This window comes from Solanum dulcamara, chromosome 2 (genome assembly GCF_947179165.1).
Source record: "Solanum dulcamara chromosome 2, daSolDulc1.2, whole genome shotgun sequence".
NCBI classification, from domain to species: domain Eukaryota; kingdom Viridiplantae; phylum Streptophyta; class Magnoliopsida; order Solanales; family Solanaceae; genus Solanum; species Solanum dulcamara.
Genome location: NC_077238.1, coordinates 64,811,335 through 64,883,423, shown reverse-complemented (window position 1 = coordinate 64,883,423; position 72,089 = coordinate 64,811,335). Strand labels below are relative to the sequence as shown.

The following is a 72,089-nucleotide window of genomic DNA, read 5'->3' as shown; positions in this document are numbered from 1 at the left end:
TATATGTACATGTATCAGTTGATGAATATACAATTGAGATTTTTTTGTCTCTCTCTTTCTCTCTAAACTCAGAAGTCTCCCCTCACTCTCTCTCTCTAGCCTCATCTCTTCTCTTCTATTTTCCTCCATTAATGGAGCACTGAGAACCTCTATTAATGAAGTTTTAGCAGATTCAAAAAACAATGATCTATTTCTGCCACCAGTTAACGTGGTAACAACTTGATATGCCATTATACTACACATAGGTTGATACCACCAGGCAATCCAATTATCATTCAAGTATAGCCCACAATTAATATTTTCCTTTGCTTAACCAATCAGTAAATAAAACTGAAAGGCAATAACATGAGATTCTTATGATCACATCTTTACTTTTAAATTACAATTCCGTAAAATCGTGGTGTCGGATACCATTACTCAGCCAATGTTGATTTCAGTGAGGGCCTCGAGAAGTTAGATCGGCAATAAGAGCAATGAAAATTTCAATTAATAATTTGAAATCATAATCAGTTTCCGCACAACCACACAGAATATCGGACAAGCTTTACATATGATTTTAAACAAAGACTTAGATCGTGAAAAATATATGCAATCGGACATACATATATCATCTAGGTTATTTATTTAGATACAAGCGTGACTCTTGATGCCAATTGTTGGAAAACTATATGCACAACGGAAGTATATCAGAATTATACTGCTTACATGAATAATAGATAACACATATGCTTATGCTGGGACACATACAAACATGGTAGAACACATAAACTTTCTGAAATTTAATTCGATAAATATCTCTTGAAGCGTGAACATATACCTTCAACCAAGTTCCTAAGTTAAACTGCAATTCTGTGATCTTCTACAATGATCCCAAGTTCACAGCCGAACTCTCTCATACTTGGGTGGACAAGTATTGCATAGAAACCCTACATCTCATCTTTTTTAGGTTAGGAGAACCCCTATTTATAGATAACTTTTCCCAGTCCAAAAAGAAGAAAAAATTAGGATTCTGAGTTCTAGTTAAATATGAGCACTGTAGAAACCACAACATTAATTACTGAGGTTCCTTATTATAGAAATAATTCAAAATAATTCAAAATAATTAATTTGAATTATTCTTACCATAATAAATTAAAAATCATTCCACTAGAAATTCGTAATTGTACTCCTCCATTTATATTTCGAAATTTCTCATTAAACACTTATGTAATTCCCCATGTTAAGATTACAGATACTAATCAATAAATTAAATTACTGAAAAATTTAACTTAAAGATTATTTTTTTAGAGCACTGCTTAACTTATTTCATGTGTCGGATTCGTAAATTCACTTGCAAGGTTTGACACGATAAAAACTTATAAGCTTCTCAAAAAGGCATATCATGAATCTCTATATCAAGACATGGATTTCATCAACTAACTTAATATTTCACCAATATATATTACTATCATCCAATCTACTAGGTAGGCATATTACCCATCATAGAATCTCACCTTTTTATAAATCAAAACGATAATTAATATATATAGATCATAATAATTATATCAATATTAAGAATATAAGTACATTTAATAGTTTAGAAAATATATTTTTGTCAGTCAGTCTAAAATGACTATCTCTATTCGGTCCCTTTCAATACAGACAAAATACACTAGCACAACAAGTTGGAAATACACCTCTCCCATAATCTAGATAAATTATAAATAATCTTGTGCTACAATCATATCGATGATTTGTTCAATTTCCATCTTAGATTGTGAACAAAAATATTTTATACTTATAAAAAATGATGATTTAATCCTCTGTGTATAAGCTAAAAACTCTATACACTAAATCATCTATTATATAAGTAAATGGACACATAAACGAATATATGATCTATTAAAACTTTTATTAAAATTGAATAAACTATTATTCTATAATAAAATACTATATCCAAACTCATGGTTAATAGTATATATCCCAACAACATATTGTCAACAGTGGCGGACCCAGCATATGTCTAAGGAGTTCATCCAAACCTCCTTCGCCGAAAAATTATACTATATACATGGTTAAAATATATTTTTTATGTATAAATAGTAGATGTCGAACCCCTTTCGGCTAGTTCGTGTGTCTACTTTTTTAGATTTTGATCCCCCTTATTAAAAATCCTAGTTCCGCCACTGATTGGCAGTATATATAAGATAAACTATTTTAATTACGTACGATTTCATTTCGCTGAGTACGGCGATGGTAGCACGTCTTCTTATTTGGATGCTGATTCGAATTTACTTGATCATCACCAGAATTAGGGGCTTCCATGATATCAGTACCAGATTTGCTATTGAATTCTTCACCTCAAATAAAATCTATCTCATTTTCGGGTGTTCTACGGGCTGAGGACGACATTGTGGAGCCCCGCCTTCTGTTTGATTGATAGGCTTTAAAATCAATTGAATGATAGGCTCGATTAATCTCCTTTTTAAGCCTAATATATAATCACGATATTAAAAAATGTATAGGAAGACATTTCAAATTAATAAATATACCCATGGAAGAATGAGACAATGCGTTAAAACAAGTTAATGAGATAAGCAAACTTATTTATTTCCTTAATTTTAATTTTAGTAGAGTTTCAATGAAAAATGGAAAACTACTTGATTGAAAATGTAACACCCCCCAAATTTTTTTCATAAGATTCGGACCCTTCTTGTATTCGGGTAGGGTCGAACTCAAGTATTGTGGAGCATTTGCATGAGTTAAGATGAGTCTTTGAGAAATTGAGCAGCGTTAGAGGTGATGTGGGGTCATGAAGAACCCCTTAGACCAAATCAAATCCAAAAGATTTGTCGTGGCTAAGTTTGAGGAGGAGTTCACATAAGGGGTTGACTTCTAACGACCCTATCTTTTGAAGGATGACAATCTAGGTAGCCCACGACCTATTAAATTAAATGTCATCGAGTCTTCTTTCCAACTCCACCAAGAAAGTAATTTTTGGAGTTCGGAGTCAAAAGATATGACGATCCTAAGGTGAACTAGCACGACAGGAATTCTAGGCCTAGGGTGCAACTGCTAGGAATCTGGGCTTGGCGCCATAGTGGCATGACGCGCCACTATTGCGCCAGGAACAAGCTTTAGTAGTTTTTCCCCTGGCGCGGTGCACCACTACGAGGTGTGCAAGGTTTTTCAAGCCAATTTCCAAAACCCAGAAAATATGGCCTTGGCGCTGTAAGGGCGCGATGCGCCACTATCGTGCCAAGAATGTGCCTCAGTAGTTTGGTCTTTGGCGCGATGCTCCACTAACAGATGTGCAAGTTTTAGGCGTAATCGACCTGACGCTGCAATGGTGCGACGCGCCACTATCGTGCCAGAAGCGTTTTAGCCTATTTTTCAGAACTTTTGAGAAGGGGCAATTTGGGAATTGTCCCAAATTATATATGTATCATCCTTGACCAATTTGGGAATATATTTTCAGCCCCTCCTCTCTCTCTAAAAGCCCTAGGAGTCTCTCTCTCTCTCTTTTCTTCTTCTTTTCCATTTCTAACAAGGAATTACCTCCAAGAGCTCCAAGATTCGAGTTCTCCATTGAAGACCCGACATCAAGGTTTTCTCCAAGTCTTCACTAAGGTATGTAAGGCTATCTAAAACATGGGTTGAGTTCACCCATGTGCCCTACTCTTGCTTTGAGGTTAGAGGTCCATGAGAATGGAGTTTCTTGGTATGCTTTATGTTTGAATGAGTTTTGTCTCCTATTAATTTGACTTTATTGGTGTTGATCTTGTTGAGCTAAGAAGTTTCTAAAACCTTCATGTTAGTATGAGTTGATGGAGATGACTTGTTATTATGTTTTGTTGATTTCTTTAACCATGTGATTATGTTGCATAAGTCAATTTTCTTGAATGTGCTATTCTACTTGAATTGTTGGGTTAAAGCCTTAGAGTTGTGATGAGTCCTAAGGAGAGGTTATAAATGCTTATCTAAATGAGGCTTGATTGAGTTGATTAGAGGATAGAATTTACGAGTGGACGAGGTCCTAAATGGGACTTGCCATTATGACTTAATTGAGTTGAAATGAGAATATAGTTGATGAGTTGGCAATGTCCCACATGAAACTAGCCGTGAGGGCTTGTTTGAGATGATTGGAGGGAGTCTTATGAGCATAGAGTCATGGGAGGAGTATCGAGCACTGAAGCAGGTAAGAGTATAGTCCATACTCTAACCCCAGAAATTACGCCGCCAATGTAGATAGGGATGGAACCGTTAAAGTCGGATGCTTCCTGTGGGATCAAACCGTTAAAGTCGGATGTTTCCCATTTTATTGTCCTGAAATGATAGGACTTGACTAATCGATGGTATCCATGATTAGGGAGGCGTTCATTCCCTGGCAAGGTATGGACGGACGTGGCAAAAATGTCTGATTGTTGTACTATCACTGGCTCATAGGTGATGGTTGTCGGATAAGAGAAACTCCTATTTAGGTCTTGATAGTACTCCGAGTCAGTTGAGTTGAGTGGCTTGTGATTGGTCCCTTCTAAACCATTTCTTGTTAGACTTAGGACACTTGAGTGAGTTGTTATGTATATATATGAGTTGAGATCCTGAGTTGATATTAATGTTTTCTTGATGTATGTCTTATCCGACCATTTTACATACTCGTACATTCCACGTACTGATGCCATTTGGCCTGCATCATTTCATGATGCAGAGACAGATACCAGAGATCATCAACCGGCGCACCGTTGATTTTCCACACACTTCCAACTACTTGGTGAGTCCTCCTAGTTTCCGGAGGATCTTGAGCTCCCTGTATAGTTTCGTTGTCTCCTTATTTTGATTGTTGGTAGCCATGGGCTTGTCATTGGCACCTCATAGACTTTGATAGAGGCTTCATAGACTAGAGTGTGGGGAGGTTGGACTGTTACCTTGAGGAGTCCTATTATACTTGTTTTGTTGAGTTGATAATGTTTGGCCTTCGGCCCCCATATTGTGAATAGTATGTTATGATTGAACCCTCTCTTATGAGTGAATGTGATTGAATGATAGTGTGACTGAATCAGGTGATTCGCTTGAAGGTCAGGAATGGCTTTCGAGTGCCGGTCACATCTAGGGTACCCTCCCGGGGCGTGACAGAAAACTTTTATAGAAGAGTCTGGATCTAAAATCTATAATTAAGAATAAATAAATACTTGTTACTCGGGGAGAGTTGGTAAAATAGTCGCTCTCAAAACTTAATTAGACATTTACACTCAAGTCTTGAAAAATTTGCTCTATAGATGACATTATCCATTTGACTTTCAAAATATACAAGACCAACTTTCAAGTCTTTAATAATATATTTTTGGTCTCCCCTTCTCATCCAACAATTTTTTATTTTTTCCTCATTTATTTTTAGATTTATGAAATAACCAAAAAAAATATTTTTCTAAGAAGCCACCCCAAAAAATTCTCTTTTTCAGCCATTTTGTACCTATTTTTTTCGATTCCGGCGAAATCTTCCTCCTCACAACTAAAAATCTCCATTCTTGCTCATTGCTTCCATTGTTATTTCATTTTAATTGTTTTTTACAAAAAATATTTCCAATATTTTTACTAGCTTGAAAAACTTTCAAAATCCATTTAATACCTCATTAGTGGATAGATTTACGTAGTTTAAAAGCCCTACATATATATTTCTTCATTCCAGAGTTAGCAGAGCATCGATTATACCCGATTTTATTTATTGACATTTTTGTACGGAGATTAAAGTCATTGGCCAATTATAGATTGACACCATAATCTAGGATCGATCATTGTGGTCTATAATTGCAGTAGCTGAAGTAATTATTGTTGGTGGTGATTATATGGGTGTGTGGGAGGAGACTCCCAAATGTTGGAATTGGAAATCATCTAGTAAGGTGAGAATATCCATCTCGTTGGATCGCAATGGTTCATACGATGACATGGTTTGAAGTGTAATTGAGAGTGGAGAATTAGCTTATCAAGCGACGTTGTAATTATCTATTTAATGAATGAGGAAAAAATACATCTCACATTCATAAAGAATGACTGTTAGGTTTTGCTGTACATGTTGGATGTCGGTGCCGATAGCTCTAGGCCTATATTAAGGATAAATATCACCGAAGGGTCTCTGATACCCCCCCACCACACCCGACAATCGATAATGATGATTCAATTGAAGATGAAAGTTTGGGTTAATTTGAATGATCATACAATGGATGTGAAAGTTCATCAATGAAAGTGGAAGATCCTTAATTGTTTCAAGAAGAGCAACGTGTGTGTGGATCGGGATCACAACCCAACCACACTTTCTTAGATGTCGATATTATGTTAAATATGTAGTAATGAACAAATGAATAGAATCCATTTTAGTTTCCTACATATTGTTGCCATTTTATTTTTTTTGAATTTTGCAATTCTGTTGGCAGTTCATAAATTGTCACAGATAATGAATCTGGTCTAACATCGATTACATAAATTTATACTAAACAAATTAAACGGTTTATAAGGTCTAGGCTTGAGTGAGACCATTATCCATGCTAGATAGTCTATATAATCGATGAATTTTAGTGTATGGATTGGTGCAATGGTCAAAAGTTATTAGTATATAACAAAAATAGTAAATAACTAAATAAATTATATTACACTGAGGACAATCGATTGAGTCCACTGTAAATTTTAGACTACACACTTTATCAATAATATATCGTATGAGTTTGGAGCCCTTAGTAGCATATTGTCAAAAAAGGGAATACTTAATTAATAAAAAAATAAATTATTTAAATTTACACAACTAAATGAGCTTAAACAAGTCATGAGATCATATCAGAGTCAACGTACATTGGGGACGGCGATTAGAGATGTGTGAGAATGAGTAGTGGTTATACAATCAACATCCTCAAAGTAATGTTGACCAAAACACAAGTATGTTTTGAGCATTTCATTTGTTCAACCACAATTCAACCTCACACATCTTTGATTTCATTTGTTCAACCATAATTCATCCTCATACATCTTTGATCACTATTCTCAATTTACGTGGACTCTTATATGATCATATGACTTTTTAAAACTTATTTAATTAGATAAATTTCAATAATTTATTTTCTTATTAATTAACTATTCTCTTTATAAAATTCTACTAGTTATGGTCCATACATATATAATCTAATTTGGTAAGTTTATTATGGATGAAGATCTTAGCCTGGGCTAGACTATGCTTAGTTTGGTCCTCGACTTGTTATAGACTAGCCTATAGTAAGACCTTCATCCATAATAAACTTACTAGATTACTCAAGTAATTCACAGGGAATAATCAGCATAAACACACATAATTATTGTATAAGCCTATCCTTATATGCATCAATAGCCCAAATCTCCAAGTCTCAGGATTCCGTTATGAACCAGCTATTATCTATGCTTAATCTCATAAAAATCATTTGCCTTCTAATAGTTTCACCAAGATTAACATTCAAAGAATGGTCTTTTTCACTAATCACATATGAATCATGACCCACAACATATATTCCCACTCTAAACAACAATTCACAATCATTTAACCATTCAGACTCTGCGTCCGAAATCCTAGGCATGTACTATCCCGTCAATCTACATTATATTAAGTAATGAGAATGAATTTATAACTAATCAATTGAGAAAACCTAGCCTACCTAGATGCCAAGAAATTATAGAATGATTATAGCATGATCTTTGATTTTTAGAGGGAGAATATATGGAGGCAGGCCTAAAATTCATGGGTTGTAGTCTTTCTTACGCTAGGAATTTCTTCTTCCCTTCTCTCCAAGCCTAGAGAAGCTTCTTGGGGGTTTCTAGGGTAACCCTCATCTATTTTGTCACTTAGGAAAATAAAAAGATAATAAAAAGACGCCCATTTTAGCTTCTGGCCTGTTGGATCCCGCTCAGGCGGTCTAAATCCTGCTCTGGTGGGTCAGCATAGATAGTGCTCAGTAAAATGAACATAACCTTTTACTCTGAACTCTAAATAACGCAACCTTAGTGGCATTGAAAAGTTAGTCTTGAACTACTTTAATGAGATTAATAGGAATGATAATAGTTTGTGCATAAAGGTTTGACGAGTATATTTTCTTAAGAGCATGTATTCTTCTTGTTAATTTCTTTATATTATGAGGTGGGTATTGGGTTGAACGATTATGCTTACAAGTATGTGTTGTTTGTACTGATACTACTCTTGCTATGTCACTTGGCATAGTCTGGTTGTAGGTCAGTGATGTTTCTTAGGTGAAGACGAAGATGATTCTTCAACAGCTTCTACTCTTCCTTCCTTATGGTGGGAGCTGTGTCATTACCTTATTTATACTTTGCATCTTTAGAAACTCTTGTACTTATTTAGACCAGTATCCTTGGAAATGTTAGATTGTTCCTTGTAATAAACCATTAGAGTTTTAGATTGATATAAAGTGATTTCATAACTCTTTTGGCCTATTATTGGTAATTGTTAAACTGTCGTATGATATTTTATAAGGGTTCTCCTATCTAGGTGTTAGAGTAGGTGCCCACACGACCAGGTGGATTGGATCGTGACACTCTTATATGATCATATGACTTGTTTAAACTCATTTAATTGTGTAAATTTCAATAAATTATTCTTTTATTAATAATGTTTTTTTGACAATATGCTAGTAAGAGGTATAAACTCATACAATATATTCTTTTCAAAGCTTGTAGTCTAGGATTTATAGCAAATTCAATTAATGGTCCTCAATATAATATAATTTATCTAGTTTTTTTTTTGCTGTATACTAATTTTTTTGACCATTGCACTAATCCACCAATCTATATACAAATATTATAAGGTATATGAATGGGTCTAATGGTAAAAAAAATTATCACTAGTATATAACCAAAAAAAAAACTAAATAAATTATATTATATTGAGGATCATTGATTGAATTCTCCGTAAATTCTAGACTACACGCTTTGTCAATAATCTACCGTATGAATTTATAGCCCTTACTAGCATATTGTCAAATCAATAATAATAATAATAATAATAATAATAATAATAATAATAATAATAATAATAATAATAATAATAATACAATAATAATAATAATAATAATAATAGTTAACAAATAAATAAATTATTAAAATTTAAATAGAAAAAAGAGCTTAAACAAGTGATATGATATATAAGAGTCCCTGTAAATTAGGGACGGTGATTAGAGACAGTGAGGATGAGTAGTGGTTATACCATCAACATCTTTAGAGTAGTTTTTACCAAAACACAAGTATGTTTTGTAAGGACTTCATTTGTTCAACCACAATTCATCCTCATACAATGTTGATCACTATTTCAATTTACGTGGACTATTAAATGATCATATGACTTGTTTAATCTCATTTAGTTGTGTAAATTTTAATAATTATGGATAAAGGTCTTAGACTATTCTGAGTTTGGTCCTCGACTTGTTATAGTCTTGCCTATACTAAGATCTTTATCCATAATAAACTTACTAGATTAAGATACATATATATAGACCATAACTAGTAGAATTTAAAAAATAGAAAAATTAATTAATAAAAACATAAATTATTAAAATTTACACAATTAAATGAGTTTAAACAAGTCATATGATCATATCAGAGTGCACGTAAATTGAGAACAACGATCAAAGATTTATGAGGATAAGTTGTGGTTGAAGAAATGAAATTCTCACAAAACATACTTGTACTTCAGTGAATATTACTCTGAGGAAGTTGATTGTATAATCACTGTTCATCCTCACTCATATCTGATCGCCGTCCCCAATTTACGTGGAACTCTTATTAGATCATATGACTTTTTAAAGATCATTTAGTTGTGTAAATTTCAATAATTTATTCTTTTATTAATTAATTATTTTGTTTTCTAACAATATGCTAGTAAGGGCTATAAACTCATACGGTATATTGTTGACAAAATGTATAGTCTAGGATTTATAGTGGATTAAATCGTTCATCCTCAATATAATATTTATCTAAGCAAATTTAGCTATTTATTTATTTATTGGTCTAGAATAATGGCGGATGTTCTTTTTTTAAGTGGCTTGTAGATGATGAATCATCGACGAGCAGTCCATCGACAATAAATTTTTAAGGCGTTGCCAAATTTTAAATACTAAAAAAGTTTCAATTTTTTTTAAAAGGAATTTGCTCATGACATTGTTCAAAGAAGCCGAAGAGCTAAGAGGTCACTTGAAAATATTGATTAAAAAATTGAAATGGAGAAGGATAAACTAAAACAAAGGTTGATTTTGAAAAGGTGTAATAGGAATATAATGGGACTGAATAAATAGATGTATGTGGTGCAGTCGATAAATAATAGAGAATTACTTCTATAATATTTACCATCGATCACTATAAACTATGACAATAAATAAATTAGGAACACGATGCAACATATAATAGTAAACATCAACTTTAAGTTGATAGTCCGAATGATAACAGTCTATAAATAACTAAGAAGACCTTCTACAATAAAAGTCATCAACTATAAGACATTGCAGTAACACAACACAACTCCATCTATCCACTAAAATCGGCATGCACAAGCATGTGTTGGACTTTGCACATGATTGTGATCATCCAAATCTTCATCGTCCTCCACGACCTCTACTGATGAAGCAAGGACATTCACGCCTTTGAACTCCACCTTCAATGCAGTGATGAGCGTGTTCTTAACTTCGTTTGTGTATGAGTTAAATATTTTCATGTAGGTCTGCTTCATCTAACGAACAGTAGGGGTAAGATATGGATGCACAATGTAGTTTTAAAATATTATTATATAATAACATATAAGTTTTTACCATTGTATTGTTCCCTCTATACTTAAATGGGCTGCTTTTCGTTATGTTGTCGCTCTTCGACGTGTGCCATCTAAGAAAATGAGGAATGGGCAAAGTAGAATTCAGTGACTTTCCGACATACTTTCCAAGATAAGGAAAAGTCTCATATACCCAAACATGCAATCAATAGAAAAATAAATGAATTTATAGAGTTTATGTATTATTGCATAAATAGGTAAGAATCTATAATAAATCGATTAGATGGTAGATAATAAGTACCAAAAATTCCTAAAAAAAGTCGTATGATGCATTATTGTTCTAATTAAAAGATTTTTTTATTCTTGCTCAAATCAGTCTTCTTCTTCAAATATCTCAACGGTAGCCCAAATGATTATTTTCCCTATGGATAACTCTCGAATAAATCTAAATCAGCTGCCATCTTGATGTGGTTTGAATCCACCTTTTTTGATGAATCATTTGCCAGCAAAATCGAGTGCACGAACCAAACTAAAGCGCATTTCAACTTTTGTTCCTTTCTCAACTGATTACATTGATCAAGCTTATCAACCTTTCAGTAGTGATGTTTTTGTTCTTGGTCACCTTGAAATAAAAACTTTCACCATTTTGAAGGACTTTGCTCGTTTTTTATTCACTGGGATATGCTGAACAATTCAGCCTCGTAATCAAAGCAAATTCTTTTAAGTAGAAACATGATGACTTATCGTTCACACAAAACCAAATCTCGTGAAACTTTTTATTATTCTTGACACGTCGCAGCAACATATTTTAAACTACTTTAGCTTTACGTTTCTTACTGCTACAAGCAATAGAAGCAAATCCTTTAATGATTTTTCTATCTTTAGCCATACTTTACTATCTACAAGCAAAAATAAATTTATATTGGTTATTCTATCGACCACTGGTCTATTAATAGAAACAGAGAAGTGCTCTAATCAAACATTCAAAACAGGTAGCATTGATTCTAAAAAGGGAGAATGTAAAAGACTGCAACAAGAACACCATTAAAGTCTATCAAAATGCAAAACAAATTTCAGAATCAATAGGCAATATAAATATAAAAATTCAAAAAGATTCTAGCCATTATCCAAAACAAAACGCAATTAAAGATGCGGAATCAAAAACATAAACTAAAAACATATCATATTTTGACTAATTTAATCAAGAACAATCAAATTTTTTGCAAAAATCCAAAATTCACTACACTAAAATGCAACAAAAAAATAATAAAATGGAGCTAAAACTATTTGTGGAAGAAGAATAAACTTACCTGTGCACAAGAGGATGAAGTTTCTACTTCGGAAAGAAGATTGGAGGAAACAATGTTTCAACTCCTTGAGGCACTCAAGAAAATGGGGAAGAAGAGTGGTTAAGGAGAGAGAGGAAAGTTGTTGAATTATTAAATAAATTTTAAAAGGGTGCAATATTTAATATATATAAAAAAACTTTGTTGTATTTTTATAAACTTGTATATAACTTTAAATAGCCAAAACCCTAGAGTCTTCTAGCATATGCCTATCGTCTAAAGATGTTAGAGTTATGGAGTTGCAAGCGTATTTATAGATAAGCTAGTGTTACGACCCAAACCACCGGGCCGTGCGGGCACCCACTCTATGACCTAAGTAGGAGAACCCTTAACCCCTTATATAAAAAATATTGAGGAATTTAAATCAAAACTTGAGTAATTAAGCTAGAAGTTTATAGAAATCTTTAATAATACACTTGTACAAAAATAACACATAAAAAACCCCATGGATACTAGTCTAAAACAGGTACAAAAGCTTCTAAGAGTGGTAACAAAGTAAAAGAACAATGACACAAATCCCACCATAAGAAGGAAAAATAGAAGCTGTTGGAGGATCGCCTTCGTCTTCACCTAAGAACATAACTGATACTAAAACAAGACTATGCCAAGTGTCATATCAAGATTAGTATCAGTACAAACAACACGTACTGATAGGCATAATCATTTAATCTGATACCCATCGCATAGTATATGAACAGAAAAATAAGAGAGATCATAATAATCAAACTTTTACAAACCTGTCCACTCCAACCAATTAATCACACTCCTTATTCTCACCCTTAAGTCTTCATCACTTTACTCTCTAGAGTTCCACTACCCACTCTAGTTATAAATTAAGACTTGTGGATTATGGCCCCACCTTACTACCGTCCATTCACTCCAATAGTCTCTACCTCACAACCTTAACCGCTTAATGATTTCACCCAGTCATCACTGGTATTGGATCAACTATCTCACAACATAGGGGCCTAGCCATTCCACAACCACACTTCGTAACTAAACCCGGTTTTAGATAACCACTACTACTACCATAATTACTCGTGGAAACTTCAATGATAAAACTCCCTGTCAACAAGAAACCTTTACCTCTAAGCCTATGAATATACAATACTTCATATAACACATATGTCACATCAAATCCTAATACGGCCCATCTTTTTGCCCACAAATAAGTTTATACATTCTCACAATTCTTTATTGCTAACACGCCTCAACTCAAGGGTTCTTTTATAGGTCCTTAATTCATGGCTCATTTACCACTAACCGTATTATTACATGAAAATATAGACATCATCAGGTCCTCTCATGGGACCATCCACACACATATACTTGGCCTTCTCAAAGGACCCAATCCAGTTATATTTGTGTTGGAATGTGATACCCGATCCAAATATGTGTTGGAACATGACACCCAATCTAAATATGTGTCGGAACATGACGTCCAATCCAAATATGTGTCGGAATGTGACACCCGATCCAATTATGCAAATCAACCATAATATCAACAATAGACCACATTATAACACCAAGAACAGGTTCATCACAAATAAGCTAGCAAGTGATCATTTTCATAAAGTCTGACATGTTTCCCCTAATCATACACACCTATACATATCATAAATAACTCAATAAGTACATAAGACATTTCCTGGAAACAAACCTTTACCTACACTTCCAAACCTTTAAGGTTTATCTTCGATATCTACTTGTTTTATATTTTTATACATAATACTATGCCCATTATAATTTAACCATCTGTATGCAATAATATTAGAATCGATAAAATTCCACAATCATTAAAATGCCTTTTTATCTAGGTCACATTCAAACTAAATCCTAACACAACCAAATTTCTGCCCATAACCCATGAGCCATAGCTTAGTTATACGATTCCTCATTAAATTTCCTTCTAAACTACATAATAGGTATATATTTACTACTTATAAAAGAGAAGCCTAGCCTACTTGGGCGCCAAGCAACTATGGAGAGATATTGAGGATGAAATCCTTGGTTCCAGATGTCCTACGGGCAAGATCGGACTGAATTCCACCAGTTAAAAGTCTTCTAATGCTGAGATTCCTCCCCCTCTCCTTCCCAAATCAAGAGCAGCCTTTTGGAGGGTTTTGGTAGTAAACCTCACTCCTAACTTCTCCTTGGAAGAAGTGGGGAAAATAAGAAAATTGGGACTTAAGATCTACCCACGTCCTCCCACTCTGGCAGCCACATTCTCGCTAAGGTGGTGCCGATAAGGCGGGACCATCCCTTTCTTGCGGGATGGTGGGACCAAGTTGAGTATATTTTTCTTGCGATTTCTAGTAACCTTAATTGATGATGATTCGGGTCATTATAATAGATAGACATTTACCCCTCGTTCGTCCCTGAATGACACACGAGAAGAAGGCACGAGCTCATCAAGGCATGCTAGAAACAACCACTACTATCCATAGTATAGGGAAAATTTGCATACTCAAAGTTACGGTGTGAAGGGAAAATACCTTGAATACACGTCCGACAAGGATTACTTATAGAGAAACCGACCCACATTTCAAAACCTCACTATCCCGCCTTATCTCCCTCTGGCAGAATTCTTCCTGCGGGAGCAGCGCTGCTGGAGTGGGGATTCTGCCGCTCTAGCGGGATGGCATGATTAGTATAGAGTGGGGAGAAGAACAATTTCTCCCCATTCTTCATATACCCTCACTCAAACTCTCCCAAAAATCTCTTAAAATCTTCGCTCTGATTGTCTACTCTACGGTAAGAATCTTGTCTGTAACTTTAAATTATTGCTACTATTTACATTCCAATGATAACATGCTAAGAATCAGTAGAATCAAAGGCCCATAGGGTAGTTTCTAACCCTTTTTGAAATACATTGATTTCATTGTTAGATTAATGTAGCATTGATCCTCTCCTTACATCCACAATGTCTTCTTGAGGTCTTGTGCGTAAGGTTAGCAATGGATTTCACCCAAATTGGACTAGAATAAGGGGGTGGAAGTTGAAAGGTTTTTCTTGGACCAAACCTTGATTATGCTAACTATTTAGAGTTTTTGAACCAACTTCCTTTGTAAATAAGGGTGTTAGGACACTTAGGAATGCTGATCTGCAAAACATTTGAACAAATAAGTGATTTGGGGGAGGGGAGGCACCATGAATCGCGCCTGATGTTTATCCATGATGAAGCCCGCTCTGGCAGCCTTCATCCCACTTTGGCGAGGTCCTTCCACTTTGGCAAGATTTCGCCAGGCAGCGGCCTCGCCTTTGAGCCCTTTTCGTCCTCTAACCCCTGTTCTTACACTATACTATGAAGTTTTAACCAAATTTTGGTGAAAATGGCAGGTACACTACTATGTCTCATAACGACGAGGCCAACCTCCCTTTTATGTAATTCCCCGATGCTGCTACCAAGGTATCACGACTACTGGAACAAGAAGTTTCTACCCGAGAGAGGGTTTTATATGTTGGGGATGGAGGACAAAATACCTGCCTTCCATACTAGACTGGAGGATTTTGGGTGGGACCCTTTGACTGAATCCCTTCCTTACGGATGCATAGGTTGGGTGAGGGAGTTATATGCTATACTCCCTACAATATGTTGGGATGACGCTGGCCCCACCATCCACATCAGAAGGGTGGATGTCCTAATGAGTTTCCACTTCATCAATGATGTCCTAGAGGTGCTGATGCCTGCAATGCTTATTATGATTTGTTATTATTTGGTTTGCCCCTATTGGGCATGAAACATACACTTTACTGCTTTCTTTACTATCTTTCCTTATTTGTATAAGCACCCATATGCTTTTTAACTTATTCCACATCGCTGAAAATATATATTACAATCGTTTTATGGCTATTCAGTCTCTGTTGAGAATGATATTGACCTTAGAGTTAGTCATTTGTGCTTAGGAGTTCATTGAAAAAGTAGGGGAAAAATATGGGACCTCTTCCTGAGGTTTTTGTCTCGCAAAATTCCATTCTAGAGAGATATTCTTGCTCAGGCGGGATTCACCCAGACAGAATCCTCAGAAAATTTTCTTCTGATGTAAATCCTATCTCATATCCCCCTTAGACTTTCAGAGTTAAACTAAGCCCTTTTGACTCCTTTTTCACGAGAATTTAACATAGACTATCTAGAGTCGAACCCAACACTACACATTGGGGATTGCTGCTCCCCATTACCCTGCACAACAACTAAGAACACCATCCAATTCCATCCATCACCCCCTATTAGACCAATGACATCAAGATCAATAAAGCACAATTTAGAACAACTTGCAACATCAAGTTCTTATCAACTTCAAGCTAACAGTTCAACCCATTATAACTAATAGACACAATTTAGCAATGCACTGTTTTAGCCTAGTTATAAAATATGTTAAGGAAATCTTTATAACTTCCCTTACGCTAATGTACAACACTATCTCTTTTTCTCACCTAGTTCCCAATGAAATTTTGACTACCCTGAAACTAGAGTTTCTCTACAATCTAATTTGTTCTTTTTCCTCTTACCAATTTTTACCCATGGTAAGTCCATACACAATTTACAGGCCGCATTCCCTCACTCGAGTACATCAATTACACATCAGAACCCATTCTTTAATCAACTTGTGTCTTACAGGAAGACTAGTCCACATGACCCAGCTATGACTCTTTTCTGACATCAAGCTCACAAAACTACTAGCAACATATATCACATAATTTTAACACGCAGGAAAAAGTGTTTCATACATTGAATCAGGGGTTACTATGCGTATAATCACATATTCAGCTACATAACTCAAACAAGATCAACTATCTACCAAGTCCACTTCATGGATGACCATTAGTTGATCATCTATGCATTATCACCGCCTTTAAGGCAAGAAACCAATTGGAACCTTCTCTGTTCCAATTTTCCTTGCTTGTGTCCTTCAGTCGTGTAAATGACATGCAGTTACTCAGTTGAGATACCAATTAGAATCCAGAGATACCAATTAAAACCAACCCATATCACAAGCGACAGACCGTACGAATAAGAGAGAAGAATGGAACTACTTCCTAAAATTCTTCATAGCTTCTTGAAGATTAGATGTGGATGTCAACACACCAATCCACAAGAGTCTATTCCATACTTGCTCTTATACTGGGAGACCGGTAACCTAGGATCTGATAACTAATTGTCATGACCCAACCCACCGAACCGTGCAGGCACCTACTCTATTACCTAAGTAGGAGAACCTTTAACTCCTTATATAAAAAGCATTGTAGAATTTAAATTAAAACTTGAGTAATTAAGTCAGAAGTTTATAGAAATCTATAATAATACACTTGTACAAAAATAACATATAAAAACCACATGGATACTAGTCTAAAATAGGTACAAGAGCTTTTAAGAGTGGTAACAAAGTAAAAGAATAATAACACAGCTCCCACCATAAGAAGGAAAAATAAAAGTTGTTGGAGGATTGCCTTCGTCTTCACCTAAGAACATAAGTGACCCTGCAAACAGACTATACCAAGTGGCATACAAAGAGTAGTACCAGTACAAACAACACGTATTGGTAGGCATCATCCTTCAATCTGATACCCATCGCATAGTATATGAAAAGAAAAATAAGAGAGATCATATTAATCAAACTTTTACAAACCTGTCCACCCCAACCAATTAAGTACACTCCATATTCTCACCCTTAAGTCTTCACCACTTTACTCTCCAGAGTTCCACATCCCACTCTAGTTATAACTTATGACTTGTGGGTTATGTCCCAACCTTACTTCTTATAACATATATGTAACATCAAATCCTAATACGGCCTATCCTATTATATTTATGTCAAAACGTGATACCCAATACAAGAATGTGTCGAAACTTGACACCCGATCCTAATATAAGAAGATTTATTGGAAAATCATTAAAATCATGCAATATCTTAGAATCATACATATTTGAGTAGAGAACCACGTAATTAAACTCAATTCAAGAAATAAGAAGAAAATTCATGGAACCCATAAAACTCATACTTGAATTTAATAGAAAACTTGAGAAATTGATTGGACTTCATGGATGAAAGAATCCATGAATCAATACCCACATAACTTGGGTGGATTCCTTTATTGAAGTTTAAAAATTGATGGAAGAATTAGAAACCCTTGTTGATCATTGAATGGAGTCTTGTAGGAGAAGAAGAGAGTCTCGTGAGGATTTTCTAGTGAGAGGATTTCTAGATACTTGAATGTTTATATAGATTATTATAAGGGAAAAACTAGTTAGTGGAATGATATATTCCTTCAAAATACCCCAAAATGACTTAGAATAGGATTAAAAGGCTATGGAAAGGACCAAAATAACCCTGGGATGCATGTAGGAAGTTGCTGAAAAATAGTTGCAGCCATCCACAATTGAAGGCAATAAGACCCATATTGACTTTCATGGTCCGTAGTGCCGGTCGTGAACATGCGACTGCTTGACAGAGATTTATAAAAATGGGCATATTTTTTTATTCCAAACTCCAAATGAGGCAACTTGGTGGAGTTGGAAAGAGGACTCAAGGACCTTTAATTTGATAATCATGGGTCATTGAATCTATATATTCAAGGAGATATGATTGTTTGAATGAATTTGACCCATGTAAAATCTTACATCTAAACTCAATCGGAAGGAAGATTTCAACCTAACTTTGTGCTAAAGGATGCTTGTGACCTTAAAACATCTTCAAATCTATTCCCACACGAAAGAATTGACCTTAAAAACCTTAAGATAAAAATGAATAGACCCTTGGATGGACCATCTTCATGGTTCATGAAAAGTTCCACTGGCCATGGGGTGGTCCATGAAGATTTCCTTGGTCAAGCTTGGACAAATTCTCTTGACGGAAGGGGACCACGGGCTATGATGGACTTGACGGGCCATAGTGGACCTTGTGAAGCTTACCCACTTCATGGTTTTGAAAGTTGGCTTCTATAGACCACTTGACGGTTTGTGATCATGACTATGAGTCGTGAAACCAGTTGTGGTCCTCTCCTTATCTCACTTTTGTTCCTTGGCATTACCACAACTCTCTTCCATGGGATATTGTGCTGAATACGGCTCGTGATGGGCTTCATGAACCTAAACTGGGGAAAATATTTCTGAGATTTCATCTTTACATTCCATTTTTCGACTTTCTCACTTTTGGGGTCTTACATTTAAGTAGCGATGTTTTGAGCTATTATTGACTTGACTTTTACATGATATATGAATTGCTAGGTTAGGTTGATTTTTATGCATTTTTTAGTTGAAGAGGTTCGGTTGGAATGACAGACATACTTGTGTTCTATTTAGATTTGCTTAGTGTTTAGTAGTCCATTCTCTGAGTACTGTATTGTTTGATACTCCTTTTTGCTTCTACATTGTCAAGACCCAAGCTAGGCTCTAGGCGTGACACGACAATTATAATCTCGAGGGGCTCCAGCCAAGCCTCTTAGCATAAATAGCGTGAAATAAACAATATGAAATCAAGACTAGACATAAATGCAGAAGCAAGACTCAACATGAAAATCCTAAAACAAGGAGAATTCAAACATAATAGTCAACATGAATGACCCATACTACTATAGTCTGATAATACCTCTACTAAACTTAGACGGGGCATAGGACAAGCTCCTATCCAACCAAACATAATGAAAGAACATAAGTCTAAAATAGGTAAATAACATGATGAGTTTTCCCTAGAATAATGAGGACTCACCAAAAGCTAACCCTGAGTAGATCACCAACTAGCTACATGCAGAGATGAAAGTCGAATACTATATTATGAGACAATGTAGGCAAAAGTATGTGTTAGTGCATGGATTGTACTAAGTATGAAGAATATGTAATACATGTCATAAATCATGATAATGCAATGACCAAGCTAAACATAGTTAAAATCTTTAAAACATCATGGAAAACATAATACATGGTCAATGCAAACTTGTAAGAATAATCATAAGTCAAAATGTAATATAGTGATAGAATCATAAGTCATAGTGAGAGTCATAATTATTTGTGAGATATAATATGGAGTCTGGTGTTTTCCTCGCACACCGAAAAGAGAGGGTCCAAACTTTCCAAGGTAAGAACCATAACATTGTCTAAGTGGGCGATCCTTTCTAAGGAATCAAGCCTCTACAAACAGGTGATCCTTTCTCCTATTGGCACATAGTTATGAGACAATGAAATTTCTTAGAACTCCGCCTCTACTAACGGGTGCTCCTTTATCCCAAGGTCCACTCAGTGGTAGGTTAACTCTCAACGGTATATCATACATAATTTATGATAATCTTTGAAGATGGTAAGAATCTAGTAATACAAAGTTCATCATAAATACTTGAAAATCATAAGAATAGCTCCTTCAACATATCATGACATCATAACATATTCATAATCTAAAGAATCAAAATCATAATAAGCTTCTCATAAAATTCATAGTGATACTTCATCTAAAAGCATTTTTAAAATCATCGTTCATAAATTCATGATGCATGAATAAGTCTCAAATCATAGCTCATAGTTATAAAATAGTCATAATGCATGGGTTCATGTAAAAATCCTTGAAAACATGTAATTAAGATGAATTCATGCATAATATGATCATTGAGAATGAATAAAACCATAGTTGAATGAACCCAATGCTAAATCATCAAAACCCTAGAACCATTGAATTAAAATTGATAGAAAAAGGGAGAGATCTTTGAGACTCCATGGATGAAATTCTCCCATACCTCAACGATCCTTAGTTGTTAAATTGAAAAAGGAGACTTGAGCTTTTAAAACCCTAGCTTGATTGGGGAAGAAGAACCCTAGGTGAGTATTGAGAGAGTTTTTTAAGACTAGGTTGTTTAGATTGATGATTATGAGAAAAAAACAAGTTAGGTGAATGATATACTCCTTTAAAATACCCAAAATGACTTAGCATAGGGTTGAAAATATTTTGAAAGGACCAAAATAACCCTAAAAGGTGTGCAAGAAGTTTCTGAAATAAGTATAGCAACTTTCACGGATGACTTTACCGTCTGTCTAAATTTCTAGTAGTCATATAAATTGTTCGTAAAAGTTAGACTGTTTGATAGGGCTTTACTAAAATGGGATGGTGTTGGAAAAAGGATTCATAGAACTTTAATATGATAGTAATTATGGGTCACCTAACTCTTTTTATTCTCGGAGATATAATCATTTGAAGTTGACCCAAGTTAAATCTTATATCAGAACTCAATCAGAAAGCTTTCAACTTAACTTTGTGCTAGAGGATTCTTGTGACCTTAATTCATCTCCAAATCTATTTCCACACTAAAGAATTGACCTTCAAACCTATGCACAATTAAGAATCACTCGGTACACCCTATACGCATATGAAGAATGGTTTAGGTCTTAGCTTAGAATTTTTTGGGGTGTTATATACACTTATGTAGTGTGTGATACCTACCTATTCATACCCATATTCAAGGCTATCATTTGGAATTATTGAGGTAGCAGTTGCATCCTTCTAGGCCACCTTTTATTCTTACTATTTTTTACTCTTGATTTTGAGACAAAGACATTTGAGATTTTATTTCTTTTTGAATCTTTTGTAATACATTAGTGGCTTGTATACGTGATAAACAATCTTTGGGAGTCTTTTATTGGGTTTTAGGCTGACTCATCTCGATGGGTTAGGGCGAGTGACATGACACCTATTTTTGAGTTGTGACGTGCACTACCAATGAGCCAAGAGTGGCACTTATGACTCATAGAAATTTCTACGAGTTGTAGGTATGACTCGTAGATCCCATCTATACGTAGAGAAATGTGAGTTGGTAAGGCTCCTTCTATGACCCATGTCTATGATCCGTCAAAGGATCTATGACTCTTAGAAAAGACTCGTAGAACCAATGAAACAATTCCAGTAGCTACTGGAAATTGTACCAAGACCCTATGACTGCAATTTACGACCCATAAGAGGGTCCGTAGACCCCAAGACAAATTCCCTCAGTGAGATTCTATGAGCCACCTTCCATGATCTGTCATAGGTTCTACGATCCATAGAAAGAGTCTGTAGACCCAGCGTATCAAGATCCGGTAGGTCTAACTTTTGGAACCTAAGTCATATGAGGGGTCTTCTATGGCTCATAGAAAGACCCATAAACGACCTATTTTAATTTTTAATAAGGGGTAGTTTGGTCTTTTTCCATCCTTTTCAAACCAAAACCCTGATGTTTTGGAACTAAAATAAGCCCCATAGTAATACCCCATAGTGCTTTTATCTCATTAACACTTAGAATATTTTGAGAGTAAAGATTGGATAGGACAAAATCTAGGGTTAGAGATTTTCAACCAAGTTCTTTGAGTTTTGCTTAGAACAATGATCTTCCAAGTATGTAAGGCTATTCATAGAGTTAGACTGAGTTTGTCCTCATGCCCTACATCTCAATTCCATAATTAAAGAGTTAAAGCTTGAGTTTCAATCCTGTTAAACTAGTTTTGAGTTAGTTATATAATTGCTTATTGAGTTTTCTGTATATTTAATTCTATTGTGATAATTCCCATGATTTAGGTTTTTGAATTGACATTCATTTTTATATTCACATGAACCCTAGTTGAGTTTTTGCATTGTTTAATTCTATGCATTGTTTTTAGTTTAAAGAATAATTTAATTTTCATATCTAAATTGAGAAAAGAGTTTTGAGTATAATATATTACTTGAGTTGTGAAGTCATTCATTTACTGATTTTGAGCAAGATCCTTATCAAGTCTAATGAGTTAGAGTGTTTATGCATACACTTTGAGATTGAGACTGAGAAACCAAAAACTATATTTTAATGCATTTACTGAGTTGATAAGTATTATTATTTTAAAGAGAATATAGTGAGTTGAGAAGAGTTGAATCAAACTAAGTAAAGTTCAATAAGACTAAATTAGTTAAATTCTAAGTACTTACACTCACTTGAGTATATGAGCATAATAAAATATTTATTGGGAGTAGTATTGAGCACTAATTTGGGTAAGAGTTTAGAATAACTCAAACCTGATAAATTATGTAGCCAGCATAGGAAAGGATCGTGCTATTGGTTCAGGCGACTCTTCACTTCAGTACCTAGTACGGACTTTTATTGGATCTATGAGATGAGTTTGCATCCCTCACTCTGGCAAGGTATTAGACAATTGTGGCAACGACATCAATTTATTGTATCATCATGAGACTCTTGGTGATGCTTGTCGGTTAAAAAAACTCTCCAAAGAGTAAAACATTATTTTTATACTAAGTTGCCTTCACTTACTTATATTTTGTAAAACATGGTCTTATCCTTATGTTTGCATGGTTTATTGAGTTGAGCTATTTTAGTATTCATTCAATTGAGTATTCTATGAGTATGTTTCCGTTTATCTATTTTTCATACCTTACATTCAATGTACTGACGTGTTTCGATGTTGCATTATTTTATGATGTAGATACAGATGTTAGAGATCCTTAACAAACACATCATTGAAGATCAGTTTCCTTCTAGCTTTTAATGAGACCTCCTTGCATTCGAAGGAACTCTTTTAGTTTATTCAGTCTTTATTTTATTAGTTCTTTTAAGGTAGCAGTGGGCCTTTTCCGGTACCTATTCAGAGTTAGTTAGAGGTTTCATAGATTAGATATAGACATAGTTGAGAGTTCATTCAATTTTATTCTCAGAGATTATGGTTTAAATAACCTTTATCTATCCATGAGTATTTGAGAAGTATTAATTATATTCTTTTGCATGCCCATCTGAGTTAGCTTTTGCTGTGAATTAGTCTTCCGCTGAGTAGTTAGCTAGGACAAGAGTTTTCTTGGGAACCATAAATTATTTTTTAGTGTCGGCCATGCCTAGGGAGTAGACTCGAGGCATGAAAAAATTGACCCCATAGCCCAATTTTCAGGCATGTGATCCTCACCTCGAGGAGAACATAGTGACAAAGTTAGTTTTCCAATTCATAATTATTGTTTGTGGGTTGATTTGTGACCTGATTTTGGGTCATTTTTTGTGAGATTGATATGGGTATCGTTATTCCCCTATTGACGTATATATTTTATTGGGAAAAGGATCAAAATGCCCTAAACTATTTGAAATGAATAAAAATTCCCTCCATTTATAGTTTGGTCTGAAAATGCCATTACCGTCAATCATTTGGTCCAAAAATGCCCTTATTGTTATTTAATGTGTCAAAAATTCCCTTAAAGGCAAAGGCATTGTTGGACCAGACCATAAACGGAGGGCATTTTTATTCATTTAAAATAGTTCAACGGCATTTTGACCCTTTTTCCTTTATTATAGCATGGAAGCATTCCAAGGTTCTTTGGAAAGGCAAAGCACCCGAATAGAGGTTTGAGTACAGTTTTGGTCATGAAGTTGGTTACAGTTTCTTCTCTTTAAACTTGTCTTAGTTAGATTATAAATATATATTGAGTAGCATTGATCGTTATGAAGGTTTTAGGATATGGTTTTAGGTTTACATGATCCTTAGAAAATATTTTGTCTTTTTTGGGTAATTTGACTAGCACTTTAGCGGTAAAAGCCTTAGCTTAGGATGATCCTTATACTTGATTGTCATTATAGGATCCTTAGAGTGTGTCTAGTTGGTGTGAAAACTTAGATTTATGCGTGTTATATTGGTTTGTTATGAATGTGCATATATTTTGCTAATTTTGAGCTCTTATCGCTTTATTATCGTGTTTGTGGCCCTGAGGCCTTGGACTTGAACTGGATAGAGTCCTAGCTTAGTATGTCTGTACTGTGATGGTTGTTTACCCAGTTGTTTTTTTGGTGTGATTGGTTTTTGTAATGTTTTGGTAGTGGTTGGTTAGCACTCATGCGCACGACATCTGCATTTGGTGTGGTTGTATCTGAAAACTAGAGGAAAGATGTATTTGAGGCACTTAAATGAGTTTATTCCGATTTTTACTTGTTTGAGCTCCTAAGAAGTGGGTTACTATTTTTACTTGAGGGAACTTAGAATTTGTCAAAACATGAAAACTCGAGTTATGATGACACCTACTCTAAACCACCCATAGGTAAGTATCACGACTCAAGCTAGGCCTTAGACATGACTTGATGATTAGGATCCCGAGAGACCCCAACCAAACCTCTTGACATATCATACATGAGCATGCATAAGGTAAGTAAAGAAACATTGAGATAATCAAGAATGCGGAATATAAGTCTCAATATGAAAATCTCAATATAAGAGAAATCGACTTAAATCTCCAAATAAATGGGTCAACATAGACATAACAAATCTAACATGCCTCTACTACTTTTAGATGGGGCTTAGGACAAGTTCCTAGCTCACCGAAACATAAGGAAAGAATATAATCTAAACATCAATAAAAGTTATAATGAGATTGACATCGAAACATGAGGATGCACCCAAAGCTAAGTGGAATAATTATGAATTAGCCACGAGCGGGAGGATGAGTGTCGAATCCTACATTATGAAATAATATAGAAAAAAGTATGCGTTAGTACATGAAAGGTACTAAGTATGTGAGAAGTATGCATGAACAAGCACAATCGGACATAACCAACATGAACATGTGACGCATGACGAAATATCTTGAAAACATAAATAAAGCTGTGTAAACACTTGAAAATATTTTATAAGGTAAATGCTTCATAAAACATCATTAAAGAACTTTATAGGTAAAACATATACATATGTGGGATATTAACCTTAACCGATATTTAAGACCATGGAAGCTAAGTATTTAGAATAAGGAGATGTAACCCCAAACAAGGAAACATAATCCAAAAGTCTAAAAGGAGTCTAAGTTTGAATGGATGGAGAAAGAAACTAAGAGGAATCCATGGCAGCCTGGAATAAGTAGCACACCCTTGGATTCAAAAGCCGCATGTCTCACACTTGGAATATGCCCTGAACTCAATAATAAAAAGAGCAAGTGCAGAATCGGTATAAAAACACAATGTATTGGTGGGATGACACAGTTAGTTCCAGTCCTTACCTTGAATAAATATACCCAATGAGCATGATCGATCATAGTACAAGCAATATAATTCTCTCATGGAACCCACAAACAAACTCTTAATGTACCATAGTGGTACCCGATCCCAAACATTAGTTAGTGTGTCAGCAAGGTACCGATCCAAATATACCAGCATGGTACCCAATCCAAATGTACCAGCATGGTATCCAATCCAAATGTACCGGCTTGGTACCAATCCAACTAGGAAATCACATATCACTATCACAACCACAACCACAATGAAATAGCAATTACACTTGTACTACCAAGTAAACGCATTCATTGCATGCAATTGACCACAATTATCATGTCAACTCATGTTCTTTCCTCTTTCCTAATCATATATCATGCATGCATTATTAGTGAAGTAGTTAACAAGAACATACAACATATATGGGAAGAATACAACCATCGCCTGCCTTGAATCAAGCCATGAAAACTCTATTAAGCTTGAGTTTTTCCCTTGTTATGAATCTAGGCTTGTTCTATGTCTAAAACAATTACAAAAAGGAAATATCAATGAACAATGGCCTAATTAAACCTGAATTATAATTTAATCCTAACTCTGGACCAATTTCATGATCATTCTACCCACACTAGGGCTTTTTCCACCGTGATTCAAGACAAAACCCTCTTCAAAAATAATCATAGTAGATTCTAAAGTCCAAAAATTGAATTACGAGCTAGAGGAATAAATAACCTAGGTTTACATAAAGAACTAATGGAAAATGGAATAAAATATCCCTAAGTCATCTCTTTATATCCCAAGGACGAAGTCGCAGGAAAAAAGTTGTTTTGGGACTTCCCTGTATTAAATTCGCGATTAGCCTGCTATAGCAGGCACCAACCTGCTATAGCGGCCCTGCCATAGTGGTATTCCACCAACTATGGTAGCTTGCATGGAGATGGAAACTCAAAATTTCTTCCCCAAGCCCCAGTTCTCAACATACCAATGAACCTTAACATTCTAAAACAACCCTTTCACGCTAAGTTCAATATGAGAAGTTCTACTTACCCAATTTTAGTTCTGAAAAGTTCTATGAACTCCTTAATGCCTTAGCTACTAGAAAATTCAATCCATGCTTATAAAGTAACCCCAATACTTCTCCGAATTTCCATAGACCTCACCTCACTCATATTCTATTTGAGACTAACCTAGCCTGAAAATTTTAAGTTACTACCAAAAAAGTTTTTTGGCTCAAATCTTTCCACTATTGGTTTTCCCATAATGACCATAAGGGGTTGTTACAATATTAAAAGTGGTCTAAATATTAAGAAAATTATTAAATTATTATTCTTAAATATTAAAAAATAGTAAATCACAATTTTGTCTTCTATAGAGTCTTTTAATGAAGAGCAAAGAGTTCAATCAATATTTCTAAGGACCTTCATGATTTTAATATAGTATAGAGGATATATATGATGGATTTTAAAAAGTGTAAATGAAAAATGAAGGGTTGTAACTTTTTTGAAAAATTATGACTTTTCCGAAAGGTTGTAACTTTTCAGAAGGGTTTTGTTTTTTCCAAAAGATTGTTACTTTTTCAAAGGGTTGTGACCTTTCAGATAAGAATTAATAAAAATTTATTTTTACTACCCTTTTTTGTCTATAAATAGAGGTTTTTCTCTCATTTTTCAAAATAAATTTTCTGAACTTCGTCTTCTTCTGCACAAATAAATTCTAATGTTCTTTACTGCCGTTGAGTGGTTTGATAATACCATAGTTTTAGGTATCAATACACACCAGTGAGTGCATCATTATATCCTGAAAGGATTATTCCATTAACCTCGGGTATTTGAGGGGAATAATTTCCTTACGGATACATTGTGCATTTAATGGGCTTGCTTTTCTTTGTTTAAGATTCTATTTTCTTTACGGGTTTTAAACTTTTTTGTTTGGAAAAGATTCTTTAAAATTTGTTATTTCTTACCTAATATATTGTTCTAAATATTTTTTAATACATATTAGCTAAAAGTCTTAAGGAAATTATTATTTTTATTATTATTAATCTGTTTTCTTTTTGGAGACTAAAACATGTACTGTTTCTACTACGTTTGAAATTTAAATGTGTCTAATTTTTTGGACACAAAATCTTTTGATTTTCTACTCCTTCGGTTCGAAGAATATAAAAACTTCACCAAATAAATCTATAATGACCCACTAGGTCATTTTCTCTATGTCTGTGTATTTTTGTAGTTTTGAGCTTTTTTATAGCAACTCCAAGTCATTTACGACTTGATAGGAATGAAAATTCGATCACCTAGTAATTAATTTAGTTTTATACAAGTTTATGTGTTTTAGAGCTTTTGAAGTTTGAATGATTGACTATAGTTAAAAATCCCGGTAAATGACCATAGAATGCAATTCTGATGATTTTGTTAGCTTCAAAATGCTAGTTGGTCTAGATGGACCTTTAGTGCAGGTCCTAAGGCATCCAGAATCATTTCGAGCAACTTGTAGCCTGTGGCTAAAAATGGAGCCTTGGGTATGGGAGCCATTTTTTGTCCAGACAACCTCTGATGGAAGTTTTGACATCTCCGTTAAGTCTAGAATATTGAATTTTGTAGGGTGACATAATTTATTTGTGTACATGGGGTTTCAAACAAATTCCAAGCTCCCCATCAGAGAATTGTGGGACTTGGTGATCAAGATGATGTAGTAAAATATCGCGAAGGTGAAAACCTTATTACAATTGCTATGAATGCCCTCACAATCGCAAAGGATAGTATTTGTTCATCACGGTCACATGGCATCCAGATCGCGGTTGTAATGAGTAATCAGAGTTGGTTTACCAATTTTTGTTAGTGCAATCGTGAGGTTTGACCTCCATGATTGCGATGGTCTTATTTTCAGAGGGTCTGGTCGCGAGTCTAGGCATCGAGATAATGATGATGATTTTTATCTTTTTTAATTGAGATCAATCTCAAATTTCATATTCATTTCTCAACATTCAAAGGACGATAACATGAGCTATTGATCTCCATTTGAACTTATATTTGGTGAAAATTAATGGTAAATGGGGCTTTGGTCTAGAGTCGTTGGGGGAGCATTATGGACTTGTTATTATGGTAATTTGTTATCTTGAACCTCTATATAATCCTTTTAATAGTGGTTTTTGACCATTTTGATTGTGTGGGTTGTTTGGTGTTGAATTGGGATTAGATTGGTGTCATGACCCAAGCTAGGGCCTAGACATGCCACGACGAATGAGGAACCCAAAGATACTTCAAACAAGCCTCTTAGCATTCATTCACCCTTTCATAGGTAGTGACAATCAATAACAAGCGAAAATAAGGGGAAAGAGGGACTATAAGAAAATATCATGAAAAAGCGCAATAATAGCCAAGATTTATCATACATATGTCCAAGAATGCCTCTAATCTTAGACTTGGCGGAGGCTAAGATATGTCCCCAGCTCACCCTCAAATAAAGTGATAATAAAGCACCATAATATATATCTCAATGTCTTAACATAGCATAAGATAGAAAAGGGAAGGGGTATTATTCCCGAAACATGGGAACTCACTTGTAACACCCCCTAAAACGTTGTATGTGGTGTTTTAATTCTCGCGAAAATGATACTGCTTCTGTATTTTGGGTATAAATTTTCATAGAATAGTCCAAATTAGGTGATTCAAAATTTTTAATAACCCCAATGGCATTATCTACAACTTTCATGATACCATATCTTAAGATTCACAAGATACATAGGTCAAATAAATTAATTTTTGCAAGACATGGTGCTGTGAAGAAATGAAGTATTTGTAGAAGAAAAATTATATCGCACGGTAGGTGCTCAAAATTGGCTGATTCTTGAATGACATAAAAGTAGAGTTCTATATCTATAATTCATATGAAGAAACCAAATCCTAATTAGGAAGTTATTTTATTCAAACGCAGCTCCGAAAAAGGGTATTCCGTTAAAAGAAGGTTCATCTCACCAACCATGGAAAGATCTAGATCCATTTGACATCACCCATGACATCAATAGTCCTCCATTTGACATCATCCATGAGATCACAATCCTCCATTGAATTTTTAAGATCATCCTTAATAATTATTTTTATTTATTATTAGGTCCCTCCTCCACATCTATAAATACCACCTTATTTCCTCATTTTATTCATCAAGATTTCTCAAGAAACTCTTCTCTCTATACACTTCTTTACTCATTCTCAAATATAGTTTTAGTTTTTAGTAGTGTAAAAATACTATTCCGGTGATTCTTATACTCTGAATAGTACACAAAATGCTCCAGCGAGGAGAAAAGACTAGGGGTTCAAGAGTGGTCATTGAATTCTTTAATTCGGAGTAAAGCTTTGAATTCTATGTATGTAAGGCTATTCATAAAATTGGATTGAGTTCTTTCATGCGCCCAATATTTAAATTCATCATAATTGAGTTATAGTTGAGTTTTACCCTATTTTTTGAATTCTAAATGAGTTTTCTTCTTTTATTGAGTTAAATATATTTATGTATTGATATTATTATTATTTTTATCTCTCATAGTATTAAAATTATTGTTCGTGGTTACTTTCCCATGAACCCTAATTGATTTGATGTTCATGAATATTTTTTATGCATGTTTTGAGTAAAGATGTTGTCTTTTAATATTCATTGACAAAAAGAGTGATTTGAATTAATACTATATATGTATTTTATTAAGTTTTGAAAGAGAAAAAGAATTGAGTTTAAATGAATTTGATTCTTTGGATTAAATGATGTTTTGAAGTATAATGATTTGATGAAGAGGTAATGATAATGATGATGATGATGCATTGAGATGAGTTTGATGTTTTAAATTAAAGTTTGATGAGACTAGATGATGAGGTTAATATGAGCACATGTTTTGGGAGTAGTATTGAGCGCCGAGTTGGGTAAGAGTTTAATTGATTCAAACCTCAAAACTGCGTAGACAGCGTAGGATGGTGACTATGCCTCTTAAGTCCCAAAAAGATCACTTTGATGATTGGATCCAAGATGCTGATGTCCTTTACACTAGAAAGGTATTGGATGGATGTGGCAACGATATCGCTTCGTTGTATCATCACTAGCTCATAAGTGATGGTTGTCGGTTAGAGAAACTCCCAACTGAGTAAGAATTGCTTATTATTATTATTTTTAAACTTGCATTATATATTAATATTGGGATGATGTTGAGTTCTGAGCCGAGTCTTCTTGAGAGGGGTTTCTTGATATCTGTCCTTACTTTTCTGCCATTTTACATACTCGTACATTCCATGTATTGACATTATTCGACCTGCATCATTTTATGATACAGATACAAGTGTTATACATCCTCAACAGGCACATCATTGAAGATCATTACTTTCGAGCTATTTGGTGAGTCCTTCTTGTATTCGGAGAAACTCTTTATCCTTTTATTATTGTTGAGTATTATTTTTCTTTTGATATAGCCATGGACATGTCATTGGCACCGTCTGATAGTGTTAAAGGCTTCATAGACAGAGTTTGATAATATAATTGGAGTTGTTTTCCTTTGAAACTACTTGTTCTAAGGATTATTTCTTTCATTTGATGTTGACGATGGTGAGCCCACACAAGTATTCTTATTTTCACTTAAGTCTTTCGCTGATGAATGAATGAGTGATGAGACCAAGTGGTTTTTTCAGAGACCAGAGATGAGTGCCGTCCATGCCTAGGATACCCTCTCGGAGCGTGACATCACCAAAATTAGTCTTCAAGCGATCCAAACTAGCCATGTGTAGGAGGATAAGGTGGAGCACTGATCCCTACATGGTGATATCATGTAGGCAAAAGAGTATGGATTAGCACTTTAAATGTACTAAGTATGTAGGCATGTAATACAATGTAAAACATTTAGGACATTTATAAGGTAGAGTACATAAATGAGTGTCGTACAATAGACCCTTGTGGTCAGGCCCTTCCCCGGACCCCGCGCATAGCGGGAGCTTTAGTGCACCGGGCTGCCCTTTTTAGTACATAAATGAGTGCATGCATGAGTAATCAAGTAGATAACATTTAAATCATACATATGTGGGGAGATGACCATAACTGACAATAAGACCATGTGAGCTATAACATGGAATCTAACATAACCCCCTACTTTTGAAAGGGAAGACTACTTGTCAAGGTAGAACTCCATCAATATTCATTTCTTTAACATTTGATGGCCCTTTGTGGATCCACAAGCCTAGCCTACAAGGGCTCCTATGGTAGCATATAGTTAATGAAATAGGAGGTTGCTACTAGGATTCCCTTACTGAACCCCACCTCAAGCCCCATTTGGTGTTAAGTCAAATCCCATGGAATAGTACATCATAGTAGCATAAACATACATATAGTTTGAGACATCAAATCATCATTTGTTAGAATAGCTCCTTAAAACCTTTGGTGATTCAAATATGCAAGAATTGTCCTTATTGCATAGAGAATCCATCAGCTTAGATGAGAAAACTCTCCACCAAAATTCATTCTTTCATTTAAAAGACTCCCATAATCATAGTCATTAGCTTTCATAAATATTTAATTGGAGCGCATAACCTTCGAGTCATGCTTTAGTGAAAATAGATTAAAACTAGGTGGGATCAAATTACTTCAACTTTCAAACATGTATGTAAATAAAATTATGCATAGACACTACGATATTCATCAATTAGAAGCTTTCTTTAAATAACCCACCATGAATTTCAAGAGCCTCTAAGGAACTAAGTAGAGAAAATACTTACAAACCATCAATCCATGCATTTGAAATCAATTTGTGTCAAAGTAGACCAATAATCACTAGTTTAATTATGATTCATGCTATTAAGTTGAAATTAGAATGACCTATACAGAAATCTTACTTGAAATTAAGAGATTTGATTAAAAGGGTTTTGTACTCCATGGGTAGAAGAACCCATGGATAAAGACCCACATACCTTAAAGTTAAGCTTGAAGAGAGATTGAAGATATCTTGAGAAGCTTGAATAAATCTTGATGCTTGGATTTCAATGGGGAGCCTTGAAACCCTATTGATTGAGAGGAATTTTGTATGGGATGATTTGGGAAGGAGGGGGGTTAATTTTAGGGTATTGAGTAGGCAAAAAAGTGGAAAATAGCCCCAAAATACGTCTAAGTTTGACTATATATGTTCAGGGAATTGTCCAAGATGTCCTCCATTAAAATTGGAAATTTTCACAAAAAATTGAACTATTTGGGAACAAGTCTACGATGGAGAGATGTTCCCCCATAGTTCATTTTTTCACAAAGTTCAATTTTCCCTAGATTCGAGCTTGATTCAAGTTCAGACCCATTTGCACTATCTGAGAACAGAAGCGCGAGATGCCAGTGTCTTGGACTTCATCAGTTTGGGCATTTTTTGAAAAAATCATCTTGCAAAATATGAGTCTGAAAAATCCTCTGAATCCATTCCCCCCTATTTTACCTTATTATAATACATTCCAACCTTTAAAACACCCAGAACCTTACAGCATCTCTCCCTTGGGAATATTCATCCTCGAATGAGACAAGACTTAACTTGAGTAGAGTAGAGTGTAAACCAACAACTCAGCATAAATGCATTAGTGCCATATAAAACATTATTTGAAAAAACATTTCATGATTATGCATGCACATGACAAGAAAACTCGAAATGCAAGGATTTCAAGTAATTAAGCAAGGACAAATTAGTACCTTAGGCTTGAGTAGAGTGAAAAAGATAAGGGTATCACTTTATCATATCCGCTTCTTCTTACCATGTAGCACTTTCGACTTGTTGATTCCTCCAAAGAACTTTGACGGATGCAATTTCCTTGTTCCTCAACCTCTTGACTTGCTGGTCCAAAATCTCAACTGGGCTTCTTCATAAGTCAAGTTTTCTTCAACATTCACCACTTTCAAAGGCACAATGGAACTTGGATCACCCACACACTTTCTCAACATAGACATATGGAATACCGGATGAACCATAGCCATTTCTAATGTCAATTCCAACTCATAAGCAACCTTGCAATTCCATCTCAAAATGCTATAAGGCCTTACATACCTAGGGCTCAACTTTTCCTTTTTTCCAAACTGAACTACACCCTTCATGGGTGAAACCTTCAAGCATACCCAATCATTCATACAAAACTCAAGATCAATTATCCTAGTATCGGAATAGGAGTTTTGCCAACTTTGAACCATCTTCAACCTTTTTCTAATGATCCTCACATTCTCCAAGGCGTCAAGTACTAAGTCGGGACCTAACAAGGCCATCTCACCCACTTCAAACCAACCTATTGGAGATCTACATCGTCTTCCATACAATGCCTCAAATGGTTCCATCTCGATACTCGAGTGATTGTTATTGTTGTAATCTATATCAATAAGTGGTAGATGGTCATCCCAAATTCCTTTGAATTCCAACGCATAGGCCCGCAACATGTCTTCTAGTGTTTGAATTTTCCGCTTCGCTTGCCCATTGGTTTGAGGATGGAATGCGGTACTTAGCTTCACTTTAGTACCAAGGCCCCTTTGAAATGATTTCCAAAAATGAGAAGTCAATTGGGTACCATGATATGAAATAATTGACAACGGCACACCATGCAATCTTACTTACTTTTGAATATATAACTTAGCATAATTCTCGACACTATAAGAAGTGTTGATCGGTAGAAAGTGAGCCGACTTCATTATACTATCAACATACACCCAAATTGAGTCATGTTGTTTCCAAGCACGAGGCAACCCTACTAAAAAATCCATGTTCACATCTTCCCACTTCCAAGTGGGGATCACAATGTCTTGGTCTAGGCCACTCGACCTTTGGTGCTCGACCTTGACTTGTTGACATTTTGGCCATTTGGCCACGAACTTTGCTATGTTTTTTTTCATGCCACCCCACCAATACACCTCCTTCAGATCCCTATACATTTTAGTCAAATCGGGATGAATAGAATATGAAGAATTATCAGCCTTATTCAAGATCAAACTCCTTAGACCATCCACATTCGGAACATAATCGGCCTTGGTAAGGAAGTACCCCATCTCCCCCTTGGGAGAAGACTTTTACTTTCTTCTCTTCTACTAATTTCTTCAACTCCACCAACATCGGATCAAGGTCTTGTTTTTTCTTAACATTGACCACCAAGGATGATTCAGACCCATTTTGCACAAACATGCCACCATCATTAGAACCACTCAACTTCATTCCCAATCTAGTCAACCGGTGAACATCCCTTATCAACTCTATCTTACCTTCATCAAAATGAACCACATTCCACATAGACACCCTACTAAGCGCATTGACAAAAATTGGCCTTGCCCGAATGATAATGCACACTCATGTCATAATCCTTGAGGAGATCAAGCCACCTCTTTTGCCTAAGGTTGAGGTCCTTGTGGGTAAATATATATTGGAGACTTTTATGATCGGTAAATACATCAACATGCACTCCATATAGGTAATGCCGCTAAATGTTTAGAGCAAACACAACGGCCGCTAACTCAAGATCATGGATAGGGTAGTTACACTCATGCACTTTCAATTGCCAAGAAGCATAGGCTATAACCTTGCCATTTTTCACTAAGACACAACCCAAACCGACCATTAAAGCATCATAATATACAACGAACTCTTCCAATCCTTCCGATAGAATCAAAGTAGGAGTGGAGGTAAGTCGATGTTTCAAGGATTGGAAACTCCTTTAACACTCATCCATCCATAGGAACTTTGCCTTCTTTTGGGTCAGTTTCGTCAAAGGAGATGAAATGTAAGAGAACCCTTTGACAAACCTTCTATAATACCTGACTAGACCCAAAAAGCTCCTAATGTTTGAAGGAGACAATAGTCTAGAATAATTCCTTACCATCTCCGTCTTCTTAGGATCGATATTGATTCCATCACTGGACATCGAATGACCGAGAAATGCCACCTTTTTCAACTAAAATTCACACTTGTTAAACTTGACAAATAATAGCCTATCCCTCAAGGTTTGAAGCACAACTCTCAAATGACCCGTATGTTCTTTCTTACTCCAAGAGTACAACAAGATATAGTCTATGAATACCACCACAAATATATCAAGGTAAGGTTTGAACACCCTATTCATAAGATCCATAAATACCACTGGTGCATTCATCAATCCAAATGACATCACCAAAAACTCAAACTGGCCATACCTTATTCAAAATGTCATTTTGGGAATATCACACTCCCTTACTTTTAATTGATGATAGACGGACCGAAGATCAATCTTTGAGAAATGATTTGCCCCTTGTAATTGGTCAAATAAATCATCTTTCCTAGGAATTGGATACTTGTTCTTAATGGTCACCTTGTTTAATTGATGGTACCCTATGAATATCCAAAGCGACCCATCCTTCTTTCTCACAAACAACATGGGAGCACCCCATGGTGAAATACTTGGCCTTATGAATCTCTTCTCCAACAAGTCCTTTAATTGCTCTTTCAACTCCTTTAATTCCACTGGGACTAATCGTGTCACGCCCCAAACTCAAGGGAACCTAATGCCAAAATTCAGGCTTGAGCCAACCTTGCTGAACCATTTGCTACTAGCTGATGGCAGCCACACATAATAAAGAAAATAAAAAAGTATATCTCAGCTTCAAATTAAGCCTGCAGCCGACAAGGCCTCTTTAAACAGCTCCATTAAAGAAAAAGCTACTCCTAATAGTTCATATAAAGAAATAGTCAATTAGCACACACATTCTGATTGGGCTGTCGAGGCCACCATGATATCTATACTAAAGCTGAAAGCAATTATATATCAACAAATTACATCAAACAACAAACTAGTCTCAACAAACCCATAAACCAGGCCAACATGGCCATAACATATCTATACAACCCACACACTATCTGTAAGCCTCTAAGAGTAATAAATGTTGGTGGGACAGGGCCCCGACCTACCCAAAAATATATATAAATCTAACAAACCTCATAAATATGGCAGTTCTAGAAGAAAGGGGCTAGCCAACCTGCTAGAACTTAACTATGCTACTGGGGAGGTCTATCAGGCCATCAGTCGGGACCTTCAGACATGAATGCAGTTCTCCCTGGAATGGGGCATTAGTACAAAATAATGCACCGAGTATAAAAGGAAATATACTAAATAACCATGTATCATCATATACTAAAAGTAATCGGATAAGGAAATCAAGAATAAGATAAGTGTAATGACCTGCTCCTGATTCTAAACATATCAAAATTAATCAAAGAACAACCTAACCAAGCTATCAAAAGCTCGGCAGGTACAAACAACAAACAAGACCACTTGCATAGGCCCCCATAAGCCAGAAGGTGCCAAATCAGTCTATATACCCCTATTGATAGTCCCCTATCCTCGTAGGCAGTCACATAGCCCTCTTAGCCAATAATATAGCTCCGTAGGAAGCGCATATCCCTATTATGCATCAATATAGCCTCACAGTAAACTCATAGCCCACTTAGGCAACAACCTAGCCCCGTAGGCAACACATAACCTTTTTAGGCATCAATATAGCCACGTAGGAAACTCATAGACCTCTTAGGCAACATATAGCCTTATAGGCAGCACATAGCCTTCTTTGGCATTAATATAGCACCATAGGAAACTCATAGCCCTCTTAGGCACCAACATAGCCCCATAGATAGCACGCAGCCTTCTTAGGCATCAATATACACCCATAGGCAACTTATAGCCCTCTTAGGCAACAATCGCATTCCTGCAGCTAACCACAATAGCCCAAGGGAAACAATAACCATTCAATAGGCTAAAAGCAAATACTTTAGCTATAAGCAACCTATTCAAATAGTCGCTAGGTCATTTCTAACATAGGGACGCTACTAAAAGAATAAGAATCTCGACAATAGATAACTATAACAAGTTGAGCAGCCAACAACAAACAAACATGGCTATAAGTATATAAACGATAACAACAACCTTCTTGTATAACTCCTAAGATTTAATGAAACATGCCGAAAAAGGGAATAGCTTTAACATACCTTTGAACTAAAGCTTCAAAAGTTTCTGTATGAATATCGACCAACCTATCATAACACAACAATTGCTTGAATCAACTAGGCTACAAGAATGAGCCGTAGAGAATTAATTAAGTTTTAATGTCACACTCATGACCAGACAACTCCAAAGCATAAAATGAGGCTAATAAAAATAATAAATGATAGCTAAATCCAACAACAATGTTCTAACCACATCTCAAAGGAGCGACGAGCTCTCGAAGCACTATTCCTAAGAGTAATTCACGTCTATTCAATCCAACAACCTTCTTACATGACTCCAATAAAAACAAAACAAACCCCAGTCCCTCCAACACCATAATACCATAAATATATAACAATAATAACTCAACTCAATACGACAAAGGGGATGACTTAAGCAACAATATCCAAAACATCACTTCGTGGCTCAAAAATCTATAAAAACAACATTAAAACATATGATTATGAAGGAGGGTCATAGGGGAATGATTTCCGTGACAAAAACCTTTGAAATACTAATCAAAAAAATCTGAATCTTTGAATTTGCAACAGCATAAGACAAAATTAACAAGAAACAACTACAAGTCATCAGCAACTACAACTTTCATAAGTTGAAGCTTAGATTCTCGATTCAACAAATAGATAAGTGTACGAGATTCTTATCTTGCCAATATATATCCATATGTACTTCAAAATAATAAATAAACACCTTCTATCTCTCTTCCACTGCACCTATGAAGATACACCATGAAATCGATGGGGCAAACTATACCAAAACAATGAGCTCGCTATGTAGAACAACTTCCGTTAAACTTCCGAGTTGAAAGAATCAATATACATGGAGAATTTAGGGACTTTCCCTCTGAATTTGTATGAATTTTGACTAATTTTTATGAGTTAAAATGAAGCTTGAATAGCTTATATAAGCTAAACCGACATAGGGGATAGGGGCTCATGTTGACGTGTCTGCTTGTACAGTCTCACAGAAATATGCATATCTCTCTATTTTGAAGTCGTATGGACAAATGGCTTAGTTCGTTGGAAATTAGACTCGTAGACCTTTAATTAGATAGGTCACAAGCTCCACAAAGATTTATATATTTATAGAAAACCTCCAAGACTATCGACCCAAATTTCATAGAAATCTTTGTAAATGAACTTACAATAACTTTTGCCAACTTTTATTTTGGCACTTGTTTAACTTCAAAACTTTATATACAACCTTTGAAAACTTAAAATATGACACACCACATCATTCATAATTTATTAATCCCCTTTTTTTTCTTACCACGAAGGTACGAGTTAATTTAGACATTCCAAAAAGTCGGGGTGTTACATCTTTTCCTCTTAGAAAGATTCGTCCTCGAATGAAAAATCAGAGTGACATGGTTAAGTCCATAGGAGTTTCCAAAATTATGGCAGAGTCTCCTCTATAAATGTTACTATACAGGAACCAAAAGCATAGAAATTCCAACCTAGGCATCTCACAGGATGACAAAAATAGCTAGTCCCCATAGCTCCACCATAACAGTGTAAGCAAAAGTACAACAATAACGACCATGATAATAAGAAAGAAAAAAACTATAAAGACCAAATACGTATATTACCTCATTGTACCAATTTAAACTGATATGCCATCACCCTTGGTTATGAAATAAGTGAGGATATTTTGAACTCATGTCATTCTTAGCTTCCTAGGTCAGCTCTTCTTTATTATTGTTTCTCCACAATACTTTATCGAAGCCATATCTTTGGTCCTCAATCTACAGACTTGTCGATCTACTATTGTAATTGGAGTTTCCTCATAGGATAACTCATCTGTGATCTTAACATCCTCAATTGAGACAACTCTAGAAGGATATCCTATGCACTTTCACAACATCGATACATGGAAAATTGGATGAACATATTCTAGCCCTAAAGGCAACTCTATCTAATAATCCACTTGTCCTACCCTCGGAAGGATCTCATATGGCCCAATGAATCTTGGACTAAGCTTTCTCTTCTTTCTAAATCTCATAGCACCCCTCACAAGAGAGACTTTCAAGAATGCCTAGTCATAGACACAAAACACTAACTCCCTTTGTCCCATACTTGAGTATAACTTTTGGTGGCTTTGAGCAGTCAAAAACTGCTCCTGAATGAGATTAACTTTCTACATTGTCTATTATACTATGTTGGGTCCAATCAACCCTGACTCACCTACCTCTAACCATCCAATAGGGGATTTGTATTTTTTCCCATACTAAGCCTCATAAGGTACCATCCTGATGTTGGAATGATAATTATTATTATATGCCTGTAACATATCCTCGAGTATCTGGATAGTGCACTCAGCCTAACCATCAATATGAAGGTGAAAGGATGTACTAAGATTAACCTACGTCCCTAGTCCTTCCTAGAAAGACTTCCAGAAGTTAGTGGTAAATTAGGCCTTTCTATCAAAGATAATAGATATTGGGACACCGTACAGCCTAACTATTTCTCTAATATAAAGCCATGCATAGTATTCGATAGTAAAAGTAGTCCTGACCGGTTATAAGTGGGATGATTTTGTTAGCATATCAACAATTACCCAAAATAGTATCTAACTTACATTGTGATCAAGGTAACCAAGTAATAAAATCCACATTAATTACCTTCCACTTCCACAAAAGAATGGTTATCTCCTGGACTAGCTTAGCTAGCAACTAGTGCTCAACCTTCACCTTTGGCAATTAAGAAATTATGCCACAAACTCAGCAACGTCCTTCTTTATCCTATGCCACTAGTAGATCTTCTTAATATCATGGTACGCTTTGGTGGATCGTGAGTGAATAAAGTAATGAGAATGGTGTGCCTCTTCAAAAAGCTATCCTTGAAGCCTAAAACATCTGAAACACATAGCTAATCTTTGAATATAAGAAATCTACTAAATCCAAGGCTAATGGATCCTATTGTTGATCCTTGCCTCTAAGCTGCTATAAGCTAGGATTATTGTATTTTTGTTCCTTCACCTCAACAACTAGAGGTGATACTGTTGTTTTCTGATCTATGACCCCAGCATCATCAGAATCTAATAGTCTAAGCCCCAAACTAGTTAGCTGATAGAGCTCTCAAAACATCTCTTACTTCTCTACTCCCTAATATAATAGATTGTTAATAGACTTACGACTAAGGTTATTCGCTACTATCTTATCTTTTCCCAGATGGTATAAGATATCCATGTCGCTAATTATGCATGTGTGCACCTTAAGGGCTTACAGTGTCTAGTTAGGTTATAGTTAGCTGTTTTACTTTATTTTCTTTCTCCTTGATATATTATTAAGATGAATAGTTAATCTTATCACCATTGTTCCTTTCATTTGCCTCTCTGTTACCATTTTACTCATTGTTTTACATTATGTATTTACTAGGCAAGCTCAATCATCCTATGATATTTGTTGGGTACTCATTGTTTTATACTCATGCTAGACTCTGCATCTATTTTTCCTAATGCAGATTCAAGGGTTAGCCGACAACGTTGATAATGTGCGCAATAGCTATATATTTATTTAGTTAGTTATATCATATATGTTCTTCCGCTTTGTATTTCCTTGTTATGTTGTTATTTTACATTAATTTGATGTTTCTCCCATTGAGCCAATTACTTGTTGTTCTAATCTATGGGTTGGTTCACCAATAGGTCGGTGTTTGTAGGTGCCATTATGACTCAAGTTTTCCAGTCATGAAAAAGTTTTTATTAGAGCCTTGGGTTCACCTATTATTGTTGGTACAAAAGGTAATGTCTAGTAGAGTCATGCAAATAGTGTGGAGACCTCTGTATCCTATCATAGGGAGGCTATAGGACATCTTTAGCAAGATTCCTTCTTTTGATCCTTTATCATGTGTTTGTTTTCCTTATTGGGTTTCTAGTACTTGTTTTACTCTATCACAAGATATCTTGTACGTATGGTGAAGCAATACGGGTGATTCTTCTAGGAAAAAAGATAGATCCCCAACTAAAGATAAATATCCACCTTGAGATTATACGTGAGCTGCGACAGTAATTTAGGATCAAGATAAAGAGGTTACTATTGATCTATTTATCGAGTCCCAGCTATCTCATATTCCTCTGCAGCTGGTATGATAGGAACCAACCCAACCACCACGTGGGACCACCATTGCACAAGGGCTTCAACCAACTATTGGCAATACTTGGGGGTATGCAGCAGGCCGCCCCAGCTCCTATTATGCCAACACTGCAGGTTCCGCCGATAGTAATGGCTTCCTAGGGTGAGGTGCAACCAGCACTATCATAAGTCATCCAATCATCATACTAGGAGCTATGTTGTTAGAAAAGCAAAAGATGTTTGAAGTTTTCTTGAGATTGACTCCTCTGAGGTTTTTTAGGGCTGTAGTGGAGGACGCCCACGAGTTTTTGAAGACCTATAGAGAAAGGTTGTATCTTAGGCTTGGTAGTATCTAGGGGAGTAGAATTTACCTCTTATCATCTTGACTGATCAACCAGGCAGTGGGGGAGGACCTTTATGAAGTGTAGACCGGCTAAATCCCTTCTCATGACTTGGATCGAATTCTTTGAGGCCATTTTGACCAAGTTTGTACCAATGAGTATTATAGATTGTCTTAGAGATAAGTTTATCGTACTAAAGTAGGGCTCCATAACCATGTTTAAGTACGAGGCTAGAATCCATGAGCTCTTTAGGCATGCTACAATGATTCTACCTACTCAGTGGGAGAAGGTTCATTGCTTCGTTTGTGGGTTGAGGTTGCATTTGCGCATTGATATATAGTTTATGGATTTAGTAGACAGGTCTTTCCTAGATGTTGTTAATTATTCCCATTCTATGGAAGAGCTCCACCGCGAGGCCCAATAGGTAGAGATATGAAGGATTGTCACCACAGAAGCTATAGTTGTTCATATTACAGGGGTAGAGACTCTTATGATAAACTTTTCCAGTGCCACCATAACTAGGGTTAGTCTATCTAGCCTATTCATATAGTTCTCTAAATCTCAGAGGGTGAGTAGTATATTCAGGGTGGTTCTGGTACATGGCATAGTTTGAGAGCTTCATATTTAGGTTCTTCAAGCCTTGGTTGCCAATTTTCTCAAGGCCATTCTTCTTAGAGTTGTTTTGACAGTAGCGAGCTTTACCACTGGTCAAGAGAGTGTACCCAATGAGGTATGATTTCTAGTATTGTACTTAGGGTCAGGGGATAAAGGAGGCCACTAAGGGATTCAAGGAGGGTCTTGAGGAGGTAGTTAAGGTTTTAGATTAGATGCTCATTTTAGAGGTTGACATGGCCAGTTTTATGCATCTCCAGTAAGGGCGAAGGATGAGGCATCAAATTTTGTCATCAAAACTATGATTCTTATATGCCATCAGCCCGCCTCATCTTTATTTGATCCAGGTTATACATATTCTTATATATCTATTTATTATGCTTATTTGTTGGGTTTACTATTAGCTCTGTTATGTGTTTGGACCCCCATGGGTGAGTTTGTAGTGGTGGATCGGTGTATAGATAATGGTTAGTTACTATTCAGGGGTCTAACGCTTGGGCTAACTTTATTGTTTGGATATGCTTTATTTTGATGTTGTTTTGGTCATGGATTGGTTATCCCCCTACCGTGCAATCTTGGATTACTTCACTAAGACTGTTACCTTATTCATGCTTCGTATCCTTCTAGTGGTGTGGTAGGGCTCTTTTAGTCATATGCCCACTGGGTTATTTTTTATATTTGGGATCAGAGTTAGTATTCGGTGGGTGCTTAATCTATTTGGCATGTGCAGGATGTTAGTAAAGAGGGCCCTACAATTGATTCAGTTCATATCATACATGATTTCGTGAGATGTCTTTCCTACTAATCTACCTGGCATTCCCTTATGCATGATATTGATTTGTCCATTGAACTTGAGCCGGGAATTCATCTTATCTCTATTCTTCCCTATCATATAGCTCCTCTAGAGATTAAAGACCTCAGTGTTCAGCTTTAGGATCTCTTGAGTAAGGGATTCATTCGATCATGTATTTCTCCTTGGAGTGCTCTTATTTTATTTATGAAGAAGAAGGATGGGTCTATGCATATGTGTATTATTACAAGTAGTTGAACAAGGTAATGGCGAAGAGTAAGTGACTTATGCCTCATATCGATGACCTGTTGATGAACTTCAGGGTGTTGTGGTATTTCCTAAGATTGATTTGAGATCTGATTACCATCAACTGAGAATTAGCGTGGGGGACATCCCTAAGATAGTTTTTAGGACTTGTTATGGCTATTACGAATTCCTAGTGATGTCTTTTAGGTTGAACAATCTCTAGCGGCTTTCATGGACTTGATGATGCACGTGTTTAGAGACTTTATGACAAATTCTCCAAGTGTGTGTCCTTGCTTGAGTGTATAGCATTCTTGGGGCACGCGGTGTCTAAGGATTGCATTATGGATTATCCAATGAATATTGAAGCCATTCATTATCAAGCTAACCTACCTCGATTACTGAGATTTAGAGCTTCATTGGGTTAGCCGACTACTATAGGTGGTTTGTTTAGGGTTTCTCTTCAATCGCAAAACCTTTGACATAGTTGACTTGTCTTGATGTCACTTTGAGTGGTCAGATTAATGTGAATCAAGTGAAGCTCAATGAGTTACTTACTATTGCTCCTATCCTGATTCTTCTAATTGAGAGCAAGGGGTTCATAGTATATTATGACACAATTGGTGTTGGTTTGGGTTGTGAATTAATTCATTAGAGCCATATGATTACCTATGCGATGAGATAACTTAAGGTACACCAATGCAACTACCCTACTTATGACTTGAGTTGGCGGTGGTAGTTTCCATGCTTAAGATTTGGAGGCATTACCAACATAGGTTCTGATGTGAGATCTATAATGATCACGGGAGTTTGTATTACATTATGAGCTAGAAAGATCTTAATTCGAGGTAGCATAGGTAGATTAAGCTCCTGAAGGACTATGACTTTTGTATTTATAACACCTCAGAAGTCAGAAAGTGTGTTTGGAAGAAACAATTATAGAAGATTTTCTGGTGCAAAATCCACGAAGCCAACCTATGAATCGTACAAGGTCCTACAGCCCATAGAAAGGTCGTATGTGAACTAGCACATTGGAAAAAAATGTTGAAGTTCAGAAATTGATGTACGAGCCTACCTACGAACCATACAAGGTCCCATGATCTGTAGAAGGTCCTCATAGGTAAGGTCCTAAGTTGAGAAAATGGTTAAGTCTTAGAAAGGGTCTACAAGTATGATTTACAGACCGTGTAAGGTCCTACGGTCTGTAGATTAGGTTAATAGGAAGGGTCCTAAAGATTGGAAAATATCCAATCATAGGACATTTTCTAAGGACATGACGGTTAGTAAAAGGACCTACGACCCGTAGTTGAGGTTGTAGGTGAGATTCAGTGAGTTGGGGATTTGGGGTTGGTAGGATAAGTGAGGTCTACAGACCATAGATCCATGTAAGACCCGTGAGAGTTAGTCATAGGATGAACTTTAGAAATTTGATTTCAGGACCTGATTTCCACGAACCATTGGTACGACCCGTAAGAAGATCTTCGACCCATAGGAAGGGTTCATACAGTCCTTATGGTAGATTAATTCCAAGGATATTCTAGTCATTATCCATTCATTTAATACCCAAGCTATATCGTTTTGGGCTAATTCCTAAGACCTATAACTACTCCTAACCTTCAAATTTCCCCCATTCCCTCTTATTCACTCAAAATCCCAATATTCTCTCAAGGTTTCTTCTCCAAGTTCTATCTCTAGTCATGCTAGGGTTCTTCAAGTTCAAGTCTCCATTACAAGATATTTTAAGGATTTGATTCAAGGTATGTGGGAATTTAATCCATGGATCCTTTTCCATCCATGGAGTCCCAAAAGATCATCAAATTTTACTTTATGATTTCTTTCAAAACCGTAGGTTTTGATGATCTTGCATTGAGTTCAAACAATTATGGTTTATTCATTGTCAATGATCTTATTATTCATAAATTTGATCTTAGTTACATATATTCAATGAATTTTACATTAACCCATGCACTATGCCTATTTAATGATTTTGACCTATGTTTTTGACAATTATGCATGCATCATGAATTGAAGAAACAATGATTTAAGGATGTGTCTAGATAAAGTATCAATTATGTTTTCATGAAATTAAGGTTTCTTCAAAGTGAAGTATTCTCATCATGAAGGATTTCCATGATTTTATATGAACAAGATTATCATAATTTAGATGCTTAGATAAGTGTCTTCTATGAATATGTTATGAAATCATGATTTATAAAGGAGCTATTCTCACTATGTATGTTATGAGGAATTTTTTTATTTCTAGAATCTTACCATTTTCAAAGATCATGTTATGATTTTGACTATTCTTATTGAGAGTATTATCTACAACCGAGTTGGACTAATGGTGATTACCCAAGTCCCAGAACTACATGCCCCCATTGGACTTTGCCTTAATTGTATATAGTTCATGTTAATGGTCCTTACCTGGCAAGTAGGACAACCTCTTTTTGGTGTGGAGAAGACACTCGACTCTATGTTATAGCACACATGATTTATATTGGTTTACGGTAGCTCTCACTATGCTATGATTTAATTATGTTTTTCTTACAAATATTGCATTGACCATGTTTTATTTTTCTAATAATGTTTTAAAAGATTATGTCATGTTTAGATTTATCATTGCATTATCATGATTTATTTCATGTATTGTACATTCTCCATACTCAGTATATTTCATAGTACTGATCACATACTTCTTTTTTCTATATTGTTTTATAATATAGGTCACGACTCTCCTACTCACGCCCGCTGTTAGTATTTGATTCCTATCAGGGATCTATTAAGTGGTGAGTGTTCATGCTTCGAGGAAGTTTTTCATATGATTTTCATTCAGACTATATCTTTAATTTTAAAAATTTTGAGTTAGCTAGGTACATGTCCTAGCATCTCACTTATAGTTGTAGAAGCTTATGTTAGACTTAGTTACTGCTCATGGTACTTTGTTCAGATATTTCTATGTTATGATGAGATTGCTATTGATACTTATCTTCCCTTTTCAATTTATTTTGATTATCTTGTTATCTTAAGTCATGCTTATGCTAAAAGGATTGTTTAGGATCTTTTGAGATCCCATTCACTATGTCACATCGAGGATGTAGCTTGGGTTGTGACAAATTTGGTATTGGAGCCTCAGGTTCAAGTGTCCTAGGGGTGTCCGATAAGGCACATTAAGTAGGGTCTTATTCATTAGTGTGAAATGAAGCACATTTATGAATAGGATGCTATATGACATTTAAAAAACTTCACTTCTTTCATCACTCTTAAGTCGTACGATAGAGTTGAACTCTATAAAATGTCTTTCTAACTCATGTTCTATGGGTTTCAGAATCATGCCTCCAATAAGAGATCCATTGAGAAGAAACGTGAATCAAAGTTAAGAGAAACAAGAACCTCAAGCTCTGGTTGGCCCTTTGGCCAAGCAAGTCTCTCATGACGAGATTAGGGCTACTTTCCAAGTGCTTGCCCAAGCTACGGCGGCATAATCTAATCATGAGATGGTAGCTACCATGAACCAAATTATGGGTACGAATGCAACTAGGGTTTAAGACTTCACTTGGATGAATCCTCTAAAATTCTATGGCTCTAAGGTGAATGAGAATCCACAAGAGTTTGTTGAAGGGATCCAAAAGATTATGGATATAATGGGTATGACCCCAGTGGAGAAGGAGGATTTGACCGCGTATCAATTTATGGTAGTTGCTAAAGTTTGGTTCAACCAATAGAACGAATAGAGATCTATTGATGTAGGCCCTTTGGATTAGGACAAGTTCAAAGGTGCTTTCCTAGACCATTTATTTCCCTTTGAAATGACGGCTCTAAGGTCAAAGAGTTCATAATTTAAATAAGGAAACATGAGTGTGAGGGTATATACTCTAAATTTTACTCAATCGTCCAAGTATTCTCCAGCAATGGTAGCCGACTCTAGACCTCATAAATGTAAGTTTATTTCAGGTGTTTCAAAAATGGTGGTCAAAGAGTGTAGAAATGCCATATTGATAAAAGAGATGGATATCTTGAGGCTGATGACCCATGCCGAACAAATTGAAGAGAATCTTAAGAGAGGGCTAGGGTGACTATGAGGACAAGGACCGATAGTGATGACTTTTCACATTCGTAGGTCTAATAATGGTGGTCAATCTTAGATCAGATAGAAATTCTCCGGCCTAACTTCATCTAGTGCTCCAACTCAAAAGTCTAACAAGTATTGGGTGTCTAAAGCTAAGCTTCAAGAGAGTGCTCCTAGTAGTCAAACTGCCCCTGCATGTAGGAAGTGCGAGAAGAACCATTGAGAAGATTGCTTAGCGGGTTTTAATTCATGTTTTGGTTGTGGTAACATGGGTCATAAGGTGAGAGATTTCTCTTTGGGTGGATGCAAGGGTGGAGACACTCGATGTCAAATTCACACTACTTTCTCAGGTCATCTGGATCAGTAGGTTACTTCATTCAGTTTTGGTGGTGGTAAGAGTCAGAACAAGTTTTGTCTCTTTAGAATCGATTGGACTAGGAGGATTCCCCTAAAGTTGTTATTGGTATGTTATGAATCTTTTTGTTTGATGTTTATGCTTTATTAGATCCTGGAGCGAATCTTTCTATTGTGACTTCTTATCTTGCTATGAAGTTCGATGTCAGTTGCACAATCTTGTTAGAACCTTTCTCATTATCTACTCCTATTGATGATTCAGTTTTAGCTAAAGAGGTTTCCAAAATTTATCTAGTCTGAGTTTTTAAGAAAATCACCTTAGTTGATCTATTTAGAGTTAGATATGACTGAATTCGATTTTATGAGTTAGATATGACTGAGTTTTATTTTATTCTTGGTATGGATTGACTTTATTCTTGTTATGCCTCTATTGATTGTAGAACCCGACTGGTTAGATTTCAGTTTCCGAATGCGCCAGCCATAGAGTGGAAAGGTAGTAATTAAGTATTTAAGGGTTAGTTTATTTTGTGCCTTAAAGCTCGAAAAATGATTTCCAAAGATTGTATCTATCATATAGTATGGATTAGAGATAGAAATTCTAAAACCTCTATTATTGAGTCAATTTCTATTGTGAATAAGTTTTCAGAAGTGTTTCTTGATGATCTTCCCGGTGCTCTCTCAAAAGGAAAATCAACTTTGGAATTGACCTTCTCCCAAATACCCAACCTATCTCTATCCCGACTTATAAAATGGCCCCGACAGAATTTAAAGAGTTGAAAGAATAGTTAAAGGATCTTTTAGATAAGGGTTTCAATAGACTGAGTATCCCTCCATGTGGTGCTCCAATTCTATTTATTTGGAAGAAATATGGTCCTCTCCGTATGTACATTAATTATCGACAGTTTAATAAGTTCACAATCAAGAATAAGTATCGCATCCCTAGGATTGATGAATTGTTCGATCAACTTCAAGGTGCTAGTTACATTTCAAGGATTAATCTTCGATCGAGTTATCATCAGCTTAGAATGAGAGAATGTGACATTCTGAATATGACTTTTAGGACTCTGTATGGTCACTATGAATTTTTGGTTGTCTTTTGGACTAACGAATGCTCCTGTGACTTTTATGGATTTGATGAACAGGGTGTTCAAGCAATATTTAGATATGTTCGTGATTGTGTATATTGATGATATTTTGATCTATTCTCATATTGAGGATGAGCATGCCAATAATTTAAGGATTGTCTTGCCAACACTTAAGGATCATCAATTGTTTGTTAAGTTTAACAAGTGTGAGTTTTGGTTGAGGTCGGTTGCATTCTTTCACCATATTGTTTACAGTAATGGTATTAAAGTTGATCCTAAGAAGATCGAGGCAGTTAAGAATTGACCTACAGCTCTTTCTCCCACAGTGATTTGGAGTTTTTTGGGTTTAGGAATTTACTATACACGGTTTATGAAAGGATTTTCTCTATTCTTTGCCTTTGTTTATGTTGACTCAAAAGAAGGTGAAATTACAATGGTAGGAAGAATGTGAGAGTAATTTCCAAGTGTTGAAACATCGACTTACTTGAGCCCTAGTTTTGACTTTACTAGAAGGATCCGATGGTTTTATTGTGTATTATGATGCCTCGAGGATTGGTCATGGTTGTATTTTGAAGCAAAATGGTAAAGTGATAGCCTATGATTCTAGGAAACTTATGGTTTATGAAAAGAATTACCCGACATATGATATGGTGTTAGTAGCGGTGGTGTTAGCTTTGAAGATATGGAGACACTTTTGATATGGTGTTCATGTGGATATGTCCACTGATCATAATAGTTTGCAGTATGTATTTAAGCAAAAAGATTTGAATCTTCGCCAAAAAGGTGGCTTGAATTGGTGAGGGATTATGATATGAGTGTTCTTTACTATCTGGGAAAGGCAAATGTGGTTTCTGATGCTCTTAGTATATTTTCCATGAATAGTGCTGCCCATTTTGAGGATGAGAAAAAGGAGTTGGTTCTCGATGTATGTAGACTAGCTCATTTTGGGTGTTCATATGGTTGATTTCAAGGATGTTGGTATTATTGTGCAAAATGGATCAAAATAGTCTCTCGTGTTGGATGAGAAGGAAAAACAAGAAAGTTATCCTACTTTGGTTGAATGGAATAAAGCGGTTTCAGAAAACGCTATTGAGGCTTTCTCCTAAGAGAGATATGGTGTACTTCGTTACCAAGGTCACTTGTGTGTTTCAGATGTTGATAGGTTGAGGCAACATATTTTATCAGAAGAACAAAACTCTCAGTATTCTATTCACCCGAGATACACTAAGAAGTATGGTGATTTAAGAAAAGTCTATTAGTGGAATGGCATGAAGAAAGAAATTGCGTAATTTGTGGCTGTATCCAAATTGCCAACAAATGAAGGTTGAGCAACAAAAATCGAGAGGTTTGACACAAGATATTGAGATTCCTACTTGAGAATGAAAAGACTTAATTATCGACTTCATTATGGGTATACCCGTATACGTCTCCAACATAACTAGATTTGGGTTGTTGTATCCTAAATGACTAAGTCGGTGCATGTTCTTCCTGTTAAGACTTTGTGTTCAGCCTAGGATTATGCTAGGCTCTAAATTTGAGAGTTAGTTAAGTTGCTTAGTGTAACATTGTCTATCATTTTGGGTAGAGGTACTCAATTTACTTCTCATTTTTAGAGATTATTTCAAAAGGGTCTTGGTACTCTAGTTAAGATTAGTACAACTTTTCACCCTCAGACCGATGTTCAAACAGAACGGACTATTCATACTTTGGAAGATAGGTTAAGAGTTTGTGTGATTGAGTTCAAGGGTAATTGGGATAAGCATTTGCCTTAGATTGAGTCTGCCTATAATAATAGCTATCATTCGAGTATTCAGATTGCTCTGTTTGAGGCTTTCTATGGTAGGAGGTGTAGATCTCCTATTGAGTGGTTTGAGGTTGGCGAGGTCGCTTTGATAGGTCCCAATTCTATTCACGAGGCTATGGAGAAATTTAGACTCACTAGAGAGAGGTTGAGGACTTCCCAAAGCCAACAAAAATCCTACGCGGATGTGGGAAGAACAGAGCTTGAATTCGAAGTTAATGATTGGGTTTACTTGAAAATCTCTCCTGTAAAGGGTGTGATGTGTTTTGGTAAGAAAGGTAAGCTTAGTCACCATTATGTAGGCCCCTATCTAATTTTGAGGTGGTAAGGTGTCCTATGAGTTGGATTTGCCTTCGGAATTGGCATCGATACATCCCATGTTTCATGTTTCTTTGTTGAAGAAGTGTATTGGTGATCCTACTTGGATTGTGCCACTGGAGAGTGTTGGTATGAAAGAAAGTCTCTCTTATGAACGCTATACATGTTTTGAAAGTTTGATTAGGATAGGAAAGAGTTGCTGAAATGTAAGGTTTTGTGGATGGATCACTATCTATTCCGAGTTGAAGAAATTAGTCTTGCTCTTATTAGAAAAAAATCTGCATAACTTTCATGTTAAAATTGTCCTGAAAATCATGGCTAAGTTTATTAAATTGAACATTTTGATGTTTAAATGAAAAATTATTTGATGTGATATCCTTGAATAAATGATTATTGACTTAGTTTATATATCCTTGAATACTCCCGGTGGGGGGTGGGGGGTCAGATTGTCTTAGCTGATAAGCATCGAGTATTGAAAAGGATCTACCAAAGTTAATTGTACTATACAACTTGAACAATAAATACATACTGAAAGAAGAAGCATTACCTTATTGCCCATGTATCCCATAAGTCCAATTCCACTAGCAGAGACTTGCAAGTTGTTTATATGTTTCTTCAATCTTTGACGTACCCAAACTAATACATATATACCAACCATGTGCTTGCCGACAATACGTATATACATTGGACCAGACTTCACTGTATGATTAGGAAGTGAATTTTCTTCTTGAACCTCTGAAAATTCTTCAAACAAGTCATTTTCCTCATCACAAGATTGATCAGGGCTATCTAAAAGAGCATCAAGAATTACAGGTTCTTTTTGATCCATCCACATCAATCCTAAGTTTCTTGAGCTTTGGTGCACCCTTTTTAACCCTCTACCGTCTAATCCCGTAGTGTCAAAAGCAAGAGGATTGTCTATGGTACCAAAACCAACTCTCGCGGTACTACTGAAGACTCTCCTCAACTTAAAATTAGAAGAAAGAACTTGAGGTGTCGGATCAAGGGGATGTTCAGGCCAATCCAATCTACTGTCACAATCAATTCCATATATTCTCTTTAAATAGAGATTCTTTCCTAGGTTGATAGTATTATTCTCAAAAATCAGATGCCTCATCTTCCATTCTATCCAGTTCAGGAGCATCAACCACATCCGCAATTATGTCATCAGCAGAAGAAGTCCTTAAAACTGGAGAGGGCGGAAAACTGTAACTCTTGAGCTTAGTTTCAGGTTCCTCTGTCCTGTTTTAATGTTCTTCGGATGATTGCCTCCCATCTGGGAACTGGCCTTCTATTTTCTGCTCCCAGTACATTTTCAGCCTTCAGAGAGACCACCTCTTGGAATCTGTAAACAACAGATACAAACTTTTTAGTTTAGAACTCATTTATCTAATCTAATTTTCAACAGATACAAACTTTTTAGGTTGAACTCGTTTATCTAATCTAATTTTCAACAACCACGTGTTTCAGGTCATATATAACTACATCATATAAAATGGATGGATTCAACAAATGGATCTTAGGCCCAACTTAACCCGAAAAGCTAACTCAAGAGGTGAGGATTGTCCATGTCATATAAAGAGACCACCTATTCCGTAAAATCCCGATGTGGTACTCTTCAACCCCACCCCCACCCCCCACATGGCCAGTACTGGACATCTAAAGCGTGAAAAATTTTAAATATGAGAGCCTAACATTAAGTAACAAGAATTTAGGATGGATTCTGCTATGATATCATGTTAAAGAAATGAATATTGTGCCTCACTAAACCCCAAAAGCTAACTCAACATGGATTAACTGCACGACGGACTACACATAAGCTAAGGCAAACAGGAAATCTGCTCATCAATATCTAGATCTTCATCTGGAAGTCTTCCTGTTACATTCCAAGTACCTACTGTAACTCTGCAGAAAAAGCAGGGCTAATATAAATCTCTTTAACTCTTCCAACCGGAGTTGATGTCCAAAAAAAAAAAGAAGCAAACCACCATTTAATTGATTACACTAAATATGTTATTGTATATGTATAAAGTTGGTTCAAAGGGATATAATGTGGTGTCTCTCACAATATAGAAATTCTATTTATATCTTTGTTCTTTTTTTTTCTACCTTTTCATTCTAAAGTTTTCTCACCACCTCTTCCCCAACAAATAATTTATCTTCCTCAACAAAGTCACACATGAATTACCTTTGTTAAAATTTAGATCATCAAACTTGGAAGGAAATGTCCCCAAGAATCATTCATGTAATAGCTAACATTAAGATCTGATACTATTGTATAGCATGCGGGAGAGACAAACAACTTTGTTTTGTTTCATTTGGAGAAATAATACAAGCTGGTTTGGAAAAGATTAATATTCATTTCTGAAAAATAATAATAAACATTAAAAAAATATTGACAAGTATTAATATTTGATTTCGATAACTTGCACAGGTTACAATCTTTAGAAATTCCTTATCAATAGATATAGTCCTATGACTCTTCTCCTCGCGATCAACAATTCAAGAGCTTTATTCTAACTGCCGTTAGAATAATAATCTAAATTATCATCCCAAAATAATCGACGGGCAGCCCTCGTACATTTAGCATAAACCGCTGAAAACTCGAAAGTCTGTCCACTCAGAGTGGGCGAGAGTTTTGTTTAGACTATCCTTAGAATAATTATATAAATTGTCAGCATAGCTCAATCCTTGAAGAGGATCAAGCCATAACGTATCATAAAAATAAAAAAAATTGTGTTGTTTATTAATCGGGTCCAGCTTATTTACATTAGCTCTTGATCTTAACTGGTAATAATTTTATGTAATTTTTATTTTATAAAATTCGTGATAACAAATATAGTGTATGCCATAAAATTGAGCATACGATTTTTTTCTTCACACAAAAATAGAAAAGGCAATGCTTGATTATTTCATAAAAAATTAAGCACTATTGAGGAGCCAATCATATCAAGAAATAAATATTACAATTTGAAAATTTATAGAAGATACGTAAGACTTTTGCGATAATACATTAATATAAGTTCTTAAGATAAATTGACAATGCCAAACTCTTTAATTTAGAAAGTTCTTAATAATTTTAGAGTATTTTGTTGATTTTAATGTTCAGATTTGCACGTTTAATGAGATCAGTAATGATGACCGCGCAAAGCGTGGGCTAATTACCTAGTATGTAAAATAATTGAAGGAAACCATAATCACTGAAAGTAAAGCATGCAAGGATAATGAAAACTCTAAAGCTTTACAATAGAATAAGATAATAAAGGCAACTCAATATAATATAGTAGTTTCTCTTTTTGGAGAGTTTTTCTAACCGACAATCATCACTATGAGCAGAGTAATGATACAATGTATTGATCACATTGCCAGAGCTGTCCATTACCTTGCCAGGATAAGGGACGCAAACTCAAATCATGGATCAATATAAAGGTATGTATCAGGGATGAAGCGAGGAGTCACCTGAACCAATGGTATGATCCTATCCTATGATGGCTACGTAGTTTATGGATTTTCAGTTATCTAAGCTCTTATCCAAATTAGTGCTTAATACTACTCCCAAAATCATGTAATAATGCTCATATAATAAAGTGAGTAAGATAATCAAAATATGTCTCATTTAGTCTCATTGAAATTTATTTGATTAACTCAAACTCTTCTCAACTCTTTATGTCTTCTCTTTTAAAAATTAATACGCATTTGGAATTACTCGTGTCCCCTCAAACGCTTTCTCAAAATATAATTTATGTAATTTACTTTAACTCATTTAAACTTAGTAAAAACCAAGCATAAGATCAAAAATACAAGGCTTCATAAACTCAAGTAATTTATGCACTTGAGACCCCATGATCCCTCAAAAACTCTTCTTTTTCTTAAGCATGAAAATGTGTTCTCTTCATTTGAAAACAATGCATAATGGTAAGCAATGTAGTAACTTAATTAGGGTTCATGTCAAACTAGACATCAACAACGATGCGAGAATAAAATTTACATGAATAGACACAATCTAAATAATGAACATGAAGCTCAATAATAAAAATCATTACTTATCCAGAAACTCAATAGAATTAGGGTTAGAACTCAAACTTGAACTCATACTAGCTGAATTAAGATGTAAGGTATGAGGAATAACTCGGTCCAACACTATGATTACCCTTACATACCTCGATAAAGATGTTCTTGGCAAAACTCGAAGAGCTCAACAAATACTCTTAAACCCTATCTTTTTCTCCTCTCCTAACCTTGTTATAAGTCTTTGAAGTTTAATGAAGGAAAATGCACATATGATACTGAGAAGGGATGTAATTTAGTCTCAAAATATCAAGGTTTTAACCGAGAAAGGGTAGGAAAAGAAAAACTTTTCCCTTATTAAAAGTTGACTAGCTGTCTACGGGTACCTCCTATGGTCTGCAGGAGTTTCTACGGGTCGTAGGATCCCTCTCGTAAAAACTAGGTGCACAAAAATGAGCTCACTAAAATTTGTAAGGCTTGGATCTACAGATTGTAGAACCTTCTATGGGTCATGGAACCTTCTTGAGGGAAGGATCTGGGGAAGGGGTTTCAGGACCCTAGTCTACAGGACCATCTACGGTCCGTAGACACTCCTACGACTTGTCAACAGGACTCGTCCTATATACCATGAAACTATGAGCCCCTGAACTTCTCCTATGGCACCATCTATGGTCCGTAAGGACTCCTACTTGCTTTAAAATCCATCCGTAGAGAGAGTTCAAAGAAAAGATTAAATTTTCTAAGACTGTGAGACCTACCTACGACCCTGTGGCTCCTCCTACGGTCCATAGGTACTGCTCAAGGGTTATAGCTTTTGTGGAATTTTCTGACTTCCTTCTAAGCTTTCTAGATTGATCTAAGTTAGAATATTTTGGGTTATTACAATATCTCCTCCTTGGGATCATTTGTCCTCAAATGATGATCAAGCAAAGAATTTACACAAGACACGAATGCAATGCAAGAATTCAAATACTCAAACACTTGAAAATCCACTAAATATGAGATGGGGAAAGAAATATTACCTTCAATATCAATATTAGGAGGAACGAATAGATGAGGGTATCATCTTTCATATCGTATTCTGCTTCTCATGTCGCTTCTTCTACAAGTTGATTCCTCCACAACACTTTGACTGAAGTGACCTCTTTAGTCCTAAACTTGCAAATGTGACAATCAATAATTTGGACTAGAATCTCCTCATAAGATAAGTTATTCTTAACGCCAATGCTTTCTATAGGAACAATAAGCGAAGGATCTCCCAAACACTTCTTAAGCATAGAAATGTGGAACACAGAATAAATGGCCTTTAACTCTGGGGTAGCTCTAACTGATAAGATACATTACCAATCCTCTTTGTAATCTTATTAGAACTAATGTAATGGAGATTGAGCTTCCTTTCTTTCCAAATCTCATTACACCCTTCATGGGTGAAACCTTCAAATATACCCAATCTTTCACCTCAAACTCTGTCTTTTTTTCTAACATTAGTGTAGGACTTTTGACGACTTTATATGATTTTGAACCTTTCTTGAATGATCTTCACCTTCTCCATAGCCTAATAAACTAAGTTTTTCCCTATCAGCTCAACTTCACCAACTTTGAACCAACCAATTGGTGACCTACATCTCCTCCCATAAAGTTCTTCATAAGGAACCATTTGAATACTTGAGTGAAAACTTTTGTTGTATGTAAACTCTATAAGAGCAAAATGGTCATCCCAGTATCCTTTGAAATCAATGATGTAAGCTCTTAACATATCTTCTAGAGTTTAAATCATACGCTCTACCTGACCATCTATCTGAAGATGAAAAACGTTACTAAGGTTTACCTTTGAATCTAGACCATTTTGAAATGACTTCAAAAATTGAACAGTGAATTGAGCACCTCTATCTAAGATGATGGAAAAGGAAACTTCATGAAGTCTGGCTATCTCACGAATACAATCTAGCCTAATCCTCTACTGAATATGTAGTCTTAACAAGTAAGAATAGGCTGATTTAGTCATTTGGTCTACAATTACCCAAATCCAATCATATTGTCAATGAGATCGTGTTAGGCCTGTAATAAACTACATGTTGATCATCTCCCATTTCCACTCTAGGAGCTCTATATTCTAAGCTATATCAAAAGTCCTTTGATGCTCAACTTTGACTTTTTGACAATTTGAACACTTAGAAACAAAGTCTGCAATATCCTTCTTCATGCCACTTTACCAACAGACTTCCCTTAAGTCATGGTACATCTTTGTGGAATCAGAAAGGATCAAATATTTGGAACTATGGGCCTCTGCCATAATTCTATCTTGAAGATCACCGACATTCGAAACACACAATCTACCTTGATATCTCAACACACAATCTCCCCCTTGTGCAAAACTATCGCCTTCTACTTATGAACATCTTCGTTTAACTGAAGTAGGATGGGATCTTGGTCTATTTTCTCCTTTACTTCTACCACTAGTGAAGATTAATCCCCATTATGAACAATGACACCACCTTCATTTGAGTCCACAAGAAGAACTCCCAAATATACATGTCTATAAACTTCCTTAGACAACTCCTTCATTTCTTCCTTCACGTGAGTAGTACTCCCATGGATAACCTACTAAGAGCATCAGCAACAACATTAGTTTTTCCTAGGTGGTAGAGAATGCTCATGTCATAAACCTTGAAAAAATCAAGCCATCTCTTCTATCTCAGGTTTAGCACTTTCTGATTAAAGACGTATTGAAGACTTTAGTGGTCAGTGAACACATCCAATTGCATGCCATAGAGATAGTGATGCCATATGTTCATAGAAAAAACCATGACTGCTAACTCGAGATCATGAGTTGGATAGTTCCTCTCATGGATTTTAAGTAGTTTGGAGGCATAAGTTATAACTTTACCTTTATGCATCAACACAAAAAACAGTTCAACTATGGACGCATCACAGTAAATAATAAAACTAGTGGTTCCCTTGGGTCGAGACAATAGTGGAGCAATAGCCAATCTGGTTTTCAATTTCTAAATTTTTTTTTCACAAGCTTCAGACCATCAGGACATATGTATCTTCTAAGTCAACTTAGTCAATAGAGAAGATATGATAAGAACCCTTCTAGAAACCTTTTGTAGTAATAGGCCAAACCCAAAAAACTCTTTATATCAATCAGGTATGTAGGTCTGGGCCAATCCTTTACCGCCTCGATCTTTTACGAATCCACTCGGATACCTTTACCAGAAATTTTGTGGCATAGGAATGCCACTTATACGAGCCAAAACTCGCACTTAGATAATTTGGCATACAACTCCCTATCCTTGAGAGTTTGGAGAACAATCCTGAGATGGTTGGCATGCTCCTCCTCATTTCTAGAATAGATTAGAATATCGTTAGTGAACCAAAATAAAAAACATATCTAGATGCTACTTTAATACTCTGTCTATGAGTTCCATTAATATTGTAAGAGCATTAGTCAAATCAAAGGACATAATAGGAAACTTGTAATGATCATAACGAGTTCTAGAGGTAGTCTTCACAATGTCACTTTCTCTCACTTTCAACTGTTGATAGCCTAATCTGAGTTCTATCTTAGAGAAATAAGTGACACCCTAAAGTTGGTCGAATAGGTTATCAATTCTAGGAGGACGGTACTTTTTCTTTATGATGACCTTGTTCAACTTACGGTAATCAATACACATCCTAAGGTAACCATCTTTCTTTCGCATGAAAAGGATATGAGCTCTCCAAGGTGATACACTCAGCCTAATGAATTCTTTATCAAAAAGATATTTCAACTGGTCTTTTAACTCTCTTAAGTCGGCTTGAAACACTCTATATTGCAAAATAGAGATAGGTTGCGTATTGGGAAGAATATATATTCCAAAGTCTATCTCCTTATCAAGAGGGACTCCAAGTAGACCCTTAGGAAAGACTTTTAGAAACTCATTCATGACTAAAACTAACTGAAGGGATGGTGTCTTGTAATACCCCTTGTTATTCAATTATAGACAGAGTCAAGAAACCATGAGAAACAAATTGATAAAATGGACTGACCAGTGGACCACGAGGGTCACCTACCATTCGTAGACAGTTCTACGAGTCGTAGGGATGACTCATAGGTCCTTTCGACCCTTACTGAAATTTTTGGAACTACGAGTCCTAGAAGGGACTCATAGAACTCCCTGTCACTTAGCCAAATTTTAGAAAAGGAAGTTGTCTTCCTAGAAGGGACTCATAGAACTCCCTGACACTTAGCCAAATTTTAGAAAAGGAAGTTGTCTTTACGATTGATGTTAATGAGTCGTCGAAGAGTCTATGAGTCATAGTAATGACCCGTAGAGAAACTTCAGTGACTCAGTTTTCTAAGAGTTTTAATAACCTGTAGGATGGGTCGCATCTACGACTTATCAAGTGGTTTACGACTCGTAGACCTGAGTCATAGACCACAAGCATTTCCATCCTAGTCCCATGAATAGAATTGATATTCCGTCAAAGTTCCTATGAGTCATAATTACAATTCGTAGATGACCAATTTCAGTATGTAGTGAAGGGTAAGTTGGTATTTTCCCACCCTTCCCTAAGTAAAACCTTGACATTTTGGAACTATTTTGAGTCCCTTATCAGTATCCTAAATGAAAAAATCTCTCATTAACACTTAAATTATTTGAGAGCAAAGATTGGAGAAGAGAAAGAGGGCTAGGGTTCAAGCTCTTCAAGTGAGGTCTTCAAATTCTCGATTGTTCTTCGAGTCCAAGTATGTAAGGTTGAACTAAAACATGGACCTTGTTCCTCCATGTGACCATGTTTTTGATAGCTTGATTGTAAATGGATTGAGTCCCGTGATTGTGTTTCTTGAGAGTTTCTTTCTTAAATTTTACATGTTTTACTGATTATTGCGAAATTGATGCTTTTCTACGAACTAGTTCCTTGAAAAAGTGATTTGAACTACTGTTTCATAAAATCTAATAGCATATTGATGGATATTGAATATATGTACTTAAGTATTTAGTCTACAACCTTGAATTTGTAAATGTATAATTGTGATTGAGATGTAAGCATGATGATAGTGTTGATGAACTTGACAGTCCTTTATATTTTCATAATTGAAACCAAGTGAATGGTCTCAACTAATTGTTGTCATAAATGATTTTCCAAACTTATTTTAAATAAATGTTTTGGAATGATTGAGAAACTGATTGGTTGAAAGGATTGATTTGATAGAACTGGTGAACTGATAAGAGTCCAATTGAGACTTATTGATTTGGTTTAATTTGGATTGATTGTCTTATGAGCTTTGAGTCTTGGGAGGAGTATCGAGCATCAAATCAGGTAAGAGTAAGTAATAATTCAAAACCAATAACTACGTCACCAAATGTAGGAGATGATAGAATAGTTAAGTCGGATGTTTCTAAATTTATTGTCCTGGTATGATAAGACTCAATTGGTTTTGGATACGTGATTGGTTGATTTATTCCTAACCTGGCAAGGTATTGAATGAACATGGCAACAACATCAATTTGTTATACTATCACTGGCTTATAAGTGATGGTTGTCGAATAACAGAAACTCCCATATAGATCTTCATAGTACTCTGATTGTATTGGATTGTATATGATTGGTCTCTGTCTAAATCTTATTTTTTTAGACATAGGACATCTTTATTGAGTTGTTCACCTTTTTGATTTGAGATCTCTGAACTTATTTTATTCTACCTTGATGTATGTTTCATTCTTCTATATTACATACTCGTATATTTCATATACTGAATCCGTTAAGACCTAAATCGTTTCATGATTTAGAGACAGATTCTAGAGATCATTAACGGGCACACCGTTATGATATGTTCATATTGAGATGATTGGTGAGTCCTCTCCTGCCTTCAAAGGATACCACTTATGTCAGTCTTACTTTGAGTTTAGTTTTTTTTATTTTGATTAAGGTAACCATGAACCTGGCATTGACACTATTTAGATAGTAGTGATAGAGGTTTCATAGATAGATAGATGATAGTGTCGAGTAAATGGTCTGATTTTCAAAACTATCCTTATGATATGGAGTTGATTTGGGATTTGTTTTAAATACACTATTCTTCTTGAAATGTTGATTTGGTTTGCCCACTTGAATGTCTTTTAAATTTATGTTGATTCTTACATTGAGTGATTGGATATGTGATCGGACCAAGTTGTTCTCTTGGAGACCAGCAATGGTTTTTGAGAGTAAGCCACGCCTCGAGTGACCTCTTGAGGGCATGAAAAACTTTGTATTAGAGAAAAGAGTTTAAATGTCCCAAGTAGTCTATGAGGTTGTGTCTAGTAGAGTCTTACTTGTGGGTGTGTTGTGCACCACACTTATAATCAGGAGGCTATAGAACATTAGGAAATTGTTTCACTTCTTCACAATCTGAGTTTGTGCTAAAGAATTTAACTCTAGAAGCTCCTTCCTAATTTTTGTGTTAGCGTTTATAGATAATGCCTCCAAAACATAGCTAGAGTAACTTTGACAACACTGAGGTTTGGTAGATTGAGATGCCCCAACCATATGGAGTGAGAAATAGGGGATAACCTATAAGATCTACTGAGGCACCCCAAGAGCCTACTACTCAACCATCTCCTACTTTGAAAGTTGAATTCAGAGGTGCTATCACCATGCTCACCCAACTAATAGCTGGCTAGAGGGGTAACCAGAGTTCACCGGCTCCCATATATAGCTCTCAAGAGTCATTCACTTTGGTGAGGATCTGAGACTTTTTTAGAATAAACCAACCAGTTTTCACGAGTTCTAAGGATGAGGAGGACCCCCAAAACTTTATCAATTAAATATGGAAAATATTGAAAGAAATGCATGCCACTGAGATTGAAGGGGTTGAGTTGGTTTTTTATCAGCTCAAAGACGTCGTTAATGTCTAGTATAACTAGTGGGAAGAAGGTAGATGTAAGGATGATGAGCCTTCTATTTGGGATGAGTTCGAGGGAGCATTCCTTGATCACTTCTTTCTCAGAGAATTGAGGGAAGCAAAAGTTGAAGAGTTCATGAATTTGAAGCAAAAGGGCTTGATAGTGAAGGAGTACAGCCTTAAATTTATCCAGCTGTCTAGATATGCTCCGGAGATGACCATATATGTAGTCTAACATGAGAAAGTTTGTCTTCGGATTGGGAAGACATGTGAAGAAAGAGTGAAAAGCATTATTTCTAATTTCTGACATGGATTTTTCCAAGTTGATGGTATATGCTCAACAGGTAGAGGATGATAAGAAGAAAGATAAGGAAAAACACTTGAGAAAGAAGGCAAAATCAATTGGGCATAAGAATGAGCCGAGGTAGAGTAAGGGCAATATGTCCTTCTTCCAGAAGAGGCTTCTAACTATGCTCTATCTACAGTAAGTGCACTTACGCCGCATAACATGTATGATCAATAGGTAAAGCGTAACCAGAATTCCAGAGCCCAGGAATCCCAAGATAGTGTGGCTCAAGGTTTGAAGGGAATGTCTCCTTGTGGCAAGTGTGGAAAGCTCCATCTAGGAGAGCGCAGAGGGGGAAGGAATGGATGTTACAAATGTGGACAAGTGGACTATTTTTAGAAAAAGTGTCCAACATGGGGAAATAGAGCCCAGTCCTCTACCACGGCACCAATGGCTAGATGTAATCAGAGAGTACTACTTCAGGTATGGGCGGAGGTACAAATCATCTATATGTCATAGGTAGCCACCAATATCAGGAGAACTCCCCAGACATTGTGACGGGTATGATTTGAGTCTTTACTCTTGATTGTTATGTTTTGATGGACCCGGGTGCAATATTATCATTTGTATCTCCTTATGTGGCTAGTAGATTTGGTAGAATTTTTAATTGTCTTCTTGATCCTTTTAGTGTATCTACTCATGTTGGTGAGTCTATCTTGGCTGGGAGGTTCTATAGAGATTGCAATGTGTCTATCTGTCACAAGAATACCATAGTTGACTTAGTTGAGTTGGACATGTTCGATTTTGATGTGATTCTTCGCATGGACTGGCTATATGCTTGTTATGCCTCTGTTGATTGTAGGACTCAGATTGTTAAGTTCAGTTTCCCGAATGATCATGTCTTAGAATGTAAGGGTAGTCATGTTGCGCCTAATGGTAAATTTATCTCTTACTTTAGGGACAGAAAATTGATATCTAAAGGGTGTATCTATCACATCGTTAGAATCAAAGATGATAGTGTTGAGTCCCCTACTCTTGAGTTAGTTCTGATTGTAAATGAGTTTCCTGAAGTGTTTTAAGAAGATCTACACGGAGTCCCTCTTGATAGAGAAATTGATTTTGGGATTGATATTCTTCTTGATATGCAACCTATTTCTATTCCTCCATATAGAATGGCTCCTGCTAAGTTGAAATAATTGAAAGAATGCTAAAATATCTCTTAGATAAGGGATTCATCAAGCTGAGTGTCTCACCTTGGGGCGTTTTTGTCCTATTCGTGCAAAAGAAAGATGGGTCTTTGAGAATGTGCAGTGATTATCGTCAACTGAACAAGGTCACTATAAAGAATAAGTATCCCCTTCTCAAGATAGATGATTTGTTTGACCAGCTTCAGGGTTCACTTGTTTCTCAAAGATAGACCTTAGATCAGGCTACTACCAGTTGAACGTGAGAGAGTGTGACATCCCAAAGACTTCTTTCCGAACCCGGTATGGTTACTTTGATTTTTTGTTATGCCTTTGGTTTGATCAATGCTCTTGTAGCATTTATGGTCTTGATGAACAAAGTGTTCAAATATTATTTGTACATGTTTGATATTGTACTTATAGACGATATACTGATCTATTCGAAGAGTGAGGAGGAGCATGCTAATCATCTAAGAATTATTCTACAGACTCTCAAGGATAGGGAGCTGTATGCTAAGTTTTCAAAAGGTGAATTTTGGCTTGCTTCTGTGTCATTCCTAGGCCATGTTGTATCCTGCGAGGGTATACAAGTTGATTCGCAAAAGATTGAAGCGGTTATGAACTAGACAAGGCCCATATCCCTGACTAACATAAGAAGTTTCTTGGGTTTGGCCGGCTACTATCATAGGTTTGTAGAAGGGTTCTCATCCATATCTTCACCATTGAGTAAGCTAACTCAAAAGAAGGTAAATTTCAATTGTCAAATGCTTGTGAGAAGAGTTTTCAAGAGTTGAAAACAAGGCTACTACTGCCCTAGCGCTATCCCTACTCGAGGGAATAAATGGTTTTGTTATCTATTGCGATGCATCCAGAGTTGGATTGGGTTATGTGTTAATGCAGAAGGGCAAGGTTATTGCGTATGCTTTTAGACAGCTCAGATCCATGAGAGGAAAAACCCATCTCACGACCTTGATTTGGCAACTATAGTATTCTCTCTCAAGATTTGGCATCACTATCTTTATGGCGTGCATGTTAATGTGTTCATAGATCACAAGAGTCTTAAATATGTGTTTACTCATAAGGAGCTGAACCTGAGGCATAGAAGATAGCTTGAGTTGCTCAAACATTACGATATAAACATTCTCTACCACCCAAGTAAAGCTAATGTTGTTGCTGATGCTCTTAATAGATTATCTATGGGTAACACTACCCATGTAGAAAAGGGGAAGATAGAATTGGCAAAAGAGGTGCATATTCTTACACATTTCGGAGTTCAACTTATTGACTCTAGTGAGAGTGGTACTATCATTCAGAATGGGGTTGAATCATCTCTAGTTGCAGAGGTGAAGGAAAAGCAAGATCAAGACCCCATTTCCCTCCAACTAAAAGAAGATGTTCACAACTATAAGGTAATGACTTTTGCCAAAATATTCTAAGTAATAATGACAAAAAGAGCATGTTGGGTACTGATAAGGGACTGATTTTAGTCCCAGAATGGCATGAGTTAAGTTTGGAAAAGGTGGGAAAAGACCAAACTAACCCACATTAAAATTGACTCTAGGCCATGACGGGCAGTAGAAAGCCACTCATAGAAACTATGGTCCAAAATAAGGACCTACTAGAAATTGCACACTTGGGTCTACGACCACCTTTTATGGGTCGTATACCCTTAGACGAGTCGTCAAATTCCCTCATGGATTTTACTGGAGGAGAATGGGGTTAGGGCCTACGGATAGTCCTACAATCTATAGGATCTCTTATGGGTCATAGGACCGAGTCGTAAAACTTAGTGCATAGTTCAATATCTACTGGAATGTGTCACTTGACCCTATAATGGACACTACGAATCGTAACACTTTTCACGGGTCGTAAGTACCACTCATAGAAACTGACTAAACCTCTGAAAATATACCAAGTGTCAAGGGACCCTATGAGCCCCTTCCTACGACTTGTAGAAGCTTCTACTGGTCGTAGGTCATTAACAGTCACTTTTTCCTCAGCTTTTTCTCAAGTTTTCTCTAGGTTCTCAAACTTGATCTAGGCTAGAATAGTATGGGATATTATAGGACTATCCTTTTATTCAATGACTGGCTCATTTGAAAATCGAAATTTGACAACTCTAGTTCTATAATTGATGGAGGCATAACAAACATAAAGTCAGTCCATACCTAGAATGACATCAAAATCTACTATATCCAACACAACTAAGTCAGTTGTGGTGTCTCTAAGGTAGATGGAAATTGTACAATCTCTATAGACGGTTTTTGCAAAAATGAAATCACCAACAGGAGTAGAATGTCACGCACCGGGAGGGTACCCTAGACGTGGCCGGCACTCGAAAGCTATTTCTGGCCTTCAAGCGAACCACCTGGTCCAGTCACACTTTCATTCATTCACATTCTATCAGCAAAAGACTCGATCATAAGGATATTATTCATAATTTAGGGCCAAAGGCCAAACAAATACCCAATCAATACTAACTAGAATAAAACTAGTCAAAACGGGCAATTCAACACTTCCACACTCTAGTCTATGAAGCCTCTGTCAACAATCCAAGAGGTGCCAATGACAAGTCCATGGCTACCAAAAATCAAAACAATAGAAATAAATCAAAATGATAAAGAAAATCTCGATATCCTCCTGAAACTAGGAGGACTCACCAACTAGCTGGAAGTGAATAGATCTTCAACGGTGCGCCGGTTGATGATCTCGAGTACCAATCTCTGCGGCCAAATGGCATCAGTACATGGAATGTATGAGTATGTAAAATGGCCGAATGAAACAACCATCAAAGAAAAATCAAATCAAATCGGAGTCTCAACTCAGAAAATAGAACAACTCAATCAAGTGTCCTAAGTCTAAACAAGAATATGGTTTGGACAGGACCAATCACATACAATTCAACGCAATGCGACTCAGAGTACTATCAAGACCTATATGGGAGTTTCTCTTATCCGACAACCATCACTTATGAGCCAGTGATAGTACAACAAGCCGACGTTGTTTCCACATCCGTTCATACCTTGCCAGGGTATGAACGAATCAACCAATCATGGATCCAATCCAACCAAGTCCTATCATGTCAGGACAATAATTTTGGGGAAGCATCCGACTTTAACGATTCAATCTCCTCCTACGTTTGGCGACGTAGTTATTGGATTCAAGTTATTACTTACTCTTACCCAATTCAGTGCTCGATACTCCTCCCAAGACTCAATACTCATAAAAAATCCATCCAATCAACTCAATCAAAACATATCGACAAGTCTCATTTACGACCTTGCCAACTCATCAACTCTATCACAATCAAACCTCTCCCAATCATACTATCCGATCAATCCCAATCATATCTTTCAGGAGTAGATTAAATATGCATTTATAACAACATACAAACCGATCCAATCTTTCCTCTATTCATTTAACAAATCTTTTGGGACTCATCACAACTCTAAGGTTTTAAATCAACACTTCGAGATAAGCAACATATTTAAGAAAATTAACATTCTTTATCAAAATCAACATAGTTAAGCAATTAACAATATATGTTCGACCTCTCATCTTAATCAACTCATACCAACATGTAGCACATCACTTTCTTGACTCCATAACATCAACATAATAGAAATTAGGTTAATAGATGAAAAAGGACCTATTTGGACCTAACTCTATCAATAACCTTCATTCTTATGAACAATCAATCTCAAAGAAGATGTAGGGCATATGGGTGGACTCAACCCATGCTTTGAGTAGCCTTACATACCTTGGTGAAGACTTTGAAGAAATCTAGATGTTGGGTCTTTAATGGAAAGCTTGAATCTTTGAAGTTCTTGAAGGCAATCCTTGTTGGAGAAGGATTTGAAGGAGAAGAGAGGGAATATTTAGGGCTTTTAAAGAGAGGAAGGGGCTGAAATTATAGTCCAAAACATGACCAAATTAGTGTATATATAATTTGAGAAAATGTCTAATTTGCCCTTCCTCAAAAATGTGGAAAACATGGGCTAAAATCCTCCTGGCGCTATAGTGGTGCGCCGCGCCACTGCAGTGCCAAGTCGAATATAGGCTTAAAACCTGCACATCTAATAGTGGCGCGTCGCGCCAAGGACCAAACTACTGAGGTTGTTTTATGGCGCTATAGTGGCGCTCCGCGCCAGGGACCAAACTACTGAGGCTTGTTCGTGGCGCAATAGTGGCGCGTCGCACCACTGCAGCGCCAAGCCCAGGTTTCCAGTAGTTGCCACCCAAGTCTGAAATTCCTGCAGTACAAGTCCGTCTTAGGATAGTTATACTTTTTGACTCCGAACTCTAAAAATTACAATCTTGGTGGCGTTGGAAAGAAGACTCGAAGACCTTTAATTTAATAGGTCATGGGCCACCCAGATCGTCATATTTCAAAAGATATGGTCATTAGAAGGCGACCCCTTATACGGACCCATTCTAAAACTTAGCCAAGACAAATTCTTTGGACTTAGCTTGGTTCTAGGGATCCTTTGTGACCCCACATCACCTCTAATACTCTTTAATTACTTGGGAACTCATCCTAAATCATGAATACACTTCACAATAGTCGGGTTCGATCCTACACGTATACGAAGAAGGGTCCGGATCTTAGTGAAACTTTTTGGGAGGTGTTACATTATCTCCCCCTTGGGATTATTCATCCTCGAATGATGAGTAAACCAAGGATGGACTCGGGGTACAAATCATAAGAAGAATTTAGTCATTCAACCAATCAAATTCTCAAAATAATCTACCATCCAAACTCAAAATGCACATACGAATTAAAGTCAAGAAAATGGACACTACCTTCAACATTCTCATCGATGGTCATGAATAGATGCGGGTAATTAGCTTTCATATTTTCCTCCGCTTTCCATGTGGCTTCCTCAATGAATTGATTCCTCCACAAGACTTTGACTGAGGCAATCTCTTTGTTCCTCAATTTGCGAATTTGGCGATCAAGAATTTAGACCGGAACCTCTTCATAGGACAAGCTATCCTTTACTCCAATACTATCAATGGGGGTTACCAATGAGGTATCGCCCAAGCACTTCTTCAACATCGAAACGTGAAATACCGAATAAATGGAGGCTAGCTCCGAGGGTAACTCCAATTCATAAGCGACACTCTCTATCCTCTGCACAACCCAGTAAGGACCAATGTATCGAGAACTAAGCTTTTCCTTCCTCCCAAACCTGATGACACCCTTCATGGGTGACACTTTCAAGTACACCCAATCATCCACCTCAAACTCCAAGTCTCTCCTCCTCACATCGATGTAAGATTTTTGATGGCTTTGGGCTGTCTTTAGCCTATCTTGAATAACTCTCACCTTTTCCATATCTTGGTGAACAAAATCAGGCCCAATCAACTCAGCTTCACCAATTTCAAACCAACCAATTGGTGATATATACCTCCTTCCATACAAAGCTTCATAAGGAGCCATTTGAATACTTGCATGATAACTATTATTATATGCAAACTCTATGAGAGGTAAGTGATCATCCCAATTTCTTTCGAAGTCAAGTACACATGCCATCAACATATCTTCCAATGTCTGGATGGTGCACTCTGCTTGGCCATCTGTCTGGGATGAAAGGCCGAACTAAGATTCACCTTTGAACCCAGTCCCTTATGAAAGGATCTCCAAAATTAGGAAGTATATTGAGCTCCTCTGTCTGAGATGATAGACAAGGGGACCCTATACAACCTGATGATCTCCTGGATGTATAATTTCGTATAATCTTCTGCGGTGTCAGTAGTCTTAACTACTAAGAAGTGAGCTGATTTCGTCATTCTGTCCACAATCACCCAAATCAAATCATGTTGCTTTTGGGACCTCAGCAAACCCGTAATAAAGTCCATATTGATAATCTCCCACTTCCATTCCGGAATCTCTATATTTTGAGCTAACCCACAAGGCCTTTGATGCTCAACTTTAATCTATTGGCAATTTGGGCACCTAGAAACAAATTCCTCGATATCTCTCTTCATTCCACTCCACTAATAAACTTCCTTCAAGTCATGGTACATCTTTGTAGAGACAGGATGAATAGAGTATCTGGAACTCTGCGCTTCATCCATAATCCTTTCTCGAACATCATCTACGTCTGGTACACACAATCTATTTTGGTACCTCAACACACCATCTCCCCTTTGGTAAAAACCATTACCTCTTGCTTGAGAACAACTTCCTTCAACTGGAGAAGGATGGGATCTTGGTCTTGCTTCTTCTTTACCTCTGCCACGAGTGAGGATGCAGACCCATCCTGAATATTAACTCCACCTTCATTATTCTCTTCAAGAAGAACTCCCAATCGATCTAATTTGTGCACCTTTTTAGCCAATTATTTCCTTCCCTCCTCTATATGGGCAGTGTTACCCATAGACAACCTGCTAAGAACATCAGCAACAACGTTATCTTTACCTGGATGGTAGAGAATGCTCATGTCATAGTCTTTGAATAGCTCGAGCCATCTCTTTTATCTCAGGTTGAGTTCCTTCTGGCTGAAGACGTATTGTAAACTCTTATAATCGGTGAACATGTCAACATGCACTCCATACAAATAGTGGCGCCAAATGTTTAGAGCAAATACCATAGCTGCCAGCTCAAGGTTATGAGTTGGGTAATTTCTCTCATAAATCTTAAGCTGTCTTGAAGCATAGGCTATCACCTTTCTCCTCTGCATCAACACACTACCCAAACCAACTCTAGACGCATCACAATAGATCACTAAATCCTCTGTTTCCTTAGGCAAAATTAGAATAGGAGTAGTGGTTAGCTTGGTCTTTAATTTCTGGAAACTCTTCTCACACGCATCGGACCATTGGAACTTAGCCTTCTTTTGGGTCAGTTTGGTCAATGGTGATTATATGGATGAGAATCCCTCTACAAATCTTCGATAATAGCCATCCAAACCCAAGAAGCTTCTTATATCTGTTGGGGATGTGGGTCTAGGCCAATTTTTCACTGCCTCAATCTTCTGAGCATCAACCTGAATACCATCTCCAGATATAATGTGGCCGCGGAAAGCCACTGATGCAAGACAAAATTCACATTTAGAGAACTTTGCATACAATACTTGGTCTTCCAAAGTTTGTAAGATGACTCTAAGATGATAGGCGTGCTCCTCCTTATTCTTGGAGTTAACCAAAATATCATCTATGAATACAATCACTAATATATCAAGATATGGTTTAAATACTCAATTCATGAGATCTATAAAAGTTGCGGGGGTATTAGTCAACCCAAAGGACATAACCAAGAATTCAAAGTGGCCATAACGGGTCCGAAAAGCTGTCTTTGGGATATCATACTCCCTCACCTTCAACTGATGGTAGTCCAATCTTAGGTCTATTTTTAAGAAACAGGTGGCACCCTGAAGTTGATCAAATAAGTCATCTATTCTGGGGAGAGGGTATTTGTTCTTTATGGTGACCTTGTTCAGCTGCTTGTAATTAATAAACATTCTAAGGGACCCATCTTTCTTCACAAATAGGATAGGGGCACCCAATGGTGAGACAGTCAGCCTAATGAATCCCTTATCTAGCAAGTCTTTCAACTATTTTTTCAACTCTTTCAACTCAGCCGGAGCCATTCTATATGGAGGGATAGAGATAGGCTGGGTATCAAGAAGAACATCAATCCCAAAGTCGATCTCCCTATCAAGAGGGACTCCGGGCAGGTCTTCAGGAAAGACTTCAAGAAACTCATTGACAATCGAAACCGACTCAAGGGATGGAGACTCAACCTTATCATCTTTCACTCGGATAATGTGATAAATACACCCTTTTAAGATTAGCTTTCTAGACCTAAGGTAGGAAATAAACTTACTCTTAGGCACGATAGGACTACCCTTCCACTCTATGACAGCCTCATTCGGGAATTTGAACTTGACAATCTGAGTCCTAAAATTAATAGAGGCATAACAGGCATAAAGCCAGTCTATGCCAAGGATCACATCAAAGTCAACCATGTCCAACTCAACTAAGTCAGCCAAGGTA

The 72,089-nt window shown here is 36.3% G+C and overlaps 1 protein-coding gene across 2 annotated transcripts; it reads right to left on the bottom strand.

The window, feature by feature from the left end:
• Positions 1-25,359: 25,359 nt before the first annotated feature.
• On the bottom strand, positions 25,360-53,160 carry LOC129876396 (type I inositol polyphosphate 5-phosphatase 2-like). 2 transcript variants are annotated; one of them, XM_055951840.1, is made up of 3 exons: positions 52,287-53,160; positions 38,042-38,086; positions 25,360-25,534 (listed from the first exon to the last, which is right to left on the bottom strand). In XM_055951840.1, the coding sequence occupies exons 1-2, from the start codon at positions 52,890-52,892 to the stop codon at positions 38,057-38,059; spliced, it is 636 nt and encodes a 211-aa protein (XP_055807815.1). In that variant the 5' UTR covers positions 52,893-53,160; the 3' UTR covers positions 25,360-25,534; positions 38,042-38,056. The 2 variants fall into 2 exon arrangements, with proteins under 2 accessions (XP_055807815.1, XP_055807807.1); XM_055951832.1 differs by lacking the exon at positions 25,360-25,534 and adding an exon at positions 36,817-37,113.
• Positions 53,161-72,089: the final 18,929 nt, after the last annotated feature.

What these genes read in the sequence shown, in the direction of transcription:
- LOC129876396 (XM_055951840.1), bottom strand. Translation starts at nt 52,892, where the DNA reads ATGTGGTTGATGCTCCTGAACTGGATAGAATGGAAGATGAGGCATCTG. An exon ending in TGGGATACATGGGCAATAAG is followed by an intron (nt 38,087 to 52,286) that starts GTAATGCTTCTT and finishes GTGTTATGATAG; the next exon opens with GTTGGTCGATATTCATACAG.